Source organism: Neophocaena asiaeorientalis, unplaced genomic scaffold (genome assembly GCF_003031525.2).
Source record: "Neophocaena asiaeorientalis asiaeorientalis breed wild unplaced genomic scaffold, Neophocaena_asiaeorientalis_V1.1 scaffold85, whole genome shotgun sequence".
Lineage (NCBI taxonomy): Eukaryota > Metazoa > Chordata > Mammalia > Artiodactyla > Phocoenidae > Neophocaena > Neophocaena asiaeorientalis.
The window spans coordinates 1,507,591-1,579,213 of NW_020174301.1; the positions used below are offsets into that span (position 1 = coordinate 1,507,591).

General features: G+C 40.5%; 2 protein-coding genes and 1 pseudogene across 2 annotated transcripts in view; all 3 read left to right on the plus strand.

The window, feature by feature from the left end:
• DUSP5 (dual specificity phosphatase 5) overlaps window positions 1–3,140 on the plus strand; it is a 13,569-nt gene extending 10,429 nt beyond the window's left edge. Inside the window, exon 5 of the mRNA XM_024755923.1 lies at window positions 1,635–3,140. Within this exon, the coding sequence (XP_024611691.1) occupies window positions 1,635–2,041 (407 nt within the window). The 3' untranslated portion in view covers window positions 2,042–3,140. The remainder of the gene's footprint in view (window positions 1–1,634) is intronic.
• Window positions 3,141–16,766: 13,626 nt separating this feature from the next.
• Window positions 16,767–37,204, plus strand: LOC112406896 (60S ribosomal protein L28 pseudogene; annotated as a pseudogene).
• Window positions 37,205–41,925: 4,721 nt separating this feature from the next.
• The window catches only part of SMC3 (structural maintenance of chromosomes 3), a 32,346-nt gene continuing 2,648 nt past the window's right edge, over window positions 41,926–71,623 (plus strand). Inside the window, exons 1-25 of the mRNA XM_024756061.1 lie at window positions 41,926–42,053; window positions 43,039–43,114; window positions 48,426–48,464; window positions 49,976–50,043; window positions 51,933–52,004; window positions 52,381–52,460; window positions 52,732–52,810; window positions 54,217–54,334; window positions 55,308–55,483; window positions 56,022–56,102; window positions 56,331–56,495; window positions 56,821–56,942; window positions 58,426–58,639; window positions 60,963–61,066; window positions 61,244–61,343; window positions 61,958–62,118; window positions 62,445–62,586; window positions 64,576–64,726; window positions 66,197–66,349; window positions 67,705–67,856; window positions 68,612–68,770; window positions 69,409–69,516; window positions 70,017–70,125; window positions 70,779–71,026; window positions 71,113–71,325. Of these exons, the coding sequence (XP_024611829.1) occupies window positions 42,039–42,053; window positions 43,039–43,114; window positions 48,426–48,464; window positions 49,976–50,043; window positions 51,933–52,004; window positions 52,381–52,460; window positions 52,732–52,810; window positions 54,217–54,334; window positions 55,308–55,483; window positions 56,022–56,102; window positions 56,331–56,495; window positions 56,821–56,942; window positions 58,426–58,639; window positions 60,963–61,066; window positions 61,244–61,343; window positions 61,958–62,118; window positions 62,445–62,586; window positions 64,576–64,726; window positions 66,197–66,349; window positions 67,705–67,856; window positions 68,612–68,770; window positions 69,409–69,516; window positions 70,017–70,125; window positions 70,779–71,026; window positions 71,113–71,325 (3,105 nt within the window). The 5' untranslated portion in view covers window positions 41,926–42,038. The remainder of the gene's footprint in view (window positions 42,054–43,038; window positions 43,115–48,425; window positions 48,465–49,975; window positions 50,044–51,932; window positions 52,005–52,380; window positions 52,461–52,731; window positions 52,811–54,216; window positions 54,335–55,307; window positions 55,484–56,021; window positions 56,103–56,330; window positions 56,496–56,820; window positions 56,943–58,425; window positions 58,640–60,962; window positions 61,067–61,243; window positions 61,344–61,957; window positions 62,119–62,444; window positions 62,587–64,575; window positions 64,727–66,196; window positions 66,350–67,704; window positions 67,857–68,611; window positions 68,771–69,408; window positions 69,517–70,016; window positions 70,126–70,778; window positions 71,027–71,112; window positions 71,326–71,623) is intronic.

Consider the following 71,623-nt stretch of genomic DNA (forward strand, 5'->3'; position numbering starts at 1 on the left):
TTGTTCTCCCTGTCCCTGGGAATGCCTTGCCCTTCTCAGCCTGTTATTTAATTATCTAGATAGCTTCTCAGTGAGGTCATGAAACCCGCCCCCATCACTTCTCAGAAGCCTCCCTCCCCATCCTGTGTGTGCATTGTGTCTGGATACACAACCGCACAAACCCACAGCATTCTGAAGGCACACGAGATGCTTTTCCCCAGACTCCTTGCCCTCCTGAAGGAAGGAGGGACTGAGGCCGAATCATGCATTGACCGCTTCCGAGGGCCACATAGAAGGCAAGCCCCCAGGGGTGAAGTGGGATCCAGAAGCAACACACTGTAGGCCCTTTGCTTTCTGGGATTTGGCTCTGGGCCAATTAAAAGCTAGACTACCAGCTTTTTGCTGGTGGAGGAGCAAAAGAAGGTTGGAGTCACGACCCTATAATCCTAGGAACTTGGAGTCCCTTTTGAACTAATTTACAGGAACTTTTTTTTTTCTTTTGAATCAGAGACTGGGGCACTTCTAATGAGGAACCCTGGGGTGTCCTTTGGGATTTTCATTCTGTTGGGGAGACTCCAGGTTCCTCCCTGACTCCTCAGAAACTGGATCTTTCAGATCTTAGAGATGCATTTGCAAATTTCTTGAACTTGAGGAGGGAGGTGGGTAAGGGGACTGACTTTTTATTTGCCCTTCAAAATCTTAAATGTTTTTGCATACTGTGGCCTTACATAGTGCCATGGACATCTAACTTCCTGTGATGTAATTGTTTCCTCACTAGCAAGAGAGGGAATTGGAAAGACTCTTTTTTGTGCTTTTTATTTGATGTGTATATATGTTTAACCTTTTACCCCTGCTCATTTTTAACAGTTGGAGCTCTTTTGGGGGGAGGAGTAGAACAGAAAAGGAGGGCACCCCGCTTTTGTCATATTGAGCTAATGAATGCTAACTGAAGGTGGTAGCTTTATAGCAGTGACTCCCATTGTTGTGCAAGATGGAGTTTGCCAAAGCCATTTATATCCTCCGTCTAGTAAGCGTTACTTAGCCAAGGCTATAATTAGTGGCTGTGCACTATTTATTGTATGTTTGGTTGGTTGGGAACCCTCGGTGCTGAGCCAAGCATCCCGCCCTGGCACAGCCAAACAGGGATCCCGGGGAGGATGGAAGGCCTCAATCAGGATGAGGGCTAGGTCATCACCATTAGAATCAGACCCCGAGAGGCAGGAATTGCTTCTCCAAGTCAGTCTTTGAGCCTGGGACCCTCTCGGAAATGTGAATGTGCAATGAAAACTTGCATGCAGCTTCAGAGATTTTCCAAAGTCTTCTCGAAACGCAACCATGGAACCCGAGTTAAGATGGCATCCCCAGGAAGGAGTTACTCCAGGTCTAGCACCTCCAGTGGCAGAACCTGTGAAAGCATCCTGGAGAACTAAGGATTGTGAAGGTCCTACGCAGAGATAGACATCATGGTGGGACCCTAAAGTCTATCCTCAGCAGTGGAGGTTAAAGACTGGCAAAAGCCTGGTGTGGGACCACAGACGTTGAGCAGGGATGATGATTTGATTACTAGGTCACTTTTTTTTTTAATTCTTTAATTAAATCCAGTTGCCTTTGAGTTCCAATCCCAACTCATTTCCACTGTCTTTTCTTTCTTCCAGACTGTGTCAGGGAAAAGGGAGGCAAGGTCCTGGTTCACTGTGAGGCTGGGATCTCCCGCTCACCCACCATCTGCATGGCTTACCTCATGAAGACCAAGCAGTTCCACCTAAAGGACGCCTTTGATTACATCAAGCAGAGGAGGAGTGTGGTCTCGCCCAACTTCAGCTTCATGGGCCAGCTCCTACAGTATGAGTCCGAGATCCTGCCTTGCGCGCCTAGCCCCCAGGCTCCCTCCTCCCAAGGGGAGGCAGCCGGCCCTTCGTTCATAGCCCATTTACAGACACTGAGCCCTGACGTGCAGGGTTCCTACTGCACGTTCCCTACCTCGGTGCTGGCACCATTGCCCACCCACTCAACGGTCTCAGAGCTCAGCCAGAGCCCCATGGCCGCAGCCACATCCTGCTAAGACCAGAGTGGGAAAACCAGCCCAGCTCCAAGAACAACTGTGATTTTGTATTTTAACTCGTGGACATTTCATACCTGTGCAATACTGAAGACCTCACTCTGTCCCGCTGTCCTGGTGGGACAGTGAAGGGTCACCAGGTTTGCAAACAAACTTCAGACTGACCTCGGGGATAGGTTCTTGGGACTGAAGGAAGGCCAAGCCATTATGAGAGCACAGCACGTGCTGACTACTGTATTTCCAGACCCCCTGCCCTCAGGACTGCCCAGTCTTTGCACCTCAAAGTTTGCCTTTTCATTTCAAGCATAAGGCAATAAATACCTGCAGCAACATGAGAGAAAGTAGTTGCTGGACCAGGAGAAAAGGCAGTAGCAAAGCCAATTCATTTTGAAGGAAGCACAATTTCCACCTTATTTTTTTAACTTTGGCAGTCTCCGTATCTGTCTGTGTCGCTTCAGGGCATAAGCTGATCACCACCTAGTCAGGAAAGTAACCCTACAGGGTTTTAGGGACAGGATGTATATGCTTGTTTGAACGCTCAGATGTTTTTGAGACTCTGTCTTGGGTCAGGTGGAGTCATTTGGGTGAAGTAGTGAGACAGTAACACTTCTGGTTTCCTCTTCACTGTGGGTTTTACCCTGACTTTGGACTTTGGCATGATTCTTACTCATACTTGAACCTTTCTCGTTGCACCTCTCCTCAAAGCAACTCTGATGTCATTTGAAAAGAGTTCTTTAGACCATAGACCAACAATCACCCCTTTGAGGTGGTGGCACTGGGTGCCAGGAGAGAAAGGGTACCCACTGTCTGAGTCAGTGGCATTGAAACGGTTGTCACCCCAGCTTGCTGTCCTTACATGTGCTTGTCTGGTCTCTGGTGACACTTGTTTTCTTCCCTGCCCCTTGGCGTTGTCTTCAAGCTGTTGACTTCTGGGATTTGCAGATTTCTCAATGTGGTACTACTTCTTTTTTGTCTGTAGGTTATCTCTCCAGGGGAAAAGGCAATAATTTCCTAAAATCCATATGAATGTGAAGAAAAGCAGTATGTTACTGGTTGTTGATGTTGTTGCTTTTTATAGCGCAAAATAAAAATAGTAAGAACAAAAACGCTTCTTCATGTTGGTGAGTTGGGGTAAGGCAGGGATACACTGAGGCGGGGCCCAGCCTGCCTCACTGGGTTTTATTTCCCAATGAACGCTAAGGTGATGGTGGTGGGTGTGCAGTTGGAGGCATGAGGCTCTGCGTCTGCTCACGAGCTGGTGATCTTAACAGTACAGAATAATGCTTTCCAGTTGGGAGGTTTCCCTTGGCTCACTTGCAAGAGAACTCCTTAGGCTCAGGCCACATGGAGACGTGGTCAGAGCATCCACCCACCCTGGGCTCTTTGTGAGCCCCAGGCAGAGTTCAACTTGAACCTCCACTTCTTCATCCATGAAGTGAGTGAACTAAGCTAGTTGATCCCAAAAGCCCCTTAGAGCTCAAGACCCTTGATTCCAGCAAACCTGAGTGGCTAGTTTGTGGTCAGCCCCCTCCCTCCAGTGCCTGGCATGTGGCAGACTCTCAGAAAAGTTTGGAAAAATGACCAAGGGACAGATAAGTGAACTAGGTAAAGGTTTACCTTAAATGCCTGTTCTCCCTCTTTTACCCTTGGAATTAATTCTTCCAGATAATTCCCTCAGGAGTTCCTAGGTAAATCCCTCAATGAGTTGATTTAAATCCAAGGCTGAATCAACTTGCCTTCTGAGTAATTTCCTCTGTGTGGTGGAGGAAGGAAGGGGCAATATTTGCGTGTTCCCATGGCTTATGCCTCTGCTCCAGCCTAACTCTTGGGGCCCGTTTCCTAATCAAGGGGAACGGGAAATTGGATGGGAATGATACCATAGTTGCCTGACACAGGGATTCCAATCCATACCCCCTGATTATGGGGGGGGTCCAGAGAGGCCTCCAGCTCCCCCACAGCAAGAACCATGTCAACAAATAGCAAGATGGCAGCCGAGCCCAGGGTAGCCCAGCTCTTTCTAAACGTCTCACCTCAAAGACTTTGCTTGAGACTTTGCTCCCCACACACCTTTCCTTCCCCACTGGTCCTTGGAGAGTCCTCAGATAAGAATGTCACCCAGACTGGGGAAGCTGCGTTTACTTCAGCCTGCACCCTTCATCTGCATAATCCAAGCAGGGTTTCCAGGGGAAGAAAGTGGAGTGAAGGGCACTGTATAGGAGGAAAAAGTCCTGGGTTCTAGCCCTCACCCTGCCCCTGACTCTAGTGCTTTAGAGCTAATCTCTAATCTTGCTGGACCAAACTTCAGGGCTTGGTCTACCTGAGGTCCCTCCCTGGTTTCATATCTCTTGAGTCTCCGCTCTGCCTTGGAATGTGTCCCATTGTGTGGGCCTGTCCAGGTGCTGAGTGGCTGGAGGGGCCGCAAGCAGGGAGAGCCAGGGAGGGGGAAGCTGGGTGCAGGCTGGGGTGACGTGCTAAGCCGCATCCCACTTGCTGACATTTGCTTTATTGCCTTAAAGTCTTTCTCTGAAGGGTGAGTAAGTCCTCTAAATCAGGCATGTGAGGATTGCTCATAAGCCAGTGAGTCACTGGAGGGTAAAGCCAAGTGAAGCCCCACAGCTGGGGATGGCTCTGCAACTCTCACTCCCTTAACAGTCTTCTTATTAATTACACCTCCATTTTTGCCAAGACCAACTTTACATTGCCTTCCAGTGCCAGGTGGAGAATTAAAGCTGGTGTTATCCAGTTCCTTCATCCCCAGGTTTTGAAGGAACACCTCTCTTGGTCTCCAGCAATGCTTCAGGCAGAGATGTGTCTGGGAGAATAGAAATGTTAATTCTCTATTCTGTTCCCCAGCAGAGTCTGTGGGTGAGCTCCTCAGGTCTACCCTAGCTCCTGAGCTAGGCCTGACCTAGGGGTAGGAAATGTAAAAGCAGCTCACACCAATGTGCTCGCAGGAGCCCTGTGTACCCATGGCTCTCCTTTGTGTGAGGACCCAGGGAGAAAGCACCCCAGATCTCAATACCCTGAAAGGCTGCCTCTCACTGAGTTGCTGGTGGTTTCTCTTCTGAACACCGCAAAGTTGGTGACCACCCCTGTCTCCCTCTTTGCTCAGGCAAGGAGACAGCTCAGAACCAAATTTTTAGCCTACCTCTGGCAATTTTATAGGACCTTACGGCATATATTTTGGGTATCAACTCTACCTGGTTTCCATTAAAATTTCCCAACTTTATTTTTCTTTACTTCCATTTCCACAGTGACTTTTAAAAAAGAACAACACTTGGGTAATAAATATTAAACATACCACAGTGCATTTATAGAATGAGGTGATATGAACGTAGAGAGAAGCCAGTACATCCTCGGTGTTGCTACTCTCCATCTCACTCTGAAGGATTTATCCATGGGACTGTATAAATCTTCACCTTCTCAGTAAATCTACCAAGTTTTGTATTCTTTCTGGAATAAACCCTGTCCAGAACCCAAACCCCATGACTAGGGCCTGGCTCCATGTCTTAGAATCTCTGGCAGTGAGACCCTATATTCTGCTGCTGGTGACTTTCTATGGGGGGAGCCCTGGACCAGATGGACAGATTGCTCAAAGCCACAGCACAGATGCTCCCAACCCTCACACACTGCATGTGATGGATGTGACTCTGTGCCTAGATAACCGTCATCCGTCCATCCGTTTAACACTGAGCGCCTGCTAGAACCTGGGATTCAGTGGGGAAAGAGAGCTTCATAAGTACTGATGACTGTCCACTGGACTTTCTGTCCTAGAGTGGAGCTGGCCTCCCAGGGTGGACCCATGTCCCCAGCCCCACACAATCCCCTTCCCCAGCTCCCCTCTTCTTGGCTCCAGCTCCATCCTCTCCCTTCTGGCCCCAGGATGCTTCATGCCCAAGCTCCCAGATATGCCAGCCTGTGGACATGGCTGTGTTTCCCTGTGCTAACCATCTGACCCCTGCCTTGGCTCATCCCTCAGGTTCTCTTGCATTGTTTACTACCTTGTCTTGAACACTGTATTAGTCTTGCCCCACCTCCACCCCCCCAACAGTGTGCAAAAAGAAGTGAGTTCTGGCTTCCCTGGTGGCGCAGTGGTTGAGAGTCCGCCTGCTGGTGCAGGGGATACGGGTTCGTGCCCCGGTCCAGGGGGATCCCACATGCCATGGAGCGGCTGGGCCCGTGGGCCATGGCTGCTGGGCCTGCACGTCCGGAGCCTGTGCTCCGCAACGGGAGAGGCCGTGACAGTGAGAGGCCCGCATACCGTAAAAAATAAAAATAAAAAATATATATAAATTAAAAAAAAAAAAGAAGTGAGTTCTTATTGAGCCATGGTCCTTTCTCAGTCATTTGGCTAATATCAAAAGTGTGCATTAAGCACCTACTATGTGCCCCAAGTCAAACTAGGCATGCACACAGGCATCATCTCTTTAATCCTCAACACAACACAGTACAAATGATTTTATTGTCTCCATTTCCAGATGCATAAACTGAGCCTCAGAGATATTAGGTAACTTGCCCAAGATCACACAGCTAGTAAATGGTGGAGCCTGGGATGAAACTATTTCATTGATCCTGTACCCCTCTGAGCACCTGGGGTATAGAGTAGGTACTTTTGTCCATTGGGCTTTTGTCTTCAAGGAAGAGAGTCTCCTCAGGCCACATTAGAAAAAACACAACCTTGGGCTTCCCTGGTGGTGCAGTGGTTGAGAGTCCACCTGCTGATAAAGGGGACACGGGTTCGTGCCCCGGTCCGGGAAGATCCCACATGCCGCCGAGCGGCTGGGCCCGTGAGCCATGGCTGCTGAGCCTGTGCGTCCGGAGCCTGTGCTCCGCAGCGGGACAGGCCACAACAGTGAGAGGCCCGTGTACAGCAAAAAAAAAAAAAAAAAACCAAAAAAACCACAACCTTTTGTGTATAGACATGAATGGCATTTAATGCCCAGTTACACTCCACTCCAGTTACAGTGGATTTATGACAAGCTCCTTTCAACAAGCCATGCTCCCTCCTGCCTCTTTTCACATTCTGGCTCCTCTGCCTGGAGCACATTTCTCCCCTAAATTCACCCTTCAACTAAATAACTCCTATTTGTCCTTCACTTCTCAGCTCAAAATTCACCTCTCCAGGGAAGCCTTCTCAGGCTCCCAGACTAGGTCAGACGTCCCTGTTCAATCTTTCAAAGCTCCCTATCTATATCTTTTCTTCACATTTCACCAAAGTTTAAGAATTATTCATTTACCTGTGATTATTTTATTAATGTTTGTCATCAGACTAGAAGCAGCAGGAGAGCAAAGATTATATTGAATTTCAAGAGGAATCTAGCACAGGGCCTGATTTATAGTAGGTGTTCAATAAGTATTGGTTGAGTGAAGGAGTGAATGAATGACAAGTTAGGAATGAAAAGCTGTCAGAACCAGAAGCTGCTCTTTCCATCTCTCTCAAAGCCCATGCTGTCCTCTGCACATAAGCTCATAAGCCTGTTAACCCCAGGTCCCACTTTTGAATCCCTCCCCAGTCCTAAAGGAAGCAGGTTTCCTAGATTTAATTACTGCTACCATATTGGTCAGAGCCCATGTCACCACATCACCTCATTGGTCACTGGTCAGCCTATGGACACCCTTGGGTCAGGTGTCCACCCTGGCACCAATCAGTTTCCTCTAACTCCAGAGAGCTGCCTAGCTCAGAATCCCTGAGCAAGGACTGTGGATGAAGCAGTTTCAGCTAGAAGGGGTGGAGATCCTGCCACACACTGGACTAACTTGCCACTAAAGAATTTAATTAATGCCCAAAGACTGAGTATTCAATAAGGCGGCCCTGGAGATGACCAGATAGCCTGGGCACAGGAAAACTCAACCCTACCCTTCTTGTCCCACCTCCGGTGAGTGCCCTCACATTATCAATTAGGGTACCTAAATTTAAAATCATGGTAGTATTTATTTATAGTAGCAGGTCAGATCCCTTCCTGCCACACACATCCACCCCCATTCACTTACAAAGTTTATAGAAACCTAGAAGCCACTAGGTGGTAGTTTAAAATAGACCCTTGAAGCATCCCTACGCTTTTCATCCTGGGCTTCTCCAGCAGCTAGGAGAAAATGTGCTGCTTGAGAGGACTAAACCTCCCAGAGAGTGAAGCCTCAAATATATCTCTAAGGTAGGAAGGCGAAAACAGTTTATCTCCAGCCCACGAGGAAAAGAATAGTAGACTTAGAATCAGGAAGCATAGCTGCCAGACCCTTGGTAATCTAACTGCTTAGGACCTTTATTTATTTTTTTATAGATTTATTTATTTATTTATCTTTGGCTGCGTTGGGTCTTCCTTGCTGCGCGTGGACTTTCTCTAGTTGCGGCGAGTGCTTCTCATTGCACTCGTTATCGTGCGTGGGCTTCTCATTGAGGTGGCTTCTCTTGTTGCAGAGCTCGGGCTCTAGACACGCAGGCTTCAGTAGTTGTGGCGCACGGGCTTAGTTGCTCTGCGGCATGTGGGATCTTCCTGGACCAGGGATCGAACCCGTTTCCCCTGCGTTGGCAGGGGGATTCTTAACCATTGTGCCACCAGGGAAGCCTGCTTAGGGCCTTTAAAAAGACCTTTAAAAAAGCACTTAATATGGGCAGGTTGTATGCCGCCTGTATTTTTTTTTTTTCTTTTTTTTTTTGCTGTACACAGGCCTCTCACTGTTGTGGCCTCTCCCGTTGTGGAGCACAGACTCCAGACGCACAGCCTCAGCGGCCATGGCTCACAGGCCCAGCCGCTCCATGGCATGTGGGATCCTCCCGGACCGGGGGATGAACCCATATCCCCTGCATCGACAGGCGGACTCTCAACCACTGTGCCACCAGGGAAGCCCCACTTTTTTCTTCTTGAGTGAACTTCGGTTGTTTATGTCTTTCAAATAATTTGTTTATTTCATCAAAGCTGCTGACCTGCCTGGGGACACTTTGCTGCCCTCTTAACACACACACACACACACACACACACACACACACACACACACACCCCTCCATTGGTGTTATACACCTGGAGAACTACTGGGTTTGGGGCCTCATCTCCCCTGTCCCATTCTGCACATCAGTGCCTGAGCATGCACACTGTTGACCTGTGTGGTTTAATGGCCAGAGCACTGGACTGGGAGTCAGGGCACTCCGTTCTCACTCCTGCTCTGTGGCTCACCAGTCATGTCTCTTTAGGCACATTAGTTAATGTCCCAGGGCTTGGAGTTTCTTAATACCTAAGGGAAGGGGGTTGAATTAGATCAACTCAAAGGCTCCTTCAAATACCAACATCCTATGAGTCTATGACTTAGTGGCCTTGCTGATAGAGAGCTAATAATTTACTTAACCTGGCAGGACATCTAAGATTTATTTACTTTAATAATATTTATCAAAACCCAGAGCTTAACTACTCACTTCATGCTCTTATATCTTCTCTGGTTTCCTGTTTATCCCAAAGGTTATCAAACTGCCCTTTGGGCTTATAAAATCTCTTTTGTGTTCACTACATATTATTAAATTAACAAAAAGCAGGTTTACACAACTGTATGTATCCCATTTTATTTTTTTTAAAGTGTGTGTATACTTGTATGTGTAAAATATATATACAATATATATAATAAAATTATAAGTATATATAATAGATTTATATAAATGTAATATTTATATTGATATTTCCATTTATATAGTCTGAACAGATGTGTATCAAAATTTAGGATGACTTTTTCTGGATGGTGAAATAACTGGTGATTTTCAGTTTATTTTTTCTTTATATATTTTTGTCCAATGGAATTGCTTATATTTTTAATACTTATTACTTACAAACACAGTAGCTCACAAACCAATAAGTTATATCTCCTTTGGACTCAGAATCCCCTGCTCCTTTAACTTCTTCTCTGGTGTCTTCTCCCAGGTTGGCTACATGTCTTTCCGTTTTAAAAAACAAGACGATGGAGGAGGGGATTCTTGACACATGGGACCAAGTCATCTAACCTCTGGGGAGTGAGCCCTTTCTAGCCCCAGCTTTTGGCTATCCCCCTTATCCCCAACCTCCAGTCTCTCTCCTTTTGTGTCAGTATGTTGGGGACCAACATTTTCCTCAACAGGTCTTCCCAATTTTAGTTTCTCCCTCTACAACTGATCTTGAGCACTTCCAGCTTTCATTCACTCGTTTGTTCATTCATTCATTCACTCATCATAAATTATGCATAAATCAGAATAACTGAATAAGTGTGTGGTTTAGAGTTGAGGGCTGAGGTTTGAGTCTGAACCTGCCCGAGGTATACCAGGATCATGCGAAAAACCCTTGGAAAACTGTAAAGACTGGACCAGTGGGAACTGTCATTGCCCAGGCCCTGTGCTTACCCCCATGGAGGAAATGAGGGGGAGGAGCCTCTGTCCTGAAGAAGCTTAGAATTGTCTGGGAGGGTCCAGGCATAAATGCAGAGGGGTAGGGGGAGGGCAGGGAGGGATGCAGAGATAATATTCATAGACATGGGAATGAATGACTGGATTCTGCAGAGGACGAAGAAGGCTGAGTCAAGAATCACCATGGGGTGTGGGGACGGGGTGACTGAGAAAATAGTGTGCCATTAATGTATTTGTCAATCCATCTACTCATTCATTCCACAAATACACATTGAGCCTCTGACACCAGCCTGGTACTGTCATAGTTGATAGAAATGAAGCAGCAAACAAAACAGATAACAATCGCCCATCTACCCCATTTTGTACATTCCATGAACAACAGAGAGAAAGGAAGTAAACAAGTATATAAACAAGATCATTTCCAAGGGTGATAAGTGCTATGAAGAAAATAACACTGGGTAGTGTGTCAGAGAGCAACCAGGGGAGGTGACATTTGTGCTTGTGTGTCATTAGCTGAAATAGAATTCAGGGACTGGACTGAGGAGAGAGATGGTGGATTTCACGGTAGGGCTGCTGACTCAGATGTTAAGATTCTCCTCCTGGTGAAAATGTTTAACCTTTTATTAAACTCTGCCTTGTATCATTCTCTGGCTCAGAAACATTCAGTGGGTTCCCACTGCCCTGTGGACAAAATCCTAATTCTTTAGCTTGACGTTCAAGGGCCTTCACAATCTCCCCCAGCCTGCGCATCTGCCTGCCCACATTCTCACATGAACCTTCCATTCTGGCCTCAGTGGGCTCTTCATTGTCTCCACTTAGGCTGTGTCCCTTTGCACCTCCATACTTGGGTCCTGGGAAAGTCTCCTGAGTTCTCTTGTCCACAACTATCCTGCTCTTCTCAGGGCTCAGGCCTTTTCTCTGCCTGCCTGCTCTCTTAGATTGTTTAAATGTCTCATAAGCAAAGGACTGACTCTCCTACAAGAATGTGTCTCCTTGAGGGAGGGGCTGGCCCCTTCATGATCCTCTCTCCATTGGATTTGCTCTGTACATCTGCCCAGAAACACATTAAGTAGCTTTACAGATCAATCATCTTGTATAAAATAAAGAAGGAAAGACAGAATGAGAAGAGTCCAGAAAACCAAAGAGTTTCCCCCTCCAAAATTCACAGAGCCAGAAGATGACAGAATTAAGCTGTGGTCAAGTGTTCAGAAGCAATCAAAAAAGAAGTGAATCAGTTTACTAGAGGAATTAGAAGTTGGAATAAACTCCATCTACTTTGTGCATCTAGGGATGAAGCTGCTTGGCGTTGCATGCTCTGAGCCAGAGAGTTCTGGGATTCCTCCCATTCCTCAATCCACAAGAGGGGCAGAATCCTGGACTCTGGTCCAGGGGAATCCATAGCCCCTCTCTCCAAGGCTTCCTTCCTCAGTTTCATAGGCTTCATCATAATTTCTTCCCTTTAACCTGTGGGGGAATGGAGAACCTCAGTTTACCCATCTGAAATGCAGGATTGTGGGGGATCAGCTGCCCCTGCCCTTCCCTCCTCCCCTTCAGCATCATTTGATACTGATGCTCAACTTCTGTGCTTTGAGGCTATGATGTCAGGGCAGTGGGAGGTTAGGAGAGAGACACATGACTGTCATGATGGATGTTTGGGATGAAAGTCAATACCGTAAATACATATTCATCGTGACACTCCTTCTGCTGCGTCTTTCATCTGGGGAATCTAAAAGCCCTGGACAAATGGTAATTAATATTCACAGGAGGATGCAGTCTGCCTGCCAAAGGCCAGAGGGCCATAGTCCGAGTACCCCTCCCTCAACCCTCCCTGCTCGCTCCCAGCTGCTGCCTACCCCAAGGTGGCAATTGTGAGGTGGATAGGATGCCTAGGTCTTAGACGTCTTTGGGGGATTTCTCTGCCTGGAAGGCTCCCAGAGCAGATGGAGGCTCCCAACTAACCTCCTGCTCCCACCCCTACCCTGCTTTCCCAGAGGATGACTAAGTGTAAACCAGGGCCGGAGTGGGAGGATTTCCTGCCTCCACCAGCAAGCTGGGGCCAAACAACTAGTTAGCTGACTCAGCAGGAACCACATGGCTCCAAAACTGCAACTACCTCTGCCCAGATACACCTCACGCTCCCTTGGCCCTTTGGACACAGTCACCTGCTCGTCCTGCTTCTTCCCCCTACCCCAGGGGAGCTACTCCAATTGACGTTTGCCTTAATTCTGATTATAGAGGAACTGTATGCTCATCAAAGAACACTTGGAAAATATAGAAAAATATAAAAGGGAGAATTATTTTAGTAATCCCTAATTCCACAACTCCCCAAATAACCACTGCTGAAATCTTGTTATACTTCCTTTCTATTCTTTCTAGGTTTTCTGGCTTTTATCTAAAAATTAATATATAATCATGGCAAATATATATACATAAAATTATATATTGCATATATATTATTTTATATATAAAAAATAAGACAGAGGTTATAAAGTGAAAAGTTGAAGTCTATCCTAACTTTCTATTCCTACCCAAGAGGAAACTACTGTTAAGAGTTTCTTGAGTATCCTTCCAGAAATTGCCTATTGCATGTCCCAGCGTGTATATGCACGTTCATTTTACATGGCTGAGGTCACACGGTATTGAATAATTTAGCCTTATCTTCACTTCACATGAATACATGAGCATTTTCTATTCCGTTAAAAATTATTGGTTAAACAACGTTTTTATCGACTGCCTAACATTTTATATTTTTGGTATGCCATAGTTTATTTAACCTTTTGCCTATCGTTGGGCATTTACTCAAGTGAGGGGCAGGGAGAAAGAAGCAAGTCAGAATGAAGCGTTGGGAGGAGGAAGCGAGCTAGCTGAGACTGAGGACTTAATGTGTGCCAACCGCTTTTCCTATCTGCCCAATCATTCAATGTGAGAATTTAGGCACTGTTCCCATCCTGCAGATGAGGCAACTGAGGTCCAGAAAGGTTAAGGAAGAATCTGCTTATAGGTAAGAGAGTCAGGGTTTATTTTTGTTTTCTTTTTTTGCGGTACGCGGGCCTCTCACTGCTGTGGCCTCTCCCGTTGCGGAGCACAGGCTCTGGAAGCGCAGGCTCAGCGGCCATGGCTCACGGGCCCAGCCACTCTGCAGCATCTGCAGGATCTTCCCATACCGGGGCACAAACCTGTGTCCCCTAAATTGGCAGGCGGACTCTCAACCACTGCGCCACCAGGGAAGCCCGAGAGTCAGGTTGTAAAACAAGATTTGTCAACTCCAAAGCCCATGGCTGTTCTCTTTCACCAAGATGACTTGGAAAAGTCCCAGGGTTCAAGATTTCCCATTGCTTAGCATAGGGGTGGGGAGAGCCCTTCATTCACTTATTCTCTCATTCATTCCAATAACACTGATGTGCCAGGCAAGAGGAGTTCAGGGTGGGAAAGACCCTGTCCTTGCTCTCTAGAAGGTCACAGTTGCATGGGGGTAGACATGTAAATAAGTCATCAACCTGGTGTGGGAGAGGAAGATGCAAGGTGCCATAAGGGCCAAACTAGGGGTTCCTCTCGCATTCTCCAAAGGTCAAAGAAGGCCTCCAGGATGAGGACACTGTACGCTGAGTCAGTCCTCTGGCACCAGCCAGGAAGTGCCAGTGAGGCCTGAGATGCCTCTGCTTCCTCTCCTCCCCAATCCCATGCGCCCCAGTCACTGGAGGCAAGAGTTGGCTCCACCCTGACCTGGCTTTTGTCTCTGGCTTCCTGCCCTTCACCGATTGGGTTGCCAGGCTCCCACGGCAGTCGAGTGGGTGGTGGGCCGCCAATTTCTGAGAAAAATTTCAAGCTGATGTTTCCGGTTTGTTTTCTAGGAGTTCAGGAAATGTTTATCATACTCTGGGGAAGAGTGGACAACACAAAAGGATTAGTTAAATGCTTGGGCTCTGGATGGACAGATCTGGGTTACAGTCCTGTTTCCACCATTTGCTCTGAGATTGCTGGAAAATCACCAGTATCAGTCAGAACTCTTAGTAACAAGCCACAGAGATGGACCTGGACGATCTTAAAAAAAAAAAAAAAGGGAATCCAATGCAGTAGAACTGGCAGGGATTCAACAGGGGTAGTCTTGGGAAAGGAGCAGAAATTAAGGCAGTGCTCAAGGCCCAGAGCAGCAGAAGGCACAAACCACCCTTTGGCCGGGAAGCATCTACTGAGGACGCCGATGTCACCGCAACCAGACACCACAGCGAACAGAGTTCTAACTCTCTAGCACGCCAGGGCTCAGGGCCCAAGCCTCAGGTCATGTGCCCACACGTATTGCCAGGAAGCTGGAAGGGGGAGGATTTGCCCTTGGTCCTCAGTGGTAGGAGGTAGGGTGCTTCCTTCCTCCAAGCCGACACACAAGGGCAAGTCCTGCATATGTCAGGGGGCTTTGGAGCCTGGATACCAAAAAACTCAATGTCCCGGAAATGCCTAACATCTCAGAGCTTTTGTAAAATAGAGACATTAAGGGAATTCCCTAGTGGTCCAGTGGTTGGGACTCAGCGCTTCCATTGTGGGTGGGGCACGGATTCAATCCCTGGTTGGGGAGCTAGGATCCCACAAGCCGCGTGGCCAAAAAAATAAAAATATAAAATAAGATAGAGACATTTATAATGTCCACCTCACAGGATTGCCATGAGGATTTTTTTCTTTTAAAGAAGTAAAGTGCCTAGCACAGTGCCAGATACCCAGTAAACGCTCAGTAGATGTTAGTTTACTATTATTGTTGTTGTAATTATTATTATTATTACTCTTATAATCCACTTTCTGTCTTTTAAAGTAAAAAACATGGCTAGTTTTCACTATAAAGTAATATATGCCATAGATAGAAAAGTTAAAAAATACTGAAAAGTTGAAAGAAGAAAATGAAATCTCCTACCACCCACAGAAAACCACTGTCAACATTTTGCTGTTTCCTGCCAACCTGTTTTCTATGTATTGGTTTGGGTTCTTTCGTTCTTTCTTTTTTTCTTTCAAACAGCTGTGATCATCCTGTGTGTACAGGTGTGTATCCTACCTTATAGCCTCTGCACTTCCTCATGTTATTAAAGACTCTTTGTAATCAACATTCTTAGGAGCTGCAAAATACCTAGTGGAGTGGATAGACTCATTCCCCAAGTATTGTTTCCACTGTTTGGAGGGGTGGCGGCAAAGAGGGGTGGTATGCATTTACAAATTATGAGTGTTTTTTCAGAAACTGTTTCTGATTCTGGAATGCTTCTTTGGAATACCAACTGATGCTTAATTGACATCAATTAAGCAATTTGTTCAAGAAACTTTCAAGAGACTGTTTCCTAAAATTCCCACAAATCTGATGCAGGTCAGGGGACAGGACCCTACTGGATGCATACCACATCATTGAAGTTTTTCTTTTTTTCTTTTTGGCTGTGTTGGGTCTTCATTGCTCTGCGCGGGCTTTCTCTAGTTGCGGTGAGCGGGGGGCTACTCTTCCTTGTGGTGCATGGGCTTCTCATTGCGGTGGCTCCTCTTGTTGCGGAGCACGGGGTCTAGGTGCACGGGCTTCACTAGTTGTGTCACACGGGCTCAGTAGTTGTGGCTCAAGAGCTTAACTGTTCCATGGCATGTGGGAACTTCCCGGACCAGGGCTCGAACCCTTGTCCCCTGCATTGGTAGGTGGACTCCCAACCACTGCGCCAGCAGGGAAGTCCCCTTCATTGAATTTTGACAGGGCATTTTCACTGCCACAAAGAGTATGAGTCCCACAGCCCCATAGTCACCTGGACAGGGCAGGCCTGCCCACTGCTTTCTCACGTTCCCAATATGCTCAACCACTGTTTAGACTGGGGTGGTTTATCCTGCCTGTGAAATTACCTGCCTTTAGTGTAGTAGGAAGTGCCCTGGCTCTTCCTTTTGGCAGCTTGGGACTTGGGGCGATTTTCTTACATCTCTCAACCTCTTCTGGAAAACGAACAGAATCGTGTATAAATTCACTTAGACAGTGCTTCTTCCTTCTTCCTGGAGAGTTTCATATTCTTCCCTTCTTCACCTTACATCCCCCACGAACACACACCCCGACTCGGCCCCAGCGCCTTCCAGCCTCCCGGCACCTGCCGGTCCCAGGCTGGGCTCCAGGAAGTGGCTCCCGCCTACGGAGCACCCAGGGATCACGTGACCCGGCTCCCCACCAGGGGTGACTAAAATGCCATAGGTGCAGATTATTTGGACTTCCTGGGCAGGGCCCGGCAACGCCAGCGGTGGAGCTTTGGAAACAACAATAATTAGTGTTTTGCAGAGTGAGATTCTGATTGCCCGGCCGAGGAGAGGGTCCCACCCTGAGATGGGAGCTCCGTGGGAACTGCCCCGGCCACATTCCCCAAAAGCGCTTGCGCAATGGGCACCCGCGCCCAGCCGGCAGGGAATCCAAGGGTGCCGCGGGCGGGCAGAGGATGCGCCCCAGCCTACCTGGGCGCAAATACGCCCTGGCAATGCCCTGGTCACTGGTGTGGGAATGAAGTGACCGGAAAGGGTAACTGAGGAGGGCAAAGGGAAGTGAAATCGTCCTTTCCCCTCCCAACCACACCTCCCGGCTTTCTGAAACACCATTAAAACCTAAAAGATGCAGGAGGCTCAGAGCTGTCCTTGCCCAACTCTCTCCTTTCATGCAGTTGGAAACTGAGGCCCAAGCAGAAGTGAGTTGGTCTACTTGAAGTTTCGATCAGAAATGACCAAATGAGAGTGTCAGGAGCTTTCGGAAGCGCTGTCCACGACATTGCTTATTGCGTGCGATTTCAGTGGCTCAGAAAGGCTTTCCAACCCCCCAACTCCCCAACACCTGAAACTCCACTTCACTTCTGTAAGGCTTTGATGCCCAGTAAAAGTTAAGCTTCCCCTGGCGGGGATCACTTTCCATGTCAGTAAGCAGTAGTTTCTGTTCCTTTTCTGAGAGCAGGTGTGATCGGGGAGGGACGGACATAAAACTTCACTGTGCCAGGAGGAGTCCTCTGATGACTTCCCAAATATGGTGTTTTCAGTTTTCAATACACTTGCAATGGCAATTTCCAGTCACCTTGGCAACAATGCTGTGAGGTGGGAGAACACTTAACTGTCATTCCCATTCATTAGATGAGCAAATGGGGGCCCTGAGGAGTTCAGTAACTTGCCCAAGGACACACAGTAAGTACCCAGAGTTGAAATCCTGGCACTCAGCTGCTCCCCATAGCCAGTACAAGGGTGTGATGTTAGTATTTTTGTTGACTGGTTTATAGAAGAGCATTAAACAAGTCCTGGGGCTCAAGATTTGAGAGGACTTGGGGTAATACAGTGCAGAATGCCTGCCTTCTCTCATTTGAGCCTCACCGACAGCCCTAGGGAAACATCATCCCATTTTCCAGAGGAAAAACCTAAGGCTCAGAGATTTACTAAATTCATTCAACTGTGAGGACCTCCAGGGCAACGAACTCGGTCATGTCCCTCTTTTTATGTCTGAGCCATAACTTTATCTGTGAATGTTTGTTGAGTGTTTGCAGAAAGAATCCTAACACAGTCTGTGCATTTTACAGATGAGAAAACTGAGGTCTGCAGCATTAACAAATATGCCTGGGTCCCATAATTAGTGGCAGAGCCTGGACCTCAGAGTTCTCGATCCCCACTCTGGTGTCCTTTCCACTTCATTCATTCATCCAACTGTGAGAACTGAGCTGACACACCTCCAGGTACTGTGCTGGGCTGAGGATACAAACAGGACGGGGAATAGTGTGAGAAGAGTTGAGTACTTGCTCTGAGTACAAAACCTAAGGGAGGGGTGGAGTGCCCCAAAATAATATTTTAATGCAATATTTTTTAAAAATCACATGGCAAACTAAGGCCCATAGGCCTTCAGCCTATTTTTGTAAATAAAGTTTTGTTAAGATTAAATCCCAGTCCCTGTTTTGAGGAGCCCACCAGTTTCATCAGGGCAGAGAAGCCCAAATGGAGTATTTATTTACTTCTGCATGAATGTCCCCAGGAAGCAAGCAAGAGGTGAGGGGGAGTGCCGGGGCAGGCAAGGAAATGTGCAGAAGTCTAGCTGTATTCCAGCTGGGGTTATTAGGGGGAATGACAGCAAAGTTCTTTGGTGTAGGAGAGACAAGGTCACGAGTCAGGGGAAGGAGTGGTAGGTAAGCAGGTCTCAGAGATTAAGGAGAGGACAGAGTAACGCAGGGCCCACCAGGCTGAGAACGTCCTCTAAGGATTTTGGACCTTACATCACAGGCTGGCAAACAACGCTCAGGCCGACACTGAAACAGGAGAATAAGACACAAACCAGAGAGGGCAGATCTTCCCTCAGAAATACGTTCACACCATCATGAATATGTTTGGCTGGCTGTCCCTAGATGTACCTGGGGTATTTGCCCCCCTCTAGTCCTTGTCTGCCATCCTGGGGCTCTGTGGCCTCATCTGTGCCTGGACCTCTCCTAAGGGCAGAAGATGCCCACAAGCTGCTACTGCCTCGAGTGAGCTGCTAGAAGCCAGGGAACACCTTGGAAGAATGGGAGCCGCCATGGAATTCTCCTCACTTGTTGAGAATATTAGAAATGCATATTTAAAGATATTCCATGTGAATCAGAAGAGAGCCTGGCATAAAATAAATACTCAAAAAATGATGGCTGTTACTTTATGTTTATTATAAAAGTATTTTAAACAATTTCTAAAGTTATGATTTGAAAGACCCATGTTTGAAGGATGTTGTCCTTCATATGTTTGTCCTTCCTCATGTTTATGTTGATTGTTGATGGTTGCAAGATGTATCTGCTAGATCAGGCTGTCGGCTAATAGCTGAGAGGGCAGGGTGTTTGGGAGGGACTAGAATCCTGGGGAGGGTTTAATGCAAGAGGACTTCCTGGAGCGGGTGGCTGGGCAGCAAGTTTTAAATGAATTGATGAGAAGGTGGCTGAAAGCATGCTGAATGACATGGCATCTGAAAGATGGAACAATTTTGCCTACCTTCTCTGAGAATTAACTGATATCATATACATTAAATGGTTGGCATGTGACAAGAACCCAGTTAGTGGTGGATGATGAACGGGGGTGGGGAGAGAATGAGGGAAAGGGGCTGCGAAGCAGGAGACCTCGGTTCTAGGCACACCTGTGCCTCTGGTTAGCAATGTGAGACTTTGGGTACATCACTGGCCCTCTTGACACCTCAGATTTCTTTTCTTTAAAATGGATTATTCAGGTTAAGATTTCCATCTCTGAGAGTCCCTGATTATAATAAATACTAAATAATAACAGCTATTGTTTATTACCACCTACCATATACCAAGTACTTTTCTAAGTGATAAACATAACATCTCATTTGACTTTCACAACAAAGCTGTTAGTGGACTCCATTATTATTCCCATTATATCGATAAGGAAATAGAGGCTCAGAGAAGTAAAGTAACCTGTACAAATGGTAGCTTTAGTAAATAGGGTCTCTGACTCCAGGAAAGCAGAGAGATGCTGCCTCCTGGGAGCTGTCCCCTCTACGGAGAAGCATTTTCCCACATGGCTGGGACTGGTGCTGGCTGTGACTCCCTGGAGACACCGATGCTACAGGAAGGACTCTGCCCTCCTTCCCGGCCTCACTGCCCAGTTTCTGCGGCAGCACCGGCCCATAACTTGAACATCCACCCACACACCCACCCACACCCCCACCTCAACACTGACTTTCCCCAAAAGCTGTGTCACTCCCACCAGATGACAGGAAAAAGTTCTGTGGTTGAATCACAGTGACCACTTCCTGTTTCGTTCAGGGTCCCCTGTGCTCCAGAGCCCTCACTCTGCCATGCCCTGTTTAGTAATAAGAGACATGATACGTATGACCCCCAGCTGCCAGGGAGGCTTAGTCACCCCTTCCTGTGCCCTTATCCTACCAGGTTGAGAGGCACCAGCTCTCGACTTCAGCCCTATTCCACGACCCTGCTATGGAAAGCCTGGCGGGAGACCCTGGTTGTCCTAGGGCTGGGTAAGGAGGGAAAAGAACAAGGACCCCATCCCTCCAGACCTGTGATGTAAGGCTGATGGGGACAGGTAGGCGGATGTTCAAGCCTTAGCCATGAAGTAAGGAGTAGTCACTGACCCTGTGGGTGCCTCCTGGGCACCCACTCAGGGGATATTGTTGTCTCCAAGCACAGGGGTCAGGACTCTGAGTGGAAAGACAAACACAAACGGGGTTGTGTGTCCTAGGGGAAACCCCAATCCTCTCCCAGTCGCACAGAAAGGGCTTCCTGGAGGTTGACAAACTGCAAGGAACGTTGAGTGTGAGAGCGGAAGAAGTCATCAGATATTTGAAAGGCTGTCTGGTGGGGGACACTTCCTCCGGGTAAATGCAGAGAGCAGAATCCAGGAATATTGTTTAAGATCTTTCGAAGTCTTAAGCCTCTAATGATCATATTTCTTGCCCACCCTCCTCCCAGAGGTAATATAAAATTAAGCAATCTAATTCCTAAAGACAAGTATAAGGAAGTCCAATAAGGTTCTGATTTTTCTCATAATGACCACTTTAGTGCGTTCGTTTCTTTTGTTTTCTTTTTTTAAATAGTATCAAATATCAATGTCCCTTGAAAATTTGTTTTTGCTTTCAGATGCCTCCACTTTCTGATCCTGTCAGCCCGGTTTGGTCTGCCTGTTGGATGGGTGTCACTGGGCCACATGTGTTGTCTAATATAGGGAAGATCTTTCTCACCATTTGTGTTGTGTGACCACTGAGTGGGCTGCCCAGGGAAGGAGTGCCTGGTCCTCGGTGTGGTCCCACCCCCACGAGGTCAGAAGTCCCCAGGATGGGGATGTGTTGTGTGGGAACGGCAGTCAGGAAAGGGGGTGGCTCATCCTCTCAAGTCCCTTCCAGTCCGGTGATGCAGGGGTGGGAATTCCAAGCACTTTGGAAAGTAAGCGTTCCTCAGGCCTGTTCCAGGCTAGGGGTCACCAGCTGTGGGGATGGCCTCTGGGGTCCTGTTGGGGATTTTGAGGAGAAGAATTTCCCTTCCGCCAGGGAAGGCAAGCTTAGCCCCACCTTGGAGGCTTTGGGACCAGCCCTGCAGGTACATCTGGAAAACCAGCCACTGCCACAAGATGGTGCCAGTGGTGGATGGGCCAGGACCAAACGGGCAGGACTAAGGGGCATCTGGGCCACTAACCCAAGCAGTCTGTGTTTAGTCCTGTTTACACAAATGCTGCCCCCAGCTCCTCTGCTTGACAAGAGCTCCTTGAAAGTCACAGCTGCCTTATTGGTCCTTGTATACCTGGTACCAGCCCCCAGTTAAATTAATTGAACGAATAGAGTCAGGAGAAGTGGGGTGGCATATTTCTTTTAGGCAGTACATAAATGCACACTCTATAGACAATAAATAGAATGCTTTCTGATTGTTTAGTGACTTTCCAAAAGGATACACAGTAAACTGGCCATGGCATTTGCCCCTGGAAGGGGAGACCAAGGGACGAGGTCTGGGGGTAGGAGGGAGACTCTCAGTCACTTAGTGTCATTTTTATCATTTGCATTTATTACTTACATAAACTAACATAAAAATGCTGACTTAAAAATTTTCCAAAGTGCTTTCAGCAACGACAGCAGGTGATTTAAGAAGTAGAACAGAAGTACTGGATTTTGCAGGTGCGTGACACTCCCTAGAAAGGGCTCTCAACTTTTACTCAACTTTATTGACTTTCAGTTTACAGTTTTCACCACACTGCAGTGTTTATTGTCCAGGATAGAGCTCATTAAACGCATCAGGTTAAAGGCGGGCTTGTGGTGAGGGCAACAAGCACACTTTCCCCAAGAGAGGAGTCAGAATAAGGTACCGCAAATGACAGTCACCAAGATGACCAAGAGTTACTGGCAAAAGATTACCTTGCAGTCATGTTGTTTTTAAAGAAAGTGAGTCAAAATACTTCTTTGTTAAATCAGTTATTCCAGACAAGCTACAGAGTAGATTTCATTGACACCAAGAAGTTTGCAACCATCCATGAAAAAGAGGGGATTTCCACTTCAAGGACCAATGCTGGGCCACAGAGCCCTTCCTTGACCTCCTGCTGACTCCAAGGTGAAACCCGCATTTCCTTCCATCATCTGTGTAAACACTGGACACCTTGACCTTGGAGAATTGCTCAAACTCTCTGGGACTGAATTCCACAACAGCCAACTGGAAATTAAAATTCCTATACTCTGTTCTGTGTTCTGATTGTGATGCTAACAGGATGAATCTATACATGTTTAAAATGTATAGAACTGGACTTCCCTGGTGGCGCAGTGATTAAGAATCTGCCTGCCAATGAAGAGGACACGGGTTCGAGCCCTGGTTTGGGAAGATCCCACATGCCGCCGAGCAACTAAGCCTGTGAGCCACAACTACTGAGCCTGTGCTCTACAGCCATCAAGCCACAACTACTGAGCCCGCGTGCCACAACTACTGAAGCCTGTGCGCCTACAGCCTGTGTTCCGCAACAAGAGAAGCCGCCGCGATGAGAAGCCTGCGCACGGCAACAAAGAGGAGCCCCAGCTCACTGCAGCTAGAGAAAGCCCGCGTGCAGCAACGAAGACCCAACACAGCCATAAGTCAATCAATAAATAAATTTATAAAAAATAAAAGAAATAAAATGCATAGAACTGTATATCAGCAGAATCAACTTTACTGAACAATAATTTTAAAACAACAAAAAAAATTTTAATCCTATGCTTTAAGTAAGACGCTCCTTACATGGCATCCTTTTTACCTGTTTATTCTCTCTGGCATCCAGTGCAAGGTCTAGTTCACGGTACACATTTAACAAGTTGTATATTTGTTGAATGAATGAATATTGGAAAGAGGAGAATGCTGATGGCAGGCAGGTGCTCAATTGTTGTTTGTTCCTGTCACCTTCCCTTTAGTCATTTCAGATAATAGGACACAGTGCAGGTTTCCAGAAAATACTAACCGCTTGATCAGTTCTCGGCCATTTGGGCAATGTTTGACCCAAGGGGAGAGGAAAGGCAGCTGCTGGCACAGAGAGTGACCCCGGTGGTTTCCTGTGGCCATGGATACATTCTATATCGACCAAGTGACTTCTTCCTGCCAAGCACGTGGTGTGGATACGGAATCAATTTAGGCACATCTCTCTCCTTGGTCAACTCACATGACGGAAACTGAGCATTTATCTCAATGCCCTTGAGTTAACATACGCTGGGGAATCACCCAGCTTCTAGTCTCTACAGAAGTCACAGCTTGTTTCAAATGACCCCCTGGGAATTAGACTGAAGGAGCCTGGGCAGGAAACCAGCCAGGGTAGCCAGAGCCTGCCAGCGTGGACCCTGGGACTTGACCCACCTCTTCCCCCAGCCCTAATAAGTTCTGGAGGGACCAATTTATTCTAAGTAATAACAAGAGTGGGAATAATGAAACAGGAAACTAATGTATTAGTTTATCAGGCCATTCCTGAGTCCAGCAGCAGCAGTATTGTTCTTTGCTACAGGATAAGGCAAGCCGAGGCTACTATACAAGCAGAAGGTTGCTCAGAACATAGAAAGAGCACAGAGGGACCTGGCAACTCTTTACAAGGAAGCAAGTGATGTCGTAGAAAGAAGGTGGCCTTAGAGTCTGAAGCAATTGGTTTGAAATCATAGGTCCTGCACTTATGAACTGTATGATCTTGAGCAAGTTACTTAAAGTCTGTATGTCAGTTTCTCTGTAAGTAAAATGGGCACAATAACACCTAACTCACACTGCTTTAAAGTGTAAATGAGATAACATACAGGAAGATCCAGGCACAAGCTAGATATCACCCAGAGTTACTTTCTTTTATAGAGAACTTTCATTTGCAAAGGTAACACATGCTAATTATTGAATATGGAAAATATTCAACAAGCCAAAAGGAAAAAATCAAAACCTCTCCATCATCGAGAGGGAACTGTTGGTAGTATTTTAGTATTTGTCCTTCCAGGCTTTTTGTGTATTATAATTTTTTTAAAACAAAGATGAGATCCTATGCCCACTCCATCTTCCAACCCGCTCTTTTCACTTATGAGTGTGTATTAGCATCATCTCATGTCTTTAACTGGTCTTCTACAGCATCATTTTTTTTTTAATGTCTGGCATAGTGTCCTACCAGATAGTCATATCATCATTTATTCAACCAATCCCATATTGTTGAGTATTTTCACCATTGTAAACAATGCCGAAATGAACATGTTAGCAGTTGAACATCTTTATTACTCCCCTATGATGAATTTCCTAAAGGAGAATTGTTGGTCCATACTTACAAACAGGCTTCCAAAAACTTCATGTCAGTTTATGTTCCCACCTATCAAGTCCAGCAGTGTCCCCTATCTTGATTGTCGACAACCCTTCTTTTCTCTCCAGCAGCAGTAGCCTGATCACTTTCTCTTCTCCGTTCTAAGGATTTTTCTGTCCAAATACATAAATTTGGTCTCCCAGCCTCACAAGGCCTCTTCTACCTTGTCTAGTTCTGGAGACACAAACTCTGACTGTCGTCTCCTGCCAGTTTTCCATCACAGCCACCAAGTCTTGCTTCACAGAGGACCGCTGATAATCAGATGACTGCTTATTTGCTATTGACTACATTTCCCAAATCTCATCAGCCTTGTTCACAAATCTCATCTAGGGTGAGTTATTTCCTTAAAAGTTTTCCATAGATAGCTAATATCACTCATTTTCTGTGGACACTTCTGAGAGTGAGGCTCTGGCTTTCTCTCTAAAGCCAGGAGCTGGGGAGGCAGGCATTTTATCAGAGCTGAAAGTAGCAAATTTGGTTCCTGGGACAAATAACAGGAAGTGAAGGCTCAGATCAATGGAAGGGCCTCCGTGGGGGAGGGGCATGGGGGAAGCGGAAGTCCCATTTCACACACTGTCCTTGGCTTGTCGGCCCACATCAATCCAACCGCTTCTTCTGATGCCATGTCTGCCCCTCTGACTCTGCCTCCTTCTTTCCCTTAGGGACTCTCTTGAGACCCACCCACCGGGATAATCTCCCAACTCAAAATCTTTAATTTAATCACATCAGCAAAGTTTCTTTTGCCATGTAAGTCTATATAATCATAGGTTCTGGGATCAGGACTTGGACATATTTGGGGGTCATTATTCTGTCTACCTCACCTGGGCAAGCCATTTTCTCTCTCTGGCCTGAGTTTTCTCATCTGCAAACTGTGAGTCTGTGACGAAAAGCTCTCCAGATTCCTTCCAGGTTTGGCGGCTGGGAATGTTTTGAAATGTGAAATGTAGGGTGGCTGAGGTATAGAAACTGCACTGAATTCCTCCTGGGTTTCCCTATTTCTTCCTCTAGGACTCCACCGTCTCCCCTAAATTCTACTGATGTCCTTTTTGCTTATGCTCCTATTGATTGAAAAAGCCCACAGAGTGTGTTTACTATGTTCCAGGCTCTGTTCTAAGCACTCTGCAGCTATGAAACCATTTAACCTTCATAGCAACACCATGAACGAAGTGCAGTGGTAATCCCTATTTTATAGAGGCACAGAGAGGTTAAGTAACTTGCACAAGATCACAGAGTGGCAGGCTGAGGTCAAACCTCGGCTGTCTGACTGTAGATTCTGTACTCTTAACCGCTGATGACCCAGCCTCTCAAAGCCCTTGACCCACAGTCACGTAGCCATTGTTTAAGTCTTCTACACTGTGGGCAACTCAAGAGGAGGAGCCTTGTCTAATTCTGTGACTCCCAGCTCTGATAACACCCTGGCACACAAAAGAACAACAACAACAAAAAAAAACGATTGATTGAATGAATGAACACGGACGTGACTACTTAATCTACCTGAGAGTCTCCTGCAGATCAGAGCCATGTTTGAAGGACATGAAAATAAACGTTTATGGGACACTTCAAAAGAGAGCATGATCCTCACACCAGCTTTGGGTGGTAGGTAGTGTTATTAACGTCATTTTACAGACAAGTTAAATGCAACAGAAAGAGGATAAGTCACTTGCCCAAGGTCAGCAACTGGATTTGACTTGAGACCAGCCTGACTTCCACATTTGCATCATGAGGGTCAGCATGAACTCCCTGAGGCCTACATTTTTAAAGTTAGGACCTAGTATGACTCTGGACAATGGAAGAGAGGAAGGAAGCAAAGGAACGTTTTATTGGGCAACTATTATGTGCCAGGCCCTTGTGCCAGGTGCTTTACATAATATATACCATTTAGTCCTCAGAGTTACCTTATTGTCCCATTTCACAGATGAGGAAACTGAAGCTTACAGAAATTAAGTGACCTTCCTCAAGTCCATTGGTAGAGCCAGGATTCAAAACCAGGTCTGTCTAACTCCAAAATTCATGATCTTTCCGCTATCACTAGGCTGCTGGGCCTCAGTTCTCTCATCTATAGAATGGAGTTGGATGAGATGATCTCTGAGCTCCAGCTCAGCTTATTTTTTAAAGCCAGCACTCACTGTGTGCTTATCCTATGCCAGGCAGTGTGCTAAGAACTTCACTTATGTGATTCCATCCTCACGACACCCTCTGAGGTGCTACTCTTATTATTATTTCCACTTTCAAGTGGGGAAACTAGGGCTCAGACATAATGTCTGAAGTTACACAGTTACCATGAGGTCCAGCCTGAGTTCTAACTGCAGCTTGTCTGATTCTTAAGTCAAACTCTTACCCATCCACTATACTGCCTCCAGCAGTCCCAGACAGTCTTTAAAGTGAGAATATCCTGTGTTCCTACAGAATCGGAACAAGGCTGGAGTAGGCGTGGCATGAGTTCCTCAATGCATGGGCCCCTCTTCCTTTGGATTTCAAAGACTCACTTCAGTGAAGTTCTGTTAAAGTCAAAAGGTGACATGCTTCCATGGACAGCTGGCCAAGACTGAGTCCAGCCCTGGCACCTCAAAGGCTTGGCTGTTTTCTCTAATCTTGTTATCAAGGCAACTCTGGATCACACTATAGTCCTATAGTTATTCTCTCTTTTTCTTTCTTGTGTTCCCACCTTTGCAAGAGAACACTTGAGAGACAGCAGCTCCAAGTGGCCCACTTGTCACCGATTGAAGGAGATGCTAACTTGAAATAAAAACAGTTGCCAGGACCTTCAAGGCCCCAAACATAAAAAGCTATATTCTCTAAACACCTTGAGAGTAGAAGCTCATTCACAGCTGTACCCGGAGCCTTACAAGATGCTGGGAACAAGGTGATACTCAGCAAATGTTGAATGAACTAATTAGTGAAAGCAATTCCCTAAAGAAGTCAGCTAGGAAACTGGAATAGAGAGATGGTCTAAGATTTGTAGTGACAATCAGAATAAAAGTAAGTGTATGTATGTGTGTGTGCCCCAGAGCAACAGCTCAGTAACACCTGTGATGTGCAGCCTGTGTCCCTCTACTTCTCCTCCACGTCTTATGAACTGGAACTGTCAATATAGATGGTTTCAGCCCTCCCAGGCTTCAGGCCTGAGGAATGAATCAACCTCTCTCTCTCTCTCTCTCCTGCATGTGCATGCATTCTAAAATACACATAATATAAAACAACATCTTGCAAAACTCTTTCTTTAGCCTTGTGTTGTCTCATTTTTACCTACTATCTTGGATTTTAGCTATAAATACATAGACACTGGGTTTCGAGCTCTTCATCGAGTCTTAGTGTGTTACAGTACAGTATTGGTACCAGTAAACTTTCGCTGGGTAATTGATCTTGCTCTGTTTTATTTTTTCTCCGCACTTCAATCTCTTAGTTAAAGAGCAATTTTGGCTTTATGATACGCCCAACAGTTATAAGTACTTCTTGACTGCCCTCTAGTGGGAAAGATGAAAAAGTGAAACTCAGAACAATGTTCATCTTTCCTACTGGAATAAAATTGGCCATTTTTTCCTAACTTACTGGACTTCACATCACTCAAAATTGTAATCAAGGGCTTCTCTGGTGGCGCAGTGGTTGAGAGTCTGCCTACCGATGCAGCGGACACGGGTTCGTGCCCCGGTCCGGGAAGATCCCACATGCCGCGGAGCCCCTGGGCCCGTGAGCCATGGCCGCTGACCCTGCGTGTCCAGAGCCTGTGCTCCGCAACGGGAGAGGCCACAGCAGTGAGAAGCCCGCGTACCGCAAAAAAAAAAAAAAAAAAGTCAATAAAAAATAAAAAACTAGATAAATTACGTTTAAAAACAAACATATAAAATGAAAACCTAATTGTTACTATCAGATTCAACAGACAGTATTACGTTTCAATAAACATAGTCAGAACAAACATAACAAAGGAAAAAGTAAAACAATTGCAAAGTCTGTATGTGTTGTTCATTAAATGTGCATGTAATAACCGATTAATATAGACAATTGCTATTATGCGAATAACTTTTTTGTCATTCTTCAGTCATAACTAAAGAAAAATTATAAGTACGATATGTTTCCCCACTTCGAATGAACATTATTTATATCAATATTGTGTTTTTAATGGACAAATACACATGCTTATGGCTTGTTAGTCTATCTAATGCAGGCAGAATGGAATATAATGCTACTCACAAGGTACAATGTCTGTTGAAACTGTTAAAATTATTTTAAACTATTAAAATTTTGTTTTAATAAGAGCTCTAGTGGAGAAACCACTATTACAGAGGTTTGTTAATGGGAATGGAAGAAGAAATTTTAAAGCCATTCCAGGAAGCTCAAGATTTTCATCTTTCACTTTTACCCAAAGTGAAGCAAATGATTCTGATTTTCAAAATCCATCTTCAATTCTCAATCCATTGCCATTTCCACCAATTTATCCTGTAAGTTTATAAAGTTGAATCAAATTATCTTTCGATTAAAGCAAAGGTTTCTGGATCTGTGAATTTCCTATCATGGATCTTCTTTTGATGGAAATAAAATTTAAACAATTCTGTGAAATCTGTAAGACATTTGGCCATAACACTTCCCAGATGTGTAATATCAAGATCATCACCTACTTTACTGATAATTGCTGTTAAATTATGGAGCATGTTATAACAGTCTATGGAAACTCTGTTCTTCCAAGCTTCTCAATTTTATTTTTGCTCTTCGATCCCATCTGCCATTGAAAATCATATTGCAGTCTTTCGTTGCTTAGAAGTAGTAAGATCATCAAAAATGCCAAAAATATTACACAAATAAACTAGTCTGTCATCCAAACCACATATTTAAAAGGTGGGGACCTTATGGAGGTGCATTTTCACTTGCTAGGAACACTGAAAGTTTGTTTCATTTTCAGACGTTGTTAATAGAACTTTCCCCTTCAGTAAGCATGGAATCTCATGCCTCATATCATATGCAATAATAGGTGTTTCCATGTTATCAGCTTCCATGTTATCACATAACAAAGAGGAAAAAATCTCAAACTTAATACATCACCTTTTGCATAATTCACATTTTTTTTACTACGTAACTAGACACTGTAAATTTTTTCATTGCAAAGCTTTCTTGATGAGGGAAGCCATGTGCTGATTTACATACTCATGCAAGCTCTTTAACTTGGGTAATAACTACAGAATGTTTTTCTGTCAACGCAGCTGCACCATTAGAGCATATTCCTACACAAATTTAAACTCAAACCACATTCCTTAACAGTGTAATCCTTCACAGTTTTATGTAGTTCAGAGCTAGTTGTGTTGTCATCAATGAGGCTGAAAAAAAATTCTTCCTCATATCTCTACAATGTTCAAATTGCATATACATATTTCAAATTAATTGTCATGTTAGCAGTATGTGTGCATTCAACAATTTGCAATGAAAAGAAATAAAAATACTTTGCTACCTGTATTTGTTTTGTGAGTTAATCTGCCATGTCATTAGCCAGCTGCTGAATTTGTCCAGCTATGAAGAATGATATTTGACCTACCTTCTTTGCCACAAATTCACCCATAATTTCCAAGATTTTTGATACAGTTTTGCACTATTTTTTTTTAATTTTAGCATCCCAAAGTCCTACTTTATTAGACACAATTAACAATGTTTATATGGGAAAGTTTGAACCTCTGCTTCTATCAATTTTTAAAAATTCAATAGTCTTGCAAAGTATTCTTTAAGTTTTAAACTTATTCTTTTGTTTTCTTTGTAAATGCTACCTAAATTTGATGACTTTTTATTTATTTATTTATTTATACAATTTTTAAAGGTTACGCTCTATTTATATTATTACAAAATATCGGCTATAGTCCTCATGTTGTACGATACACCCTTGTAGCCTATCTTACACCCAATACCCCCCACCACCCCACCCCTATATTACCCCTTCCCCATTTCCCCAATGGTAACCACTAGTTTGTTCTCTATATCTATGTCTTCTTCTTTTTGTTATATTCACTAGTTTGTTGTATTTTTTAGATTCCACACATAAGTTATATCATGCATAATTTGTCTTTGTCTGTCTAACATTTCACTTAGCATAATGCCCTCCAAGTCCATGCACATGGCTGCAAATGGCAAAATTTCATTCTTTTTTATGGCTGAGTAGTACTCCATTTTATATATATTTATATATATATAAAATACATCTTTAGCCATTCATCTGTTGATGAACACTTAGGTTGCTTCTATGTCTTGGCTATAGTAAATAATGCTGCTATGAACGTTGGGGTGCATGAATCTTTTTGAATTAGTGTTTTTGGTGATTTGTGGGGGGGGGGGCTATATAGCCAGGAATGGAATTGCTGGGTCATATGGTAGTTCTATTTTTAGTTTTTTGAGAAACCTCCATACTGTTTTCCACAGTGGCTGCACCAATTTACATTCCCACCAACAGTGTTGGAGGGTTCCCTTTTCTCTGCATCCTTGCCAACATTTGTTATTTGTTTTCTTTTTGATGATAGCCATTCTGACAGGTGTGATGTGATATCTCATTGTGGTTTTGATTTGCATTTCCCTGATTAGTGATGTTGAGCATCTTTTCATGTGCCTGTTGGCCCTTTGCATTTCCTCTTTGGAAAAATGTCTATTCAGTTCTTCTGCCCAGTTTTTAATCAGGTTATTTGTATTTTGATATTGTGTTGTATGAGCTGTTTGTATATGTTGAATATTAATCCCTTATTGGTCATACAATTTGCAAATATTTTCTCCCATTCAGTAGGTTGTCTTTTCATTTTGTCAATGGTTTCCTTTGCTGTGCAAAGCTTTTAAGTTAAATTAGGTCCTACTTATTTCTGCTTTTATTTCCCTTACTTTAGGAGATGGATCAAAAAAAGAATATTGTTGTGATTTATGTCAAAGAGTGTCCTGCTTATATTTTCCTCTAGGAGTTTTATAGTAACTGGTCTTACATTTAGGTCTTTAATCCATTTTGAGTTTATTATTGTATACAGTGTTGGAGAATTTCTAATTTCATTCTTTTACATGTAGCTGTCCAGTTTTCCCGGCACTACTTATTGAAGAGACTGTCTTTTCTCCGTTGAAAAGTATTGCCTCCTTTGTTGTAGATTAGTTGACCATAAGTGGGTGAGTTTATTTCTGGGCTCTGTATCCTGTTCCACTGATCTATATAGATGACTTTCTTTATTAGCTTCACGTTCTAGTACATCTCTGCAGATAACATACCACAGTTTTAGTGGTTTAGTATCAGTTATGTCCACAAAAGTGAGCTTAACACATGAAGACTTATACTTTCAAGTAAAACTAATACAAATTCTTTTGGTTTTAATTTCTTCAGAATCACTTTCACAGTCATCACTTGTTTTATTACTGCTGCTATTGCGTGTTAGGAAAAGTATGTCTTTTCTTGATTAAAAGAAGTCAAGTGAAGAGTGTTTTGACAACTGTAAGTTATAGTTAAATATTATTATGAAAATTTGCCTTCCTAATTTAGCTAATATCTACAAATTTTAAACATACTTTTACAAAAAAGTTATATTTAATAAGTAAAAAATAACAAATTATACAAAGACCTAAATGCTTTTATTTTCTCAGATTTTTGTATGCATTTGGCTTACAGTTGACCAACTAACCCTTAAAATATCACACATGGTAACATTTTCCTACTATACATACAGCTCTCAATACACCTAACTCATGGACAGCACCTTTTCTATCCCTTGTTCAATGAAACAAGTTCCCTGATCATGCACTGGACGTCAAATTGCATGAGAGTTTCTAAACACCTGCTCTTCATCCTGTACTGCTCTCCTCATGTGCTGCAACAAGCAGTTCGTGGGCTGCAGGGAACTGAGTATTGACCAGAAGACCTAAGTGAGTTGCCCAAAGTCCACTGGTGAGTAAGTAGTGAGCCACCTTTCTCCTAGTCTAATGCCCTCTTCATTTCCCTCTCTAAGGAAATGAACAATTTCTTCACCCATTAAATGGTTTTTGAGAGGATTGGATGAGATTTATCCATGAAGTGTCTGCACAGAGTCTGCAGGAGGGTAGATGCTCTGACTATGACTATCAACTCACTGTGTGAGGGAGACTGGTATCTCACCAACCAGATTCCTAACCCTCACTCTCTTCCTCAGGACAAAGTCATGCGGGGAGGGGTCAGTTCATTGGCACCATTCAATCAGCACAGATACCCACCAATGCTCTCTTTCCCAGTCCTTTCCTGTTTGAGAAGGAGCTTCCATTTGAGATCTTTATCTTCAGTTCTCTATATGACACAAGCCTAGGAATGGTGTCCTCAGGAGCTGTGCAGTGCAGTCTACATGGTCGTACTTGGCGGCATTGTCTAGAACAGCCAGGGCCAACCCTTGGCACTGGGACACAGTCTCCTTCCAGGTAATAGATTCACCGGCTTTCCTCCCAGGGAAGTCATTGTGATGACTATAAAACCAGCTTAGATAACATAATCAAGATCCCAATGACAGTCCTCTACTCCTTTCACAAATCAACAGAAGGTAACTGTGACTTCAGACATGATCTGCAAAGAGCAGAGATTTTATTTTGTGACTTCCGATTCTTTAGCCCCATAGGTACGTGTAGTTGATGTTTACTTGTATATCTGGTCCAGGACTGGTGGCACTTGATTAGTTTCCTTCTCTGGGATGCATAAAAATACGGGATGAAGGCAAACCCAGTGCCCTGGGCAACAAGAGGCAAGGTCAGCTAGGTATAAACTTCAAAGTGCTTAAGCATATCTTCCTTCCTTTTTTGCAGAACCATGATTGTCACATTTTGTAGTGAATGAATGAATGAGTGAAAAACAATCAACACCTGAATGTATAAGTCACAATGTAATTCCAAGGGACTGCATGATACACCTTGAAGCAGCCAATAGTCTGACCTTTAAGGAGTGTGAAATGCAGGTGGGCCAAAAGCATGGGGAAACATTCAAAGGCAACAGAAGAGTGGTGATCATTTTGAAATGCATAGAGATATCGGATCACTATGTTGTACAGCTGGAACTAAATAGTGTTGTAGGTCAGTTATACTTCAACTGAAAAAAAAAAAAAAAAAGGCCGGTTGCAGAGAAACGCACACACACACAATGGAGAAGAAAATTCTGCAACATGCTCCAACATGGATGAACCTTGAAGTCTTTATTCTAAGTGAAATAAGCCAGTCACAAAAAGACAAACACTGTATGATTCCACTTGTATGAGTTGTCTAGAGTGGTGAAATTCATAGAGAAAGAAGGTAGAGTGGTTGCCAGGGGCTGGGGAAGAGGGACATGGAGAGTTATTGTTTAATGGGTAAAGTTTCAGTTTTGCAAGAGGAAAGAGTTCTGGAGATGGATGGTGGTGATGGTTGCACAGCAATGTGAATGTGCTTAATATCATTGAACTGTACACTTAAAAATGGTCAAGATATGTAAAATTTATGTTATGTGTATTTTGCCACAGCTAAATGCGTCTTCTCCATATTTCAGCCTACAGAATACCCTTCAATTATGAGGACTCCTTTTAAACTTCAAAACGTTTCATGGGGCCTGTCTTCACCTTCTAGCTGTTCATTCTTCATGCATTCAACAAAAGGCATTATTTCAAACCCTGATAGAGAATAGAACGACCAAACACTACTATAACATTTATAATCCTTTTGAAGGGATGTGTATATTTCATTTATTACAACAGCATCTATTGAAAACAATGATGCTAACAGAGAAAGAAATATTTTTTTAATGTATGAGAAGGTGCTAAACCTTACTCACAGAAATGAAAATGCAAATAAAGACATTAAAATATCATTTTACATATTTCAGATTGGCAAAGATGAAAACGTTTGATAACACTTGGATTGGGGGAATCATTGACTTATCAAATTATTATTGATCACCTATTATGAGTCTATGCTGGACACTGAGTAATTGGCAGTTAACAAAGTAAACAAAAATTCCTTCTTTCCAGGAGCATACATTCCAATATGGGCACAGGGGTACACAGTAAATGAAAATGGAAAAGAGAAGAAAAGAGAGACAGAGAGGGACAGAGAGAGAGTGTGTCATATAAGGAGTCCTCTAAAGAAAAATAAAGCAGTGTAAAGTATGGTAAGTGACCAAAGGGTACTGTTACTTTAGATAACGTGATCAAAGAAGACTTTGCTGATAAGGTGACAATTGTGTAACGGCCTAAATGAAGTGGGGGGTAAGTCTTGGGGATGTCTGGTAGAAGTGTTTTCCAGGTAGTGTGGAGTGGTCAGGTGACTCCTTTCACAGATATCAATTATAAAAATTGGACTAGGGAATTCCCTGGTGATCCAGCAGTTAGGACTCCGTGCATTCACTGCTGAGGGCTTAGGTTTGATCCCTGGTTGGGGAATTAAGATTCCACAAGCCATGCAGCATGGCCCAAACCAAAAACAAACAAACAAAAAAACTGGACTAAAAGTTAGGCAATAGTTTCTTAGATATGGCAACAAAACCACAAGCAACCAAAGAAAAAATAGATATATCAGGTGACATTAACGTTTAAAACTTCCGTACTTCAAAGGACATTATCAAGAAAGTAAAAAGACAATGCACAGAAAAGGGAGAAAGTATTTGTTAATCATGTATTTGATAAGGGTCTAGTATCCAGGATATATAAAGAACTCTTACAATGCAACTGGGTCCTCTCTTTGGGTCTCAACATGCTGAAATCAAGGTGTCAGCCAGGTTGCAATTTCATCTCAACCTCAGGGGCCTCTTCCAAGCTCACTGGTTTGGGGCATAATTCAGTTACTTGCAGTTGTAAGACTGAGGCCCTCAGTTCCCAGAGGCTACCTGTTATTCTCTGCCATATGGCCTTCTCCACAGCTTAAAAGACCAGCAGGGGAGCATCTCTGGCTTGGAATCTCTCTGACTTGACTTCCTTTCTGATGCCCTCTTTTGGAGGGCTCACCTGATTAGGTCAGGCCCATCCAAGATCATCTTTTTCAAAAAATTAACTCAAAATTGCCTGATTAGGGATCTGAATTACATCTGCAAAATCCCCTCAAGTCCCTTTACCATATATGGTAACCTAATCCCTGGAGTGATGTCCCATCGTATCCACAAGTCCCATCTACACCCAAGGGGAGGAGATTATACAGGGCATGTACACCAGGGGACAGAAATCTTATAAATCTGCCTGAAGGTGAGGGAGAAAGTCAGATAGATATGTTAGGGAAGAGAAATGCAGGCATCAGGAAGGGCAAGTGTAAAAGTCCTGAGGTAGGGGATACCTGGTACACTTAAATGCGGCTAGAACAGAGAGGGGCGGTAGCAGGAGATGAGATCAGAGAGGCAAAAATGGGCTAGTTTTTTTTTGGAAACTTCTAGGACTTTTATCCCCCCAGAATGTTTTTATGAAAATTTTCAAATACAAAATTTTTAAAATTTTTACAATGAAATCCATATACCTTCCACTCAACTTTCCCATTAATGTTTTAACTACACTTATTTCATCACATCTGTCCATCTGTCTACACAGCTAATTTTGGGGGGATAAATTTCCAAGTGAGTTGCAGACAACAATACACCTCCCCCTAAATACTTCAGCATTCATTATCATTACCTAGAATTCTATATTTAGTATGTTCTTTCTTCTGATGTAAAATGAAGATACAATTAAATGCAAAATTCTTAAGTGAATAGTCATGGAGTTTTGATACACGCAGAAACCTTGGAACCAAAATTCCTATAAAGATATAATTACCATAACCTTCCCCCAAATTCCCTTACGTTCCTTCTCATTTCCCCTGGAACCTCCCCTAAGTAATCATTACTTTTTTGATTTTTTTTCCCACCATGGATTTGCTCACCTGTTCTAGAACCTCCTATACATAGAGGTATGCAGTATGTATTCATGTAGATAGGACTTCTTTCACTCAGTTTAATATTGTTGAGATTCATCGATGGTCATTGCATGTATCAGTAATTCATTTCTTTTTGTTGTCAATATATATACCTCAGTTTATTGATTGAGTCATCTGTTGATATACAAATCATGTTGGACTTACATTTTCATCTTAGGCAAATACCTATGGATGGACTTGCTAGGTCCTAGGGTAGATGTATATCTAGTTTTATAAGAAAGAAACTCCGTATCCGGCCGCTGCCACGAGAGAAGCTGCCGTCAAGTCCGCGCATCTGCAACGGATGGTCGTGCGGAACTGCTCCAGCTTCTTGATAGAGAGGAACAGCAGACGTACAGCACTGAACCCAATAACCTGAAGGCCCGCAACTCCTTTCGCTACAACGAGCTCATTCACCGCAAGACTGTGGGCGTGGAGCCGGCGGAGGACGGCAAAGGGGTCGTGGTGGTCATGAAGCGAGGATCCGGCCAGCGAAAGGTAGCCACTTCCTTCGTGCGGACCACCATCAACAAGAACGCGCGGGCCACCCTCAGCAGCATCCCGCACGTGATCCGAAAGAACATACGGATTTGCGTATGGCCGTCACCCGCAGAGCCAGCGCTATCCTGCGCAGCCCGAAGCCTGTGATGGTGAAGAGAAAGCGGACCCGCCCCACGAAGAGCTCCTGACAGATCTATCCCCTTCCCCAATGCAATAAAGCTGTCAGCTGACTGGCCTCAAAAAGAAAAAAAAAAGAGAGAAACTTTTTGCAAACTGGTTCTACCACTTACTTTACATTTCTATCATGAATGTATGAGTTTCAGTTCCTCTAAGACCTCGCTCTAATACCTTTAGTGTTATCAATATTTTTAATTTTAGTCATTCTGATGCGTGTATAATGGTATAAAAACAAATCTGAAGTGTGCTGAGTTTTAAAATGATCAGAGATTTCAGAGTCTTGAGAATTGTCTCTTTGGGAAGGTGCCAAACAAACAGCTGAAGTCTGTATGTTGAAAAGTATAAAATATGAAGCTGCTTTTGGGAAAGTTGATTGAATGAGGTTTTGTTTGTTCTTTAGCCAGAAAAACAGATGATACAATGTCTGCATTAAATGATTTTTAAATCAATAATTCTTTTTTCCCACCTGACTTTCAACCTGGAAAAAGAAATTTAACTTTGGGCTACAGGCCAAAAATTTGGGAAAAAAATCTTGGTCCTGAGGTTAGGGTCTTTAAATCTTGCCTATAGCAAAAACTCTGGTTCTAGAAAAGGTGCGGGGAGGAGGTAAACCTCCCTCTTCTTAGTAAATAACTCATTTTTGCATTGTGTTGCTTCTTTCCCCCCACCAAAAACCCTTATACTGTTTGGAGATTTTGCATTAAATAACTTTTAAATTGTAGAACATTTTAAAATACCAATTAAATTGGAAATTTTATCATCTTATTTGTTAAAGAATGTAATTTTGTGCTTAACTCTGTAGTGATAGTTATTACAGAATGCAAAATCGAGAATTTGGAAGATGGCATATTTGATTCCAAGCCAGAATTTGAATTTCTGCGCTAACCTAAATAGCTAATTTTGAGTAAAGATGATATAAACATGAGATTTCAATAGCATATTTGAAATTATAATGTATTTTAATTATATATACATATATAATTTTATATATATATATCACTGGTGACTTTTATGGAATGGTTCTAGAATGACCCAGATAATTTGTACATTATATAAATCTGCACATGACCTAAATCTGGGTGTGGTTGTGTGTGGTTTTTTTAAATTAATTTATTTAATTTTGGCTGCGTTGGGTCTTCGTTGCGCATGGGCTTTCTCTAGTTGCAGAGAGCGGGGGCTACTCTTCATTGAGGTGCGCAGGCTTCTCATTGCGGTGGCTTCTCTTGTTGTGGAGCACGGGCTCTAGGTGTGCAGGCCTCAGTAGTTGTGGCACGTGGGTTCAGTAGTTGTGGCTCGCGGGCTCTAGAGCACAGGCCTAATAGTTGTGGCACACAGGCTTAGTTGCTCCATGGTATGTGGGATCTTCCCAGACCAGGGCTCAAACCCATCTCCCCTGCATTGGCAGGCGGATTCTTAACCACTGTGCCAAGGGAAGACCTGGGTATGGTTTAAAGATCCATAATGAAAATTTTTCTAGTTTTTTTTTTCAGCTTTATTGGGATATATTTCACATATAATAAAATTTACCCGTTTAAAGTGTACAGTTTTTAAATTTTTTAATTGAAGTATAGTTGAATTGCAAAGTTGTCAGTGGTTTTTACTATGTTTAAAAAGTTGTACAACCATCATTACAATCTAATTTTAGAATATTCTGAAAACGCTTCCCAAAATCCTTCCCCAAAACCCATTTCCCAACCTTCCCACCCAATCTGTAGCCCCGGGCAACTACTAATCTATTTTATGTGTCCATGAATTTGTCTATTTTGGACTTTTCATATAAATGGAATCATACAATATGTGCTCTTTTGTGACTGGATTCTTCCACTTAGCTTAACATTTGCAAGATTCATCCATGTTTATTTGTGGGTTTTTTTTGGCTGTGCCACAAGAGTTCCTGGACCAGGGATTGAACCCGGGCCATAGCAGTGAGTGTATGTGGCAGTACAGTCCTCAGCATGTATTGGTATTATTTTTTATTGCTGACTCATATTTCATTGTATGGATAGAGCACATTTTACTCATCCATCAGTTGATGGACATCTAGGTTATTTCTACTTTTTAGCTACTATGAATAATGCTGCTATGGACATTCATACACAAATTTTTGTGTGGAAGTTTTCATTTCTCTTGGGCATATACCTAGGAATGACATTGCTGGGTCATATAGTAACCCTATGTCTAACTTTTTGAGGAATAGCTAAAGCGGCTGCACCATTTTACATTCCCAGCAGCAATAATATAAGACAGTTCCAATTTCTCCATATCCAAGCTGACACCTGTTATTGTCTGTCTTTTTTATTTTAGCTATCCTAGTGGGTGTGAAGTGGTATCTGACTGGCTAATGATGGTGAGCATCTTTTCATAAGTTTACTGACCATTTGGGGAAATGTGCATTCAAATCCTTTGCCCATTTTTTTTTTTTTTTTTTTTGTGGTACACAGGCCTCTCACTGTTGTGGCCTCTCCTGTTGCGGAGCACAGGCTCCGGACACGCAGGCCCAGCGGCCATGGCTCACGGGCCCAGCCACTCTGCGGCATGGTGGGATCTTCCCGGACCGGGGCACGAACCCGTGTCCCCTGCATTGGCAAGCGGACTCTCAACCACTGTGCCACCAGGGAAGCCCCCTTTGCCCATTTTTAAACAGAGTTATTTGTCTTTTTATTGTTAAGTTATTGAGTTGCTAAGTTATTGTAAGAGTTCTTTATATATTTCAGATCCAAGTCCCTTGTCAAATATATAACTCACATTTTCTTGTCGTTTTACTTCTTTTGAGGCACAAAAGTTTTGATAAAGTATATTTTTTTTCTTTCATCACTGTACTTTTAGTATCATATTTAAGAAACCATTGCCTAATCCATAGTCACAAAGATTTACTCCCATGTTTTCATCTAAAAGTCAGACTCCCTAAAACTGCCTTAAGGCCAGTCAAGATAATAAATTAGAAGCAGTACCACATCTTGGACAGAATGGTGGAAATGAGTGCCACTCTCAAAGGTTTAAAGGATGGGGGGGTGGTCCCCATTAAATCTCCATTTAATTCACCCGTTAGGTCCTTGCCAAAACCAGATTGATCCTGACAGACGGTGGACTAACAGAACTTAAGCGAGAAGTAACTCAGCTGCAGGGCTGGAGGTAGAATCCTTACTAGAAGAGATCAACACAGACTGGCAGTTATTAACCGGCAAAATGTATTCTTTTTCATCTTCATCTGGAAGGAGTGGAGCACTCCCACAGTGCCTGCAGCAATTCACATTCAAGGGCACATTACTTCTTTGCTCTCCATCATAATATAGCCTAGAGTGCTTAATTCTCTCATCATTGAGCAGATTATCATGCTGGTCCACTATACTGACACCATGTTCCTCAGACCTGGGAGGGAGGAAGTGGCAAGTATACTCTGAATACCCTCTTGAAGGGCTCCAGAATCCACTACTGTGGCATAAAAATTATTTTGAGCTTAAAGTACTTGAGTTCCTGAAATCTCTTATCTGCCTCCCAAAAGAGCTCAAAGTAACTCAACTGTCATAAATCCTCTCTCCGGGAACTCACAGAGAAGTCTGACTCATCACTGAGTAACACCCAAACAAAGTCACAAAAACTAGCAGGTCTCCCATCTGATCTCCTAAGGGCCCATTTGACTTTCCTAAAAGTCATTTGTTATCCCTTATGTGCTCTTTCTCTCCCCCTTTTCACCTTCAAATAAGTCATTTGTTTTCCCTGAAGTGCCCTTCTCCCTTCATCTATTAAAACGGTATATAAAGAATTCTGCCAGCACTAAGAGGCGCTGACAGGGATGAAGTTAAGAGGCTACTAGAAACAGTTCAATCTAGAAAGAATAAGGTCTAGAACTGCCAGCCGCAGCGGGAGGGATGGCGAGGACCAACCAACCTGAGTGGCTGCTGAGTGGCAGGTAATTTTACAGGGACCCGGAGATCCAATTTCTAACAATATGTTTTTCCCCTACGATTGATAACATATCAGATACACCCAGGGTTGCCACTAGCACTTCGTATGTTTTAGGCTGTTATAAAAAGGGAGGGGAGGGTAGCTTTTCCTCTTACCTAAATCTCTTTTTGTTGCAGTTGTCCAATCTGCCTAGATTTATAGCAGTTGGCAGAGCAGTAAAAATCGCCCGGGGTATTAATAATTATGACATTATTAAAACTAATTTTAGAGCGTCAAGTCCATTTGGGGTGTCCTGCGGCTGGGCGGTCCATACCCAGGGGGAGAAATTCTAAATTTATATAAGTTCCCAGAGCGAGAGAGAGAATAGTGGAGGAGCAGGGATTCTGCACACCGAATCCCACCCGCGTCCAGTACGTTCCGTGTTCGGGGACCTGCGCCAGCACCGTATTTCCAAACAGCCCGAGACCACGTGGGCACCTGCCCGCACCGCTACTGGCCCTTAGACTCCCAGTCTTAGCTTTGGCGCCGAAGCTTTCCCCCCTTGTGGTCGAAACCATTGGCTCCACGCTCGGAGGGAATACGGACCAACCTCACGATCAAGGCTCTTGTCCGAGTGAAGCTTCCGACAATTCTCAGGAAAAACTCATCTAAAAATTGAGGAATCAAGTGAAATTCACCTAAAGACATTGAAGAAGGGCTCCTTCTTCCAAAAAGAAAGAGCAGATCTGACTTTGATTCCCCCTACGCTCCTTGGGGGCTGCGAGGGTGGTTCCGTCCGAGGCGGGGACTCCGCCTCCTTGGGCGCCGCCATTTTGTTTGGCTAGAGGGGAGAGAGCGGCGCTTTGGGGGGAGGGGTCTCCTAGGCGCCTCACCTGATCCTGCTGCCGAGTTGTTGGTTCTCTCGCGGGAGGCCTTCTTCCCGGCTCGGGGCGAGGAACCATGTACATAAAGCAGGTGAGGCCTGTGCGTCCCTCCCACCCTTCACGGGCCCGTGAGGACCGCTCCTTGAGGCGGGGGTGTCGCTTCTCCCCGCAGGGTGGGCGCGGGGCTGGACTGGGACTGGGTGGGAGGGGTGCGGCCCCGGCCTGCAAGCGCGGGGGCCGCGGAGAATTGGGGCGCCGCTTTGCAGCCCAGGCCTCCCCGCAGGGCGCTCCCCTGAGGGAGGCGGGTTCTCGGGGAGAGGGGTGGAGGGGTCGGCGGGGCGGGGCCCTTTGGAGGGAGCCGGGCCTTCCCGGGAGGGTGAGAAGCGGCCGTGTGCTGCGGGACCGGCTAGCCCCCCGTGGGCCTTTTGCGTGGGATATGTGGAGAGAGGGTCTCCCCGGCTCCGGGGACGCCCCTGAGGCCCAAGCTGGGGTGTCTCCAGACTTAACCGGAGAAGTGAAAGGGCTTCTCGTTCCTGCTGAATGTGTAGCGCCGCCTCATTCCGTCGTTACTTCTGTCAGAATGGTCTTCCCGCGCTGGAGTCCACCTCAAAGATGAGCCCCTTCACACTCTTTACGAGAAGTGGCTCTGCTGGAGGTGTTGGGCTCCAGGCAGTCCTGTCCTGGAACGGCGGCTCTTTTTGGCCCGAGTGTGTGACTGACAGGGGCGCCCAGGAAAGCTGGGCCGGTCTGCATACTTGATAGACTTTTAGACGGCCCTCTAAGGGTTAGCGTTCCAACGAACCGTATACAGGGTGCTTGATTTTGAGAGTTCCCTAACAGGTTACTAATTATAACTCTTAAAAAAGCAACAGTGGCAATGGTTACTGATAAACGGGCTGTTTAGAAGTTTTTTTAAATCACTTTCCAAAATGAGTTTTTCTTCTAGGACATGGAAGCTTTTCTGTCTTGCGTTAAATGAGAAACCAGAACGGGAAGGAGTGCAGAAGGAAAATGTTAGCTTAGAAGTTATTTCTTTTGGGGTGTGTTCTGAAAAAAATCTCTCTTTTATTCATTAGGTTATTATCCAGGGTTTTCGAAGTTATAGAGATCAAACAATTGTAGATCCCTTCAGTTCAAAACATAATGTTATTGGTAAGTGTTCATGGTTTACTAGATCAGATTTATGTCTCTACAGCCGTTTAAATCCTACCTGTGTTTAGGCTTAAGGAGACAGGAATTGTCTCTGAATATTACATAAATATGTGTATTTTTTTCTATATGAAGTTACTTTTCTGTTTTTTATCTGCACTAATGAAATTGCTTCCTTTATACGGTTAAGATACTTGAATAAGACCATCATAAATTACTCATTTTTATTTGGTAGCCTCATGTGTATGTTTTGACAGATTTAAGTTTATACTGAATGACACTAAATTTAGCGTTTCAGCTCTTCTTGGTGTGTCATTTTCTAGTTAAAGTGGACACTATTGCCTTATTTCAAAGGTGACCATTCTTTTTTCACAAATTAGATTGTTCTCAGATTTTTTTTTAATTTCCTATTCTCATGTCTAAGGACAGACTACACAGGTTGGTGGGAAGAGCATAAACTTTGAATTGTAACAGAATGGGGTTCAAATCCCAATTCTGCCGTGTATTCTTCAAACTTGACTTCCTGAGCTGCTTAGTTTTATCATTTGCAAAGTGGAAATAATGATATACATCTCATGGGGCTGTTGGGAAGATTAAATGAGAAGGCAGTTGTGTGAGGACAAGGGGCTAATGGTGATTGCCTTTCAATATAATAGTTAATCTATAGGTTCTTCAGATGATAAGGTTCCATTTTGCTCGTACAGACAGCAAAAGTGTTTTCTGACACTGCTGAGTTTTTAAAGGATAGGTGAAGTGAGTGCTTCTAGACACCAAAAAAGCAAAGATTGCTATTGACATAGATTTCTGCTACAGTGTCCTCACAGAGTTTATTGGCATGCTAGTCGGCTTGGTCTACCATAACAAAATATCGTAGACTAGGTGGCTCAAACGACAGGGATTTATTTTTTCACTGCTCTGTAGGCCTCCCTCTCCATCATGCTCACAGGACCTTCTTTGTTAGAGCCTCTCCCTCACCCTCTTACAAGAGCACTGATCCCACCATAAAGGCCCCACACTCCTAACCTCACATTAATTACCTTCCAAAGACCCCCTTCTCCAAAAAGCTTCACATAGGGGGGTTAGGGCTTCAGCATATGAATTGGGTGGGGCAGGGACACAATTCAGTCCATAGCATGGGTGAGGTGAGATTCATAGAGAAATCAGCAAAGAGTGAACAATGAATACTGATGTTCCCAGAGAAACTTGGAGAATCATACTTTATTTTGAAATAAATGAATATATAATACAATTTAAAAATTGAGGGCAAGGAAAACACCTGCCCTTGGTACATCAATTGCAACTTTGTAGTTGGGAATAAAGAAAACATACTTTTCCCTCTGCCTTGCCTACTGGAGAATCATTAATTGAATTGGTGTGCCATAAGGGTAGCTTGATTGTACTAGAGTTTTACTTACATTTTGATTATAAGTGCCTTCTGATTTTCGTCAATAAAAAAATCTTTAGAAACGGAGAAAAATGAATAATCACTAGATTTATATTATTTCCTTAACTTACAAATTAAAAGTGGATAAATATCTTAATATGTCAATTGTATACAGTTGTCCCTTGGTATCCTGAATGCTTGTATAAAACTTGTTATAAAATCTTAGTGTTTTTGCATATAACCTAAGCATATCTCTAGATTACTTATAATACAATGTAAATGCTCTGTAAATAGTTGTAAATACAATATACCTGCTGTGTAAATAGTTGCCAGCTTGTGGCAAATTCCAGTTTTGCTTTTTGGAACTTTCTGGAAAGTTCCCCTACCGCCCCCACCCGGAATATTTTCAATCCGCAGTTGGTTAAATCCCCAGGTGTGAAGCACAGGGATTTGGGATTTGGAGGACTGACTGTAATTTTATAAATGAACTGTAAAATGATGGCCATTATTACTTAGGATGATTAAATTATATCTTTAGGGCCTATCAAGTATTTTTGTTTTAGCTATTATCAGACAGCTGTTCTACTGCTTTGGTTGCAACATTAAGATTGTTAATAGTCACAGTTAGAAAGGACATTATCTAAAAGTTCTTTCGTTTTTTTTTTTTTTAAACATCTTTATTGGGGTATAATTGCTTTACAATGGTGTGTTAGTTTCTGCTTTTTAAAGTTCTTTCGTTTTAACTGAAAAAACATAATATGCCTTTGTTTAACATATTTTAAAAATAGGTCCCTTAATCATATAAGAAAGACCAAAAATAGTATACAGTGAGATTGTTCCTAAAAATGTCTTTTGAAAGCTTACCACTTTGATTGTTTAATGATTTTGACCCTTAAAAAAACACAAGATACCTCATGTGCTGATACTTGAATGTTTGATGTTTAAGTGCAAGAACCATAAACCTTTTTAAGTTTACCTTTTTCCTGGCCTTCTAACAAAAGAAATATACGTGAAGTTACAGAACATAAAGAGCATAAAAGCTAAAAGGAAAAAATTTAAACTGTAATCCTTCTCCCCAGAGCTAGCTTGTGGTTTCCTGGAAAAGAGCCCGAGCCTGCTTAGCTGCTAAGGCTTTAATGGGAGGGAGCAGTCTGAGGGCAAGGGGTTGTGGGGGGTAGTGGTCATAGCTTTATAAAGAAGATACACCTGGTTTGCGGTCACATTGGATAACTTACAGACAGACTTTGTAAACCCACCACACCTTGGAAAGCTCAGGTGGGAGAGGTATGGAGAAGGTTTTATGTGCTGGCTTCTGTCTCTCTTTGGTCAAAGTTTACCACATAGGGCATTGATTCCCCCTCTCCCCCCCCCCCACACTGTGCTTTTGGATTGTGTTACTCTGGGGACTAACCCCCCTGGAGTGGTTGGGGAACTGCAACCTCCTTTGGGTTTTCACAGATCTGAATGCATCCCCACGGTAGGCAGAAACAACCTGAGGTGTTGGGAGACTAGCCTTTCTATTGACGGGCAGCCAAGGCCTGGGTTAGGGCAGGTGAATCTGGGGACACACATAAACTGGGTCTATCTCAATACCCCTTCAGTTTTTGTGTACATATATATAAGTACGCCTTTTTAAATAAAAATTGGTTTGTAGTAATCTTTTGGTAATCTATTTTTTTCTCCTTCAGAATAAACTGAAATATCTTTCCCTATCATTAAGTATTCAACATCCTTAAAATTGCTCTGTAGCACTCCACTGTGTGGGTAGGAGCAATTCTTAGGGAAATTATACATTTTTCAGTTATTTATGAATGGATTATGGTTTGAACTATTTCTGTAATTTTTTAATGATAAATTACCTTTTAAAACTTTTATTTAGTGATAATTTCAAATTTACAGAAAAGTTGCATAATTAAAAACAGTACAGAGACACTACTTGTGTATCCTTTACCCAAATCTACTGTTTTGGGGTTTTTTTTAATTAATGTATTTATTTTCGGCTGCATTGGGTCTTCGTTGCTGCGCATGGGCTTTTTCTCTAGTTGCTGTGAGCAGGGGCTACTCTTCGTTGTGGTGCGCTGGCTTCTCACTGCACTGGCTTCTCTTGTTGTGGGGCACGGGCTCTAGGCACACGGGCTTCAGTACTTGTGGCGCACAGGCTTAGTTGCTCCGCGGCATGTGGGATCTTCCCAGACCAGGGCTCGAACCCATGTCTCCTGCATTGGAAGGCAAATTCTTAACCACTGCACCACCAGGGAAGTCCCCCAAATCTACTGTTAACATTTCCCCACTTGCTTTATCATTTGCACTCGCTCTCACACTTATTTTTCCTTAGAGTAAGTTATGTACATCATGGTTCTTTACCTGTGACTTCAATGTGTACTTTCTAAGAATAGGGATATTACTTATATAATCACAGTGTAACTATCAATGTCAGTAAATTTAACATCAGTACAATAATGTTATTTTATTTTCTAGCTATGTTGACTGACCCAGATATTTTCTTTGTAGCATTTTTCCCCCTCTAGTACAGGATTTAATTTAGGATCAGGCGTTGCATTTAGTTGTCATGCCTCTTTAGTCTCATTTAATCTGGATAATTTCCACAGCCTTCCTTTGTCTTTTACAATGTTATTTTTGAAAAATATTACATAAATGATGTGTCCTTTTCAGGGTGAATCCACCTGGAGGCACATGATATCCATCTTCTTCTTATTGATGATGATAATTTTGATCACTGAGTAGAGATTCTGTCCAATTTTTCCACTGTATAGTTAGTGTTTTCTCCTTTGCAACTAATATGGAGATGGGGAGAGACTTTTGGACTATGCACATATTGTGCTCCTTATCAAAATCCCCCCTTAGATTTAGCATTCATTGATAATTCTTGCCTTTATTCTGATGGTTACAGAATGATGATGTTCCATTTCCAGCACTCCTTTCACATTTACCACTTGGTATTCTACTGTAATCAAACATCTTCACTCCTTAGCTATATATTTATCTTTTTATTATCAGTATGGACTCATGGATTATTCCCGCCCACCGCTGCCCCAGCACTAATTTATAATTCATCTAATTATTTTGGTGCTCAGATTGTCCTAGATTTAGCTAATAGAAGCCCCCTTCAGGCTGGCCTCTGTGTTTGTTATATGCCTTTTTTTTTTTTTTTTTTAAAAGCACTTCATTTCTGATTTCTTTAGAATTTATCTTGGATTAAAGGTGATGACTTTGGGGCTAATTTGTTCAGGATATTGGTCAAGATTGAGAGAGAGAGTGGCATAGTTATTCATGACTCTTAACAATGAAAATTTTGTTAAACAAAAGAAGTTCAAATGAATTCATTAAATCTAAAACATTTGATATCCTTTTATGTATAGAATTGCTTATTTCTGAACTCAGGTAGTAAAAAAAAAGTGCCTCATAGTTGTCTATATTTTTGTGATTCTAAGAACTATACATGATGTATAGGGCTGATCAGAAACTGTTTAACATGGAAATGGTTTGAAATTTTTAAATGATTGTTTAAGTATTTTAAATTTTTAGCATTATGTGAATCTTTAAATTGTTAAAAATATTTTATTATATACAATTAAATAGAATTACATGTCCATTGTAATGATTATAAATCATGAAAACCAGGTAGTATATTTAGTTATTCCTGTTAATTTTAAAGTATTGGGAAAGAGCAAAAAAATAAACAATGAAATAAATTCCTTTAAGAAAAAAATTATCTGAAGACTGCAAAAATTGTACTCATCTGGTAGTTAAAGCTGTTTTGTTTATTGATTTGTTGTTCACTGTTCTGTTGTACTTAATTTCAGTTTTTAAGATGTTATGTTAGAAAATTGGATTTTATATTTTTTGAATACTTTCTGTAAAGTTTTATTGTTTTTTATACAAAATAACATGGACTTTTTGATTTTGTAGTGGGCAGAAATGGATCTGGAAAAAGTAACTTTTTTTATGGTAGGTATTGTTTTTTGAATTCTAAACATAGTAAGACCTAGGTATCTTATGGTAGTTTATCTGAGGTTATGTCTGCATGAAACACAAGAAATACTTCTTCAAATGAGGTTGCAATTTAATGTAGAGGGTTTAGAGTATAAAAATCTGAGCTCTACTCTAGTGATTAGCCATGTGAGACTGGGCAAAACAGTTAACTTCTCAAAGTACTCTTTCAGTTTAAAAACAGAGGTATTTGCCCTGCCTACCTTAGATGGGTTGTGAGAATCAAATGAGATAATATGTATGGAAGTGCTTTCTAAACTTGAGTGCTGTATATAAATGTTGTAAATGCAGAGAGAGAGAGAGAGATTCAAAGAATGTAAGTGCAGTAGAATAGTTAATATTGTTATGGAAAATGGCTTATCTGTTTCATCTAAATCAATTATTTTAATAAAAGATGGAGGGGTGTAAAAAACTAGACTCAACAAAGACAGTTGTTGTCAGAAGATAGTAAGTAGAGCTTTAAAAACTATCTCTAAATATAAAATGCGTTTAAGCATAGTAATGCCTCTGTTAAATTCTTTGGGGAGAAAAAATATTTTAACAGATTTGGCCTGTACAAGGAGTAGATTGAAAAAATTTTGAACCTCTTAGTAGTGCTTGAGGAAAAGGAGGGTGTAGTAATAGCAAAGGTTCTATCCCTTGTTTACTTATAAAGCTAAAGGGTACTCTTTACCCCATCAGTGGTTGTAATTTGGGGATGGTGAGAAGAGTAGGATTGGAGTGGAAGTATTAATATTTCCTGATCTCCAGGGGGGATGAGGGCAGTTTGAACCTGTCCCCTCCAAGGTGATTATAAAAGAAAACCAATCCCCACCTCCACCCCCAGCATACACATTAATATATACATACTCCCTCTTTTAGAGTGTCAAAGCTCTCTTGGGTGGACTGGGAATAGAATAGTTGAGTAAAGAGTTCCATTTCTAGGAGAGGGTGGTCCAGTTAGGCATCCTATGGAAGCAGGAATGGCTCCTTACAGAAGACAAAGGATAAGTAAGTACTGCAGTAGAAAGTGGAAATCTGAAACATTTCCTACTTAGTGCTATTTATTTTGAAAAAGTATGCAATTAAGGATATTATAGGAATATATCCTATTTTGTTAAATATTTTAATTTATATTATTTATATCTAGTGGATAAAAGCAACTATAGCTTGAAACCTAACCATGTATACTTTGATCAAGAGGTACACCTTAGTTCTACTTGTCTGTTCGTGTATTTCAGTGTTTTTATTTTCTTACCTTAAATATTTCAGTGAAAACTTAATGTTTTTCTAGTATCATCATTTCCTAGCTGATTAGTCTGAAGTACAGGCAAATTTTCTGCATTCCTTTTGTCTATATGAAACAGGTAATCTACTTTATCTGCATTGTTCATTACCTGATATACTGTATTCTGTGAAGGTATGGGAAATTATGACTAAGGCATAAATCCTTTTTTAGATCCTATTAATAGTTGTTTTTGTATTTCTAGCAATTCAGTTTGTTCTCAGTGATGAGTTTAGCCATCTTCGTCCGGAACAGAGATTGGCTTTGTTACATGTGAGTGAGACTGCTTTATGGATATTAAATACTTCTAAAAATACATTGTCAATTCTGGTAAACAAAATTATTTTTTCAAGTTTCAGATCCTTTGTGAACATGGCACAGTGTGTCTCTTACGTATGTTGTTCTGCTGTGAAATTTAGCTTACTATATTAATGCAGGATAAAGGCTTAAATTTTATATAATGGTAAGAAAATTGTGTGAGTTCCCTATGGATGGATATGCCTTCCATATAAATATAAATTCTTTATTAGGAGTATGGCCTGGTAACGGTCTGGAAGCAGGTTTGCTGAGAAAGAAGAAAGTTAGGTTGGGGATTAGAAACTTTGAGACTCAGAATCAGAAGTTAATTGTGGGGACTTCCCTGGTGGTCCAGTGGTTAAGACTCTGCACTCCCAGTGAAGGGGGCCCAGGTTTGATCCCTGCTCAGGGAGCTAAGATCCCACATACTGCAGCTAAGCCTGCGTGCTGCAGCAACCGAGCCCATGCACTCTAGAGCCCATGCGCCACAACCAAGACCCAGTGTAGCCTACATAAATAGTAAATAAATAAGTTAATTGGGAGCATAGAAAAGCAACCATTACAAACTAAACAACATAAAGTTACTTTTAGCCATATTTATACTTAACTGGTAACATCATTTGGTAACAACGGTAACATCCAATATGAAAGACAGTATATAGTAATGAAAATTGTTAGAATTTTTCTTTAGATAATTATGAATAATAAACTGATTTTAGGATAAGAAAGTATAAAAGGCTATGATAAAATGATGTAACTTTATTTATTTACTTACATACTTATGTACTTACTTACACTGGGTCTTTGTTGCGGCATGCAGGATCTTCATTGCAGCACGCGGGATCTAGTTCCCTGACCATGTATCGAACCTGGGCCCCCTGCACTGGGAGCGCAGAGCCTTAGCTACTGGACCACCAGGGAAGTCCATGTCTTGTTTAAATATGGCTTATAATTAATTTTAAGACCAGAAAGCGAGATTCTTCAATATATCTCCACAGTATCTCTCAGACTTAAAGTTCTTTTTCTAACCATTATATTTTTCTCCGCCTCACTCTTTTTTTTTTTTTTGGCTGCGCCGTGTGGCTTGCAGGATCTTAGTTCCCCAACCAAGGATTGAACCAGGGCCATGTAGTGAAAGCACCAAGTGCTAACCACTGGACTGCCAGGAAATTCCCTCCCCCACCTCTTACATTTGAATTTTTAGTCTAGTAATCAGGATTGATTCCCTATAGAAAAATCTCTCTTTAGGTTTCTCAGATTAGCATTAAAAGAATAATTTCTTTAGGTATCATTCTTCATTGTATTGAACTACTACATAATAGCAGTTTTCACAATCTAGAAATTATCTGGGCTTGGTATGTAAGTAGTTGGGTCACAAATCGGTCTGAATGTGACCCATATGTTAAATGCATATGTTTTCATAGCAGATTTAAAACTATATAGAATATCTCAAATGTTTAAAAAGACAGTTTTTATCATGTGACTTGTTAGGGCTCCTTTCTAGCATTAAGGTGAATCTATAAGAGAGAAGCCTCAAAGTGTTTTATATTTTAGCAAATAGGTAAAATTGGGTGGCTTTGGGGTCTTATGCTCTAATGAGGTGATATGCAGAACAAGACCGATGTAAATCTAACTTTGACATCTCTTGCATAGTTCTCATTTTTAAAATTCAGAATCAGAAGCTGTTCGGTTGAGTTTTATTATCCTAATCCAGTGTTTGCTACTTTGGCAAGAGGGGTGTATATTAGTCTGATAGAAATGTTTCTCCATTGAATCAGGCTTGTTACCATGCACTAAACTTTAAATGTATTTAAAGAATATGAAAATCCCACTTGTGCAACATATTAATTTTTCTCATGTTTTAGGAGGGTACAGGACCTCGTGTTATTTCTGCTTTTGTGGAGATTATTTTTGACAATTCAGACAACCGGTTGCCAGTGAGTAACTGCTTTTTCTTTTCAGTAGTAACATTGAGAATTTTATTGACGCAACTAACTTTTTTCATGCTTTGAAACACTTATTTATAGTTGTACTTAGGCTTTTATAATTTAGTTCATACTAAAATAACTACAGCTTACATACTAATTTTGTCTTAAAGTTGTAATGAATATTCTGGTAAACAAATGGGAATGTGCAAGCCATTGTGAAAAAATGTCTTTGTCATAGTATTGAGTATTCGTGGCATATCTTTAGTGAGATGATTGAAGTTTCAAAATAATTGCTATGGTGAGGGACTCTGAAATGACCTTATTAACTATAAAGTTTCCACTTTTACTATTAGATTTAACTTTGGGCTTTTCCTTTTTTTCTTAGATCGACAAAGAGGAAGTTTCACTTAGAAGAGTTATTGGTGCCAAAAAGGATCAGTATTTCTTAGACAAGAAAATGGTCACGTAAGCATTTTTCTTTACGTTTGTAATTTCTATACAAAAGACTAAAAGTATTCTTTTACTTGCCTCATATATGGTACTTTTGCCTCATGTTCAACAAATCACAATTTAGAGCATAAACATAAGTATCAGAAGATTCTCTGAGGCTGGTAGAACAGAAGGGTGAAATGACTGTTCTGTACTCCTTCATGCACCTTAACTCAGGAGTTAGTGTACTCTTTTTGCTTATAGTTGGATTGTTATGTGTTTGAAATTTTTAATTGTTTATCAACAGGAAAAATGATGTGATGAATCTCCTTGAAAGTGCTGGTTTTTCTCGAAGCAATCCTTATTATATTGTTAAACAAGGAAAGGTAAGAAATAGTATCTTTATAAGTGGAATTTGTTTTCTGAGTATATTCATTGAATGATGAGTTTGATTTCATTCTAGTGGTTAAGTTGGAGTGAAAATAGACCTTATTGTCTTTTGTTTTCATTGATTTATTTTGCACTGAAGTTTGTATTACCTTTTCTGTGGCCATAAATTTATGTACAAAATAGATCCATTGCATAGTGGGATAAAAGTATTTCAGTAGAATTATTTAAGTGGATCTTATTTTCTTGGTGATCTGTATCATTTACCAAGGTGCACTGTACTGGAAGACATTTTTGGTTTGTAGAAGTTACAATCATAGTTAAGAATGTTGTAGAAACTTTATAAAAATCACATTTGAAAAAAGTTACTCTCTGAAATTAATACTCTCTCTGTTAGTATATCACAGAGTTAAAATGCTAGAATGCTTAAATTACCAGAAATCTACCATAGTGCTACATATTATTTTCCCTTAATACAATTTATATTCTTTATAGTTTTTAGGAGTTATATACTTTATCTGATTGTTCTACTGTTTCCTCGTATGTTTTAACTATATATATCTAAAGTAATTTCTTTTTCTTAGAACATACCTGCAGTGTCCTAATAGCTTTCTGTTGTGCTATATTGAACTAGGGGAAAATCCTTTTAAAATGTCCACTTCTTATTTCATGTTGGAGGCTTTTTTAGGTATGTGTTGGAAAGTTAGCATTCAGAAGAAGTGATTAGAAAGAATATGGAGTTTCACTTTAAGAGCAAGAGTTTGAAAAGACTGTCTTTATAAGAGAAATTTCTTTAAAAGGAGGCTGGGGACTTCCCTGGCGGTCCAATGGTTAAGACTTCGCCTTCCAACTCAGGAGGTGCAGGTTCAGTCCCTGGTTGGGGAGTTAAGATCCCACATGCCTTGGGGCCAAAAAGCAAAACAGAAAACAGAAGCAATATTGTAACAAATTCAATAAAGACTTTAAAAATTGTCCACATCAAGAAAAACTTTAAAAAATAAAATAAAAGGAGGCTGATTTGAAAGCCGTTATCTGAGTCTTCCCTGCACACGTGCAACATAGTAGGTCCCTTTACATCATTTCAATTTTTGCTCATATGTCATTTCATATAAGCCATCTATGTCTGCCTCTTTTACAGGAGCATTACTGTCACTCCAACTCTTTATGCTGTATTTTCTTATTCTGTTTTGTTTTTCCGCATAGCAATTATAATGTAATGGTATGCATACTTCCTGGTTTTTTTCCACTAGAAAGTAGGTTCCTCGAGGGCAAGACCTTTTCTGTTCATTGCTATTTTCCCAGTGCGAACTCATACTTAAAGCTTAGCATGTGAATAACTTTCAAGGTAGAGCTCTTAAAGAGCATTCTGTAGCTCTGTAAATAATTATTTTTCTAAAACTTTTAGATCAACCAGATGGCAACAGCACCAGATTCTCAGAGACTAAAACTATTAAGAGAAGTAGCTGGTACTAGAGTGTATGATGAACGAAAAGAAGAAAGCATCTCTTTAATGAAGGAAACAGGTAAAATAAATATGATTCTACATTATTCTTTTTGTTGTGAATTACTTTTTCATTGTGTTGTAATACTTGAGAGGAGTTATCTATTCTCAGAAGTGTATTGTATGATAATTTGCCTATATACTGAATGGAGAAAAAATTAGTTTCAGGAAGTTTAAGATTTGAGAGTTCCAATAATTTGTCTCTTTGAATAAAGAGTTGTTACTGTGAGATAATAGTGCTTTTCTAGGTCACCTACTTTGTGCCTCTAATGTCCTTTTTATTATTAGTGAGGATAATAATGTATGTATTCCTCAAAAAAAAATTGCTGGAATATCAGTTGGCATTAGGCTTTAAGTTGTTCAGGAGCAAGTAAATATGAAATTTTGAACTTCAGTCTTCCTTAGTACATTTATTATGGAAACCCTACTTTGCTTTTCAAGTGCTGTGCCCTCTCATGGCTTAGAGTCAGACAGTTTTGGGTTCAAAATCTTACTAATAATTACGTGATATTGTGACTTTAGACTTGACCTCCCTGGTCCATAACTTTCCCATCTTGTGAAATCCTTTTTTATAGTTTGTAGTGGTGAGTAGAGGAGCAAAGTATCACCATGATTGGAATATAGTTGGTATTCAATATATGGTAGCTATAGATAATGCTGTTGTAAGAATTGAGAATCAGTGACACCAGTGATGTTAAGTACGTTTTTTTTTTTTAATGTCATGGGAAGGCACTCTGGCTTTTAAAGGAAGTTTAAACAGAGGCCTTTACCACATGTAATATAAGAATCAGTGTCACTATGTGTTTATTCTCTGATGCTTTTCATAATAAAGCATTTTAATGGCAATTTTAGCATCTTGGATTTGGTTACCACATAATATCAAAGAAATAATGCTAACGTTCTTAAGATTAAGTTTAACTCATGGTATATTTGAGAATTGATGTTACATAAAAATTTTATTGAACTCCTTCACCCCTCTCCCATTTATTTTTAAGAGGGCAAACGGGAAAAAATCAATGAGTTGTTAAAATACATTGAAGAGAGATTACATACCTTAGAGGAAGAAAAGGAAGAACTAGCTCAGTATCAGAAGTGGGATAAGATGAGACGAGCCCTGGAATACACCATTTACAATCAGGAACTTAACGAGACTCGTGCTAAACTTGATGAGGTAAAATACTTTGCCACTTCAGTTTGATTTTATTTTTACGAATATATTAAACTCATTCTATATTTATACTTTGCAATGATTTTTAAACACAAACTTCAAAATTTTAAAACCTCTTAGTGAATTCATTACTCAGCAAATTTATACTATCGGTTTACTCCAAGGAAAATGCCTAGACCCACATAGTCCTTGCTGTAGTTGTATCTGAAATATAATTAGGTGGTGATGTCAGGCAGACCAGGATGAGAGGAAGCCACCTTTAAAGTTTCATGAATTTTTTTCCTGACATTTTGTACAAAAATTTGTTTTAGGTAATGCTGAAAACTACAGGCATTTTCTATTTAAAACCACTACAATTATTTTTGGAAAAAAAATTTTAAGTGAATGTTTATTTTAACAGATATTTTAAAATTTTGCTAAAAATACTTAGCAGATATTAAAAAATTCAGCAGATATTTTAAAATTTAGCAGATATTTTAAAATTTTAAATACTGAACAAATTCGAAATGAGTTAGAAATCATAGCTTGGTTTTTTTTCCAGCTTTCTGCTAAGCGAGAGACTAGTGGAGAAAAATCCAGGCAATTAAGAGACGCCCAGCAGGATGCAAGAGATAAAATGGAGGTAAGGTTATAAACCAGGTTTAGTCATATTTTTGACCACAGTAAACTTTTTGTACCAGAATTATAGAATGGTAACTTCAAGTGGGGTGTCACCGAGATTGAGTATTGGAAAGACAGTAGTACTGAAAGTTTAAATGAAAGAAAAAGAAGGGACAAATCAGTGGTGTCCTGATTTTGCTGTTGCATTTCTAGTTGTCTAACTTGTTTCTATTTGATACTTTTTGAGTAGGATATTGAGCGCCAAGTTAGAGAACTGAAAACAAAAATTTCAGCTATGAAAGAAGAAAAGGAGCAGCTCAGTGCTGAAAGACAAGAACAAATTAAGCAGAGGACTAAGTTGGAGCTTAAAGCCAAGGATTTACAAGATGAATTGGCAGGCAATAGTGAACAGAGGGTGAGTTAAAGTGCTAAAAATGAAAGATATAAATGTTCAGGTGAGTGGGAACTGCAGAGGACAGTCCTTTCTGTGGCACGGGTGCTTGAATTTTTGTAAAAGATTTGGCACATTAAAATAATTTGCATTCAAGTTGCAACTGAGTACTATCTTTGTTACTTATATTTAAAAGTTAGTTTTGTGTTGCAGGATCAGTTTAAAAATTAGTTTTGTGTTGCGTGATCAGTCTCATGCATTTTTTTCATGAGAAAATATTTTATGCTAGACTTATAAATTAAACAACAGTTTTTAAACAGATTGCATTTTTACTTATCTTCATTTACAGAAACGCTTATTAAAAGAAAGGCAGAAGCTGCTTGAAAAAATAGAAGAAAAGCAGAAAGAACTGGCAGAAACAGAACCTAAATTCAACAGTGTAAAAGAAAAAGAAGAGCGAGGAATTGCTAGGTCTGGGATTTTTTTTCACCAACAATTCTAATTTTCTACATTGTTCCTCTATAGAACCTTATTAAATAGTTATGGGTTAAGAAGGTACAGTAAATAAGGGCAAAAGTTAAATGTCCATTTCAAAGTAATAGGCAGTGTCGGCCAAGCATTATTGTATGCTTATTGCCTATTCAAAAGCCCTAGGAGATCCACAGTATCACCACTGTAAATTTGACAAACTTGAGGCTCTGGGGGTGTTCAATAACTTGCCCAAGATAACATAGCTAAACGTTGGGCATTTAAAAACATGCATGATGATTGTTCTTTTTTTACCCAAATTGTATCCTGCTGTGTGTTCATTCTCCCACTTTATGTCGTTTTAACATCTAGACATTTTAATATCTATCCGTAGATTTGGACTTGCCAACGTTTGCTGATTTCACAATTTAGTACATTATTATGTTTTTATGCCACTTATGTTCATTTTAATGAATTGCCTGTTGATATCTTGTGTCCATTTTTTTCTGATTTTTTTTTGTCAGCTTTTTAAAATAATTTATTTTATCCTACTTATTTTTGGCTATGTTGCGTCTTTGTTGCTCTGCACGGGCTTTCTCTAGTTGTGGCGAGCGGGGGCTACTCTTCGTTGCAGTGCGCGGGCTTCTCATTGCGGTGGCTTCTTTTGTTGTGGAGCACGGGCTCTAGGCGCGCGGGCTCAGTAGTTGTGGCTCATGGGCTCTAGAGCACAGGCTCACTAGTTCTGGTGCATGGGCTTAGTTGCTCTGTGGAATGTGGGATCTTCCCAGACCAGAGCTCGAACCTGTGTCCCCTGCATTGGCAGGCGGATTCTTAACCACTGTGCCACCAGGGAAGCCCCTTTTTTCTGATTTTTTTTCTTACGTTTTATAGGGTTGTTTTATGTTATCTGGGCATTAATATTTGTTCTGTATGTTGTAAGTGTTTTCTCTTGCCTTTTAATCTTTATAGTGTCTTTTATTGTAAGGAGTTGAAAATGTTCAAATAGTTAAATATAGTTGGAGCATTTTTGAAAATTCCTGAGATATGGGGTACTAGATTTGTGTAGGTTTACTGATTAACCCAGACCTGGAATGACCTTAAATCCTTAGGGGATGGGCTGTTTTACCTGACTGTAACTGTGATTTTGCAGTTAAATTAATGTTATATAGAACTAGTCCCAGGAGCTCCATTAGATAACAGTTGCTTTTTATACTTAATTCCTTCTTTTTTTTTTTTTTTTTTCTTTTTTTACCACACCATGCGGCTTGTGGGATCTTAATTCCCAGACCAGGTATCAAACCCAGGCCCTCAGCAGTGAGAGAGCAAAGTCCTAACCACTGGATTGCCAGGGAATTCCCTTTAATTCCTTCTTTTATGGAATTATAGAAATGGTTATTATCTCTGTGTACTCTTGAGGTATCTATTGCAATTAAACTTGGTTATTTCCTGTTGTCCTTTTCAAACCATTCTCTTCTATCTTGTGTAGATTGGCCCAAGCTACGCAGGAAAGAACGGATCTTTATGCAAAGCAGGGTCGAGGAAGCCAGTTTACATCAAAAGAAGAAAGGGATAAGTGGATTAAAAAGGAACTCAAGTCTTTAGATCAGGCTATTAATGACAAGAAAAGACAGATTGCTGCTATACATAAGGATTTGGAGGACACTGAGGCAAATAAAGAGAAAAATCTGGAGCAGTATAATGTAAGAACTTTCATAGCTGCTTTGTGAAATCTTTCAGAAGAGTGTGAACATGTGCAGTTTCATCTATTTCTTTAAGTTTTATTTGTAAATGGTTTATCTTAAAATATACGAGACCAGATACTTAATTAGGCAAGACCAGCACAATTTAATATGATACATATGGTAGTTCTCTTTTTCGAAGAAGAGTTCTTACATGTCAGTGAGTGTCCGTATAGATTGAATGTATTTTAAAATATATTTTTATGACTTGGTAATATGTACCTGAACTCTACCCTTAACTAAAACATGACTTTATAGTAACTTAAAATTTTTCCATTTTTATATTCTAATGTAATTTTCTGTCAATGTAATAACTTACTGCAGAATGTATATATATTTTGTTAAAGCATTGGTGATTTTATAACATTTTCTTTTTGTTTCTATTTTCTATTTTATAACATTTTCATTTACTATGCATGTTTAGTTAGCATTTTCTTAAAATGAAGTAGAAGATAAAATCATTACTTTCAGAACAAGAAAGATCTTACATTATTTAAAATTAGAAAGGGAGAAAAATTCTTTAAGTGATATGTGTGGATATATATAGATGATTGGAAGTGATGAGAAGGGAGTGTGTAGGACAGGTGTAGGGTGAGGAGAATATATATATACATGCCCAGAAGGAACCTTCTTACCCCATGAGATCTGTACCAGTTGGTATGGTTGGTTTATCAAAAAAAGCTACTAAAAGCATAAAATCTTAAATGTGTATACTTATGTATAATATTTATATATATTTTTTACACATATATAAATGTACCTATTTATAAGTATTTAATTTTAAATAGATAAATATATGCGTATGTACCAATCTTTATTTTTCAGACTTTTTTTTTAAGAGTAGCTTTGGGTTCACAGCAAAATTGAGAGGAAGGTATAGAGATTTCTTATATGCCCCCGCCCCCACACATGTATAGCCTCCTTATCAACCTCCTCCAGCAGAGTGTGTACCAGTCTTTTGATGTAGAGCCCAAGGTATTTCTTATGAATATGAGTAGTGATTGGAGTTCCTAGGGGACTTTCATGTTATGAACCACACATGTAAATACAGTTCTCCTTGAAGTTGGATGAGAACAGAATTCGGGTTTCAGTATAAGATCATATATCGCATTTAGTTGTCATGTTTCTGTTATCTCCTTTAATCTGGATCAGTTCCTCAGTCTTTCTGACTTTGCGACTTGACATTTTGAATTACTGATATAAAGTGCACAGAATCTATTAACTTATGTATTATATATTAAATAATTATTTTCCCTAGTCTTTTAGAGTTGATTTGCCCATTTAATCCAATTTTTAGTGACTCACCTTTGAGTTTGTCCAAAACTAAATCAATTTTTTTAAAGAAACAACTCTTCCTTGTACTCATATCATCAGTTTATCTAATATTTAATGTAATCAGTTACCCCAAAACAAAAACATAGTAGAAAGCAAACAGAACTGACTCTGTAACCATAAACAACTCAACTGGTAGGAAAAGTGACCAGGAGTAATAGACAGCCTACTGGCCTTGAGAGTCCAGCGTACTTTGGGCTTGTTCAGGATATTTTACGGAGGGAATGGAAAACACAGGTTGATTGAGGTAGTCAGTTATTGGGAATTTGTTAGTATAGTTTCAGCTGCGATAGCTACAGTCCTGTCTTGAAATAAAGAAAAGGCATTTTGTCTTGAGTTCATGGAAATATCGACCTCAACAGATGCCCTTTTGAAAAAGTTTAGTGATAAACCAAGATTTTCCAGTGAGAGGTTTTATTCATTCTTTCTCAAGCTTGAAGTTATTTTTCAGTATTTCGGCCACACTTAAGTGTATCAAAATGACCACTTGTGAGGGTGAACTCTGTGCTTTATAATGGGTAGAGATGATTTTACAGTGCTAATTAATTGTACAAAACAGCCTTTTTGCTTCTTAGTCTGTTCCTACATCTCTTATGTTCTAGTGTATGTTTAGAGGGGGAAGTATGAAAAGTATGCACTGCAGTGTTTTGAGAATTTATTAGTGTATTCTTTCTTTTAAAATTCTAGGGTGTGTATTATAGAAGTAGTAAGGACATTAATGAACAAATTAATTGTTTTGATATATGTGTATGCCTGTTAAACCATCACCACAATTAATATAACAAGCCTGTTCATCACCCCAAAATGTTTCCCATACCCCTTAGTAATTCCTCCCTCCCTCCTTTCCTGTCCTCCCCCTCCATCCCCTGGTAACAACTGATCTGCTTTCTGTCCCTATGGATTCGTTTGTATGGAATTGGATTTTAAATTTGAATTATTTTTATTTCCATAGAAACTGGATCAGGATCTTAATGAAGTCAAAGCTCGAGTTGAAGAACTGGACAGAAAATACTATGAAGTAAAAAATAAGAAAGATGAATTACAAAGTGAAAGAAAGTTAGTATAGCCTAAAATTTGTCTTAATATTTTTGAGTAATGTAATTACTGGCTGTTAAACAGTCTTTAAGTTATAAATTAACTATTGAAGTTTAATTTCAGTATTTATTCAAATTTGTATGCTATTAGAATATTAATATTTTTAGAATTAAAGGCAGTCTAATTTTTATTGATTAGTTACTTGTGGAGAGAGGAGAATGCAGAACAGCAAGCACTTGCTGCTAAAAGAGAAGATCTTGAAAAGAAACAGCAACTTCTTAGAGCTGCAACAGGAAAGGTGGGCAGGTTCTTTCATTACCTCAGTTTGCATTGTCAGTTATTATTGCACAAGAATTTATTAGCTTTCAAGAGTAGAGGGCAAATTACTTGTCTTATAAATACGAAAGAATGGGTATCATTTAAGCACCCATGCTATTAAAGATAGCACTTTTGATTTTTAGATGGCGAGTCCATTTTTAATGTTGCTGTCGTAGAACAGAATCCAGGATATAAAGTATTGCACGTAGTTGGCATATTTCAAGGGAGTGACCTGTTTTTGGAGAGAGTGTTTAATCTCTGGTATATTTTTTATTTTTTTATTTTTTTAAATTTTTATTGGAGTATAGTTGACTTACAATGTTGTGTTAGTTTCAGGTGTACAGCACAGTGAGTCAGTTATATATATACATATATCCAGTCTTTTTAGATTCTTTTCACATATAGGCCATTACAGAGTATTGGGTAGAGTTCCCTGTGCTATACAGTATGTTACCTATTTTATATATAATAGTGTGTATATGTCAATCACATTCTCCCAATTTGGTATATTTTTTAATGTTTAGAGTAATGGGTTCATTTCTTACCAGCAGGAGTGCCATTGGCACTATTTTAATATTTTTCACTTCTAAACAGGCCATTTTAAATGGAATAGATAGTATAAACAAAGTGCTAGACCACTTTCGTCGAAAGGGAATAAACCAGCATGTTCAAAATGGCTATCATGGTATTGTGATGAATAACTTTGAATGTGAGCCTGCTTTTTACACGTGCGTGGAAGTCACTGCTGGAAATAGGTGAGATGTTTTTGCTTGATATTTTGAGTTTTTAAAGGAAAGAGGGAATAAGAGTAACCTAAGAAACAACTTTTTGTAGTTTTAATACAATATGTCTCCCATTATCGTCTATCCTCAGTTACTTAATTTTCTAATTAAAGATGTAGATGCTAAGTGTTTGTTCCTAACTGTAGAAGCTAGAAATTTCCCTTTTTTGTACTTCCTCTCCCTTCGTTGAAATTTTCTAAGTAGCCCTCCCCATACAAATTGGATTGCATAGAAAAAAAGTGAATTGTTTGCTTAAATGTTTATAGCACTTCAGATGTATCTGTTCTCTTTACATGTAGGTTGTTTTATCACATTGTTGATTCAGATGAAGTCAGCACGAAGATTTTGATGGAGTTTAATAAAATGAACCTACCTGGAGAGGTTACTTTTCTGCCTCTTAACAAATTAGATGTAAGGGATACTGCCTATCCTGAAACCAATGTGAGTTGATGTGTGTTAAGGTCTGTCTTCCTTTCAATACGTTTTTTCTTGTGTTTAGCACATCCTAGTGCACAGGCACTGTACATTGGGATTCACGTGGTCTGTGAGATAAACATTCCTGTCTTACCGAAGAGCATAGTGCTGGATGAGGAAAGGAAGGGAGACAGAGGTCACAGCCAAGACATAAAACAAACCATTGCAAAATGTGCAAAGTGTTAAAATATTGGGTTGGCCAAAAAGTTCATTTGGGTTTTTCCTTAAGATATTACGGAAGAACCCCAACGAACTTTTTGGCCAAACCATACATAAGCACAGGATACTTTGAGAGTGTATCTCAGGGAGACAAAATTAAGATTAAGTAGCTGGAGAAGAATTTCCTGAGGAACTATCATTTAAAGTAAATATTTTAAAGTTTTCTGAATGTACTTTTTTTAAATGGCTTATAAATTAGAGTAAAAATACCTAACAAGATGACAGGCTCTGAAAGCATACTGTTGCTTTTGTTATTAGCTGGTATATTTTTAAACAGATTAAAAATGTTCCCTAGACATCATTCTTGAAAAAAATGTAATTGCTTTGAGGTGTTTGGCTTCAGAATATTGATGGTAGTAGCAACTATTTCACTATTTTTTAAGGTTAAAGCTAAAACCCTATGAGAATGAGCTACAATTTTAGAGGAACAGTGAGAATCTTATAAGCCATTTTAGTGGTTAGCTTTTTCTTCTTTTAAATCTACGAATTATCTGTGAAGTTTTGGGGAGGAGAAATTGAGTCATAAATGTGATGTGTGAATGAAGCAAGACACAAAAGAATGCATGTAAGTATGGTTCCCTTTACACTACCTGAACAAAATAAGCTTAGATGATACAACTAGAAGTGCAAGGAAGTAGTGACCACAAAAGTTATATTGGGTTGGCCAAGAAGTTCGTTCGGGTTTTTCCTAACAGGTTATGGAAAAACCCGAATGAACTTTTAATAGTGTCATCCCCAGCAGGTAACCATTGAAGGTAACCACTATGATTAGGAAAGGGTTACACTCATGGCTTCTGGGTGTCAGTAGTGTTTTGTTTCATGTCCTGCATGGTGGTTATATTGGTGTTTGCTTCATAATTTTTAATTTAAGCTTAACATATTATTGCATTTTTCTGTATGTAGGATGTATTTCTTTTTTTTTTTCTTTGCGGTACGCGGGCCTCCACTGCTGTGGCCTCTCCCGTTGCGGAGTATAGGCTCTGGACGCGCAGGCTCAGCGGCCATGGCTCACGGGCCCAGCCGCTCCGCGGCATGTGGGATCTTTCCAGACCAGGGCACGAACCCGTGTCCCCTGCATCGGCAGGCGGACTCTCAACCACTGCGCCACCAGGGAAGCCCGTATTTCTTAATTTAAAAATTCTAAAAATTCTGTTGCCAGTCGAGAGAAAAAAGGGAGAATAAATTTTATCTGAAAAATGTTTTTTCTGAATATCTAACTTAGGTTATATATCTGTAGATAGAGAGAGATAAAATAAAATGAAAATATTTTGAGGAAATACTACTAGTTTACATTTGGCCATTCTATGTGACAGAGGCTATCCTAAGTGTTTCACATATATAACTTGCCTAGACTTAACAACTTTGTCAGGAAGGTACTGTTGTTATTGCAGTTTTATAGATGAAGTGACTGTTACATAGAGAAGTTAAGCAACTTGTCCAGAGCACACATCTGAACAGCAGAACTGGGATTTGAACTTGAGCAGTCTGGCTCCAGAGCCACTGAGCTCTTTATCACTGTGCTCTAGTACTGAAAACCTGGATGATTTACATGAGCACAATTTCCAGTATATTTCAGTAGAATGATTTTTCTACCTTTTTCAGTATAAAAACCAACAATTTTGAAATATAAAGGTATTTTGTTTGTATTTCAGGAAGATGTAATTCATGATTCTGCTAACACATTTTAATTAACTGTGTTTTGATCTCTTTGCTTGCTTGCAAAATATTCATTTTTAGGATGCTATTCCTATGATAAGTAAATTGAGGTACAATCCCAGATTTGACAAAGCTTTCAAACATGTGTTTGGAAAAACACTTATTTGTCGTAGTATGGAAGTTTCAACCCAGTTGGCCCGTGCTTTCACTATGGACTGCATTACCCTGGAAGGTTTGTAATAATAATTCTTAGCTTGAACACATAAATTCCATTTTAGTTTTAAGAGTGTTTGAAAATTCATGTCCAGTTATTTCTCATTTTTAAAATAGTTGGTTTATTCAAGTCAGAATGTAAAAAGGGTCAACCTCTTTATATTTAGTTGATGTCTCTTAAGTATAATCATTTGATGTATAGTAGAGTTTCTTAACCTTTTTTGCACCATGGACTTCCTTTGGTTCTTTGGTGAAGCCTCCGGACCTGTTCTCAAAATGTTATATTTTATTCATTTATTTTTGGCCTCATTTGGGTCTTTGTTGCTGCGCACAGGCTTTCTGTAGTTGCTGTGAGCGGGGGCTACTCTGCGTTGCAGTGCACGTGCTTCTCATTGCGGTGGCTTCTCGTGTTGTGGAGCACGGGCTCTAGGCCCACAGGCTTCAGTAGTTGTGGCTCGCGGGCTTAGTTGCTCCGTGGCATGTGGGATCTTCCTGGACCAGGGCTCAAAGCCGTGTCCCCTGCATTGGCAGTCAGATTCTTAACAACTGCACCTCAAGGGAGTCCTCAAATTTTCTTAGTTGTCCAAAAATATTTTTCTATCCAGGATCCAATCAAGGATGCATTCGATGCCTTTTCTTTAGATTCTTTCAGTTTCAGTATAGGATAGGTCTCCCGTTTTCCTCCCACCCCAAGAAATTCACTTTCTCAAAGAAAGTCTTGTGTTCTGGATTATCTTACTGCTTTCTCTTCATTAGGTTTAGGTTAAGCATTCTTGGCATGAGTGATGTGTACTTCTTATTGCACTACACAATGTGTCCCACTGTTACTGATGCCAGGTTTGACCACTAACAAATCTTGGTTGTAAAGATGCCTTATCCCCTTTGTAATTAATAAGTGATATGTGGGATTATCCTTTAAGAATACATGAATATCAGGTTCCCCCAAACTTCTTCACCAGTGGTTTAGCATCCTTTGGTGACCCTTGCTTGACTCAAGTTAATACATTGGGGGTTTCTAAATGGTGGTTCTAAAATTCTGTGATTGCTTCTATATTTATTAGCTGTCACTCTTCTGTAAAGAGCCTCATCCTTTTTTCTTTTTTATGTATTGCTATGATTCATGGGCTTCTTTTTTTAATTCAGTGTATTATCACATTGCCATCATCATTTTTGATTTTCACATTTTCCCAGTTGTGGCTAGTGGGAATTTCAAGCTAGGTTCTGTGTCCTGTTGACATGTTCCTATTAGTCTTTAACACTTCTTTCCTTTCTGGCGGATGTTCAGGCTCACCTAGAAGGTATATTTTTTTAAATGCAAATGTTAATATTATAAAGCAAAATTTTTTCCAGAGTGACTTAAACTCTTAACTTTTACATTCTTATTAAATGGGTAAAGCCTTTAGATTAGTCATTTGATTATTAATCAATTTATTATTGAATAAAGAAGTTGTTATACAGAATTACTAATTTTCTTATATTTTGTTTATAGGTGACCAAGTTAGTCATCGGGGTGCTTTAACTGGAGGCTATTATGATACAAGGAAGTCTAGACTTGAATTACAAAAAGATGTTAGAAAAGCAGAAGAAGAACTAGGTGAGCTTGAAGCAAAGCTCAATGAAAATCTGCGCAGAAATATTGAAAATATCTTTTTGTCTTGTGTTGCTTTAGAGAAATAACTGTTTTGGTTGGGAATATAGAATCTTTTGCATGTTAGATGTATTTTCTCATATGCCGTGGGGAAAAGTATCCCATGTGTTTGACTTTTATTTAAGCACAGGAGCTTATGTAGTATGTCTTTAAATTCTGAAGACAGGGAAAACTAAAAACTATTTTAACATCCTTTGCTTAGCTGTTAAATAGCTAGTAGCAATAAATCTACTTCTGAGAGAAAAGAACCTGAGGAATACAAAAATTTAAGGTTATGGAGGGAACTGAGGAGTATTTGTCAGACAGTTTTATAGGAGGAAAACCAGGATAGTATTTCAGTGGAAGAAGGGTGGACGGTATCAGGAATGCCACATACTACATAGAAGTTAAATATATAAAGGTTGAAAAATGTCCATTAGAGGTTATTATCTTGAGGCTCAGATTTAGTATTAGTGGAGGAAATGGCCATCAAAATGCAAGTCTTAGTAACTATAGTTCTCTTAGTTCTTTCAAATAAAAATGGTGTTCTGTGAAGGGTGACTAGTTCGATTCACAGCCGTGAGACACTTGTGCACGTGCATCTTCTTAAAGCAACCATGGTATAAGGTAGGAGTGCTTTACGTGTACTTTGCATTGTGTCACACAATATTAAATACAGGTACTCAGGCAGCAAAAATCATTATTTTTACTGCTTCATTAGGATATTCTTTATTGGAACTGGCATTTTTTAAAATGTGAGTTTATAGCTTTTCTGTCATCAGTTGCAAGCAAAAGCACAAAGAAAAAGGTAAACAAACATCTTAGTTTTAACTTTGCAGGGGTCTGCATAGCATACTTTTGAGAACTGCCCAAATTTGGCAAGACGTGAGCACGAAGCATGGGGAAATACTAATAAAAAAGGTTTACAGTAGGCACCAACTACTTTCCTGTATTTGATAATCCAGCTAGATGGAGTTATTCTTTTACATCGGGCAAGGCCTCCTCTTCATATCTGACTCCCTTATATAGTGCTGTAAGCATAATAGATTATATAGTAAATATTTGTTGAATGAAAAAATATATATGTATTATATTTCATTTAGCTTCCTTTAGGGCTTCCCAGGATTGTATTTATTATTTATTTTTTTGTATAGCAATTAGTAAAACAGTATGTGTGTTATTTTGAGAGAGAAGTGGGGTGAAATGTTTTAAGCTTCTTTTATGACTGAACACAGTGTAGTATTTAATTCAGCATTGTTATGGTCCATAAATTTGTGGAAATAGCTTTATTTACGGATAAAGAAAAGGAAGGGGGATACACAATGTCTTGTTAACAGGCACCAAAGAGAATTTTCCTTAGCCTTGTATATGGATTAATAATGAAATTGATCAGCTGATGAACCAAATGCAGCAGATAGAGACTCAGCAAAGGAAATTTAAAGCATCTCGAGATAGCATATTATCAGAAATGAAGATGTTAAAAGAGAAGAGGCAGCAGTCAGAGAAAACCTTTATGCCCAAGGTTCGTTAAGTATGCTTTTTTTAATAGATTTGTTTTAATTATAAAGATTTGGGGTGGACCATATATTATACAAGTTATATAACATATGCATTCTGTTTCATTTTCATTTAGGCCCATACTTTTGGGAATCTACATGTATCTTTATCACACTTTTACCCATGAGTACCCAGAGTCTCCTTTTGTAGGCCTCATTCAGACTTTCCAGCTTCATTAAACAAATAGGCATTTTGAGCTGTGGCATAATAGCACTGCCTGATAGTAGTCAGCCAGTATCCATTTTTGTCTATAAAGTACTATTTATGGATTTATTTGATTGCATTCTGTCCAGATTGTGCTAAAATGAGTAGAAAGTAAACTATTACTGCTATTACAAATGATAATACACATTGGTGTCATAAACATGAAGCAGTTTTGACAAAAAACTATTCATTTTGTACATCAATAGTACTAAAACAACAAAGTTTAGAATATATATATATACACCCACAATTATACCACCCTAACATTCTAGCAACTTCTTTTTATAGTTTGACCATGGAATATGTGTTACACCCTGCAAATACTGCATCATAAATATTTTTCTTGTTGCTACATAGTTCTAATTATCAAATATAATGGATATCTAATATTTAATTGAGTTACTATGATTACTTAGCTCACTTTAATATCAAATTTAGATAGTTGCCAATTTTTCACTATTGTAAGTGATACACTGACTAGTACGTTTATTAATAAATGGATAATCTGTCGTATAGCAACGTAGCTTACAAAGTTTGGAGGCAAGTTTGCATGCTATGGAGTCCACCAGAGAATCGCTGAAAGCAGAACTTGGAACTGATTTGCTTTCTCAACTTAGTCTGGAAGATCAGAAGAGAGTAGATGCACTGAATGATGAAATTCGTCAACTTCAGCAGGCAAGTAGAGTTGACAGGAAAAAAATGTTTTGTTGACAATTGGCTGTTGTGAAAAGTGTCTTTCTGGCTAATAAAGGAATGTGAAAGAGATTATTGAGAAAATATAAGACTTATTAGACTTCTAATATCCATTAAAGTAAATGAGGTTTTAATAAGTTTTTCCAAACCATATGTTAGGATTGTGTAAGAAATCTTTATTTTCTTTCATCTTACTTAATGCCCATTTGTCATTGGTAAGATGGAGCTTGTTAGCTTTGCTGTATTTATTGACCTGACCACCTTTACATATTTAATAATATTGTCTTGATTAAACATTTTAACAACATTTGATTTTTAAATACAGAGATGTAAGCAATTAATACTAAGTTCAAAAAACGAAAAGCAGGAAAAGAAAAATATTTTTGGTAGCATGCCTTATAAAAAGAACCAGGCACAGAAACAGCATTCTGAATAGATAAGAGGGAAAATGAAGAAAATATAGGGCTTTTTTTTTTTTTTAATTTAGGGCTTTTTGGAAAGGTGTAAAATTATTTCAGCTCATTTGAACAAAAATAATGGAGAAAACAACAGATTGATAGCATTCCTGTATGTGAAATGTGCATGGCTGTGTAGACAAAGAATTTTGTTTTTTCTTCTAGGAAAACAGACAGTTGCTAAATGAAAGAATTAAGTTAGAAGGTATTATTACTCGAGTAGAGACTTACCTCAACGAGAATTTAAGAAAGCGCTTGGACCAAGTAGAACAGGTATGTTCTTTTTCTAGGGTTCCTTGACAAGCATAACCTTTTGATAATGCTTATATGAGAGACTCTGATTTAGAGTATGGGCTCTGGGGACAGAAAGCCTAGCAGTCTGACCACCTGCCCTGGCTTGGAGTTCTAGCACTGCCACCTAGTGTACAGTACTGGGCAAGTCATTTAATATTTCTAAGCTCCAGTTTCCTCTTGTGTAAAATAAGCATAGCAGTAGTACCCGTTTTGTATGATTATCTGGCACATTCTAGGTAGTAAATATTAGTTATGAATATTTTCTCATCAGTAGTCAGATGCTAAGAAGTTTTCTAGTAATTTTTTCCCCTTTAATGGATACATTAAGTATTTACAATTATTTTAAATATGTTTTTTGGTTTTCTTAAGTGTTTATTCAGACATATCAACAGCTATATAAACAGCAGTTATAACATTTTAAAACTAACAAAATTCATATTTTTGTGGTTTAATGCTCTTAAGTTCCTTTTGTGTTATAGGAACTCAATGAACTGAGAGAGACAGAAGGGGGTACTGTTCTCACTGCTACAACCTCAGAACTTGAAGCCATCAATAAAAGAGTAAAAGATACCATGGCACGATCAGAAGGTGAATTTTTATTTAGTAAAAATATTTTTGGTATTTAGTTAAATTTAGCTTATTGGTTTTATAGGATTGTTTACTACAAAATGAAATATCCAAATAGGCAAAAGCATGTACCAATATTTTTATGTGTTTTCCATCATCATAAACAGTTTATAGTGAACAGAGTTTAGGGTGTTGATTATAAATAATAACCTTTGTTTTGTTGAAATGTTTGTGACAATTTTATGAGAGACCATAACATTACTAGTTTCATTGACAAAAGTACAAAAACAGCTGAATCAAGTTTCTTATCACTAGTTGCTGAGAAGAAAACTATTTTAGGTTTTTATAAACATTAAATGTAAACTGTATACCTTGACTCATGTACACTCCCAATTTTGTTCTGAAGTTTTTCATAAGTTTTCACAGTAAAATTTAAACCTATTTATTTTGATAGATTTGACCTTGAAAATCTTTGGTCAGCTAACACTCTGGCTTTAAAACAGGTGTTTTGGGGAAATCCCTGGCGGTCCAGTGGTTAGGACTCTATGCTTTCACTGCTGAGGGCCTGGGTTCAATCCCTGGTCATGGAACTAAGATTCCTCAAGCCACGCAGCTTGGTCAAAAAAATAATAAAATAGGTGTTATGGCCTAATTTGGTTTTCCCCCCATTTTAGATTTGGACAATTCCATTGATAAAACAGAAGCTGGAATTAAGGAGTTGCAGAAAAGTATGGAGCGCTGGAAAAATATGGAAAAAGAACACATGGATGCTATAAATCATGACACTAAAGAACTAGAAAAGATGACAAATCGACAAGGCATGCTACTGAAGAAGAAAGAAGAGTGTATGAAGAAAATTCGAGAACTTGGATCACTTCCCCAGGAAGCATTTGAAAAATACCAAACGCTGAGCCTCAAACAGGTAAATCAAATTGGTTTTAAATTTGAAATCTCATTGCAAATCTCCCTGTATGTGGATTTATTTATACATTTTTTTCCTCTTTATAGTTGTTTCGAAAACTTGAACAATGCAACACAGAATTGAAGAAGTACAGCCATGTTAACAAAAAAGCTTTAGATCAGTTTGTAAATTTCTCTGAGCAGAAAGAAAAGTTAATAAAGCGGCAAGAAGAGTTGGATAGGGGGTACAAATCAATCATGGAACTGATGAATGTACTTGAACTTCGAAAATATGAAGCTATTCAGTTGACTTTCAAACAGGTACGTTTCTATTTGTAGTAAATACACAAGCTAAAGTCTTCAGGTATTATTCAGTCTATTATTCAATTTGTAAAGATTTTTAAACTTTTTTTCCACTGATAATTGGATCTGAAACATGCAAACAAATCCAGTATATAGGTTGCAAATATAGTAACTGGAATGTTTTATACAGCTCTTAAAGGGGATCCAATCTGTTATTCTTGTTCTTAAGATTAAAAAAATAAAACTATTTTTGATTGCTTTTAAATTTTATCTTTTTAAAAAAAAATACATATTCCAGTTGACACCCTATCTATCT